Consider the following 72,089-nt stretch of genomic DNA (forward strand, 5'->3'; position numbering starts at 1 on the left):
ACTTCATAAAGTATGTTGGAGATGGTTGTGATGGAATGCTTGGCTATTGCATGAGGTTATATTCTGCATCTTTTACATTTACAAAACAAATGTATGAAATGAAGGAAGCATCAACATTGGCACAAAAAACTATTTCTGAGCTAACTGACAAGGTTGATAATATAGAAAACTTCAATCAGTCATTGCAAGAAAAATTATTGCACTTGAAAAAAAACTCCAACAGGATTTAGATACAGAAAAAGACCACTTAAAAATACAATGGACTTATGTAGTCAAGTGAAGAAAAGAAGACTAAATCATGCAAAGAGATTCGCCTCTAATATTTCAGGTATTAATATTCGAGAGAATGATGAGAAGATTAAGCTTATTAAAGCAGCCATGAAAAAGAAGAACATTATAAGGATTCCTAAATCACCTAAAAATGTAGACTTGAGAAGCCAAACTCTAAAAGATTTAGTGAAATATAAAAAAGGAATAGTTAAACCAGATGAAATAGTAGAGACATGTGACAGTATGGGTATCAGTCGTAGAGATTATCATGCTCTCTCTAAATTGTGGTTTAAAAATCTTAAATGTCATAGAATAAGTGCATCTGGTTTACCTCGGCCTCTTGCAGTTTCAATTGCTACGGTTGTTATGAATCGTACGATTCCAGATGCTTTTGGGGAGTATATTCATATAGAAGGATCCATACCCTATGAAAAACATAAAACAAAGGCCTTTTTTGAACACAACACATTTACAAATATTTGGATTGATCTTAGAAGATTCCAAATTGCAATGGTCCATATGTATAAAGTTACAGTCCAAGAATGTGGTGGTATTTTGAAGTTTGCAGTAAAATTGGATGAAGCACAGATTCAAAAGGGACAAAAGATGGAAAGAGTCAACAACTATATCATACACAAGGCATTGGATTATAGTACTGGGAGCAAGAACAACAATTTAAGATACAATCCGAGATGGAGCTTTGGTGGATTGGTGCAGCCCAAGTATCAACTGAAAGTCATGAAATCTTGAAATGGTTATTCTCTCATATAGGTATTCCTAATATTATAAAGTCTCAAAGTGAAGATGAAATGTTGATAGTCGATGGTGTTGGTAGTTTTAATGTTGAATGGCATATGAGTTCTGACTTAAAAACTATCATATGTATGCTTGGAGTAAGAAATGGGGCAAATGCAAAATATCATTGCATTTATTGCATGGACAGTTTGGGATCCAAAGAATGGAGTACTTTGTGGCCAGCAAGAAGAGCCCCGACTCGAAACTCTATAGATCTGAGTAAGTTCCAAAACGTGGATGGCTTATGGGATCCTATTCTCTCAATCTCTCTATGGAACATTCATATTTGTACATTACATGCAGAGATTAGAATAACTGATAAGTTGCTTAGATTGCATCTTGACTATGCATATTCAATAAAACCAGTAGCTTTGTCAAATGACTGCATTGATAAATGTGAGGATTTACTGTCAAAAATGGGTTTTCATGGAGGTCAAGTTCACCTGAGAAAGGATCCAAAGGCCTCATGGAAAACAAGAGAGGTCTTAGCAGATGTCTCTATGGGGGGTGCAAAAGCTAGATGATTTCTAAGAAATCATACTAGTAAACAAATGAACGCATTGTGGGAGTGTTGGAGAGAGTTGTGTGCAATCACAACAAATGTGGTTAGCACACCACGAATTGCATTCCTACGAATGGAGTTTTGGAGACACCTTGACATATTTTTAAAAATTCTTAGGAAACAAAATATAACATCTAACTATTCAGAAGAGTATAAATGTTCAATTGTGAATCTTGTTCAAGTAATGAAGGAAGCTTGAGGAGAAAAGGATATTACTTTCTACTTGGTAAGATGGTCATAAATTTGAACCTTTTTGCTTTGAAAACAAGGTTTAATGATTTAAACTGATTATTTCTTGTTGGGTTGTCATAGCATATTCTTCTTATTCATGGGCCTTATTTTGTGGAAGAGAAAGGGCCCCTAGCAACTTAAAGTAGCCAAGGCATGGAGAAATCTCACTACCAAGCACGTATGTGTTTCTTTTGAAGCACTAGACGTGTGGAGGAGCAACAAAAACCAATGCCCTTCAAGAGTTATTCAATTGGTTTTTTCGAAGACAACTTCAAAGAACACAATAAATGCGATGGAATTTAAAATACCGATACTATTTTCAAAATGTTATATACATGACTAGCTTTTAAGAGCCTTTACGTCCTCTTCCTCCTCGGGCATTTTTCCTCTATAACATAAAAACTTTCTTCTCTTGTATCCAGCTATGGATTTTATATCTATTTTGTTTGCTGCTAAAACATAAGATTAGTATGCACGGAAGTATCTATCCCTAGAGGCAGAGAACGCGAGACCATAACCAAATATTCAAATGGCTGCTGTCTTTTCCAAAAACATAACTTTGTGCACATTGTATTGCAAACTTGAGAATCCAAGAAGCCTTGTAAGTGCTTTAACACAGACAATTGGCCACAAGGCCTCCTCTAAGAAAGTGCTATGAAAAACCAACAGAATATTGGGATCAATCCTCGATATGTAATGCCCAAGTGCAACGTCCTTTAGGAAACTACCACCAACTATCGATCCTTTGGCTCTTCCCAAGAAATTATCCTCATCTGCAATCTCTAACTCTAAAAGCAACAATCAAAATGGAAAAAATGAAAATATGTATGTGATTCCACAAAAACAAAAGAATGCATTACCATTTGATTTTCATCACTCTCAAGTTTGCTTGAATTCCATAAGCTAATTGATGTCTCCTTGATATATTCAGACTCCTCCCTTTCGAAATTGGAGATTCCAAGCTTCTCTTGAAATTGTTCAAACTCTTTGTTAGCAGCTATAACTCTCTCTCAGCATCTTTAACCTTGCTTAAACATAGGGAAAAGCATTTGATGCATCTATAAAAAAATAACAATGCCTTTTGCATCTACAGATGCCTCTACAATAACTACCAAGCAATAATCTTCTCTCAAATTGAAAAGATTTTGGAGATGAGATAATAGTATATATTCCTTGTCTTTAATTGGGAAAGTAGGTAAAGATGGAACTATAAGGCTTGAAGGACTGTCAGATGGCTCATCAACCTCTATAGTGATTTCTTCAATTACAATCTCTGCTTTAAATTTAGCAACATCCAATTCCTTTGCAACTAATGCTTCCATCTGGGTGTCTAATTGCTCCTCAATATCAACTTCATCTACTATCTCTTTATGAAGGCAATAGCTAGATAATTTTGAGGTTTCTTTATCCTTTTCATCAGATTTTAGAGGGTATTCCACAAGGGAAAATACAATGATTTCAGTAGACTTAAGCATAAGCTTGCAGTTTTTTGGGTGTAAAGAGCATAACTCAACTCCATAAAATCTATCAAGAGAATGATAACCACATTTCTTGGTAAACAAGGACTTCTGAGTATGCGTGACCTTCCAACAGGGGTGTGAACATACTCCTTAGAATCCAACTGAACAACAGGATATGCCAACTCTTCAAACTCCACAAAATCTTCATTGCAAAAGTTCTTTGAGAAATTAAGAACTTGATCAAGGTCCCACTCTGGATTGAAAATCTCCCTAGCTATTGGATAGAAAGTAATGTCAATATTTTTTTGTATGAGAAAATCTAAGAGCTTCTCAGAGGCTGTAACATCTATCATTTGAGAAAGCCCTCGGACCCTCACAAGAGACTTTGAAGCCTTTCCCTTCTTTGAAGCCTTCCTTGAAACTTCACCTGTCACACTGACATATGAGATGCTATTGAAACATCTGAAGCAACTGACTCCTTTGTCATTGTGGGCTCAAGGACTCTTTTCCCCTTTAAAGATGTGGAGGTAGACATGTGTGACATTTCTGTTCCTAAAATCTTCTTGAATACATAGCTCTATAGACTAGTTGCCTATACAACGCGAATATAAATGCATAATGCTCTCGAAGTGCAACCCTCGCTCCATGTTGGAAGATCAAATTATACGATGCAAATAGAAGTGTTTATGAATCTCAAAACTCCACCATTGCGCCATTCTAGTTTGCAAGTCGATTGCGATTCTACACATACAACGCGAAAGAAAGAAAGATGTGTGAGAAAACCGTGTGCAAGGACTGGCTAATATGACACGATTAGAGAAAAGTCAGCACCTTCGTATTCACCTTCTCGCACCTTACGGAAGGACTTTGGAAATTGCGAAAGAACTTTGGACGAAAAGAAAATACGACTTTCACATGGGTGGATGTGGTAATTTCTACGACAAAGTGGACAAAATGACGTGCGGGTTGGGAAGAACGATATTATGAACAGGGGGTGATGTGGATTATGGACAGGGTACATGATGTGGGGCCAAAAGAGTGGGTGACGTTGGGGGAACAAGATTATGGATGGACGTGTATCTATGATTAAGAGGGGGGCTAGAGATGGAGACAGAGAATTAAAACTTGAAAGGAGCCGAGGGGAGAAGGAAATGGAGATGGAGTCGAGGGGAAGCAAAAGTAGAAAGTGACATTGTGTTGGGCAGGGCGGAAAGGAAGACGTTTGGCACAAGAGAAAATTGAGAGAAAAAAGATGCAAAAATTTTGAGTGGATTTAAATAGGCGTGAGGAAACGTTCCAAAAACCCTAATATCACGGCGAATGAGAACATGACACATGGACATCAACAACCCAAGTATATAAGAACTTCTCGTTTGGCAGGAGCGCGATTTCAAACCTTAAATCATGACTGTTGTTCGTCCGACAAAACCTTCCATCATGACTACCGTACGACCGACAATACTGACGTATCTAATTGACAAAGGTGTCATACGTCCACGCTGCTCATTCATTCGCGTTTTGTTGAAAGCCTCGAATATGAAGCGTTCAGGGGAAAGAAGGAAATCAAATTCGCCTAATTGCATTGTATTGTGCAAACTTGTGCGACGCCAGGAAAACAGGTCCAAGGCCTGCAACTATCTCAGCTTCAATAAGAAACGATAACGTTAAGTGAGGATGTTTAATATTTGTAATCACGTTGTTTGGAGATACAAAGCAAGGAGAAGGGGATCAAGGAATAGCATCCTTTCAGCTTCCATACGAAGCAATAAGGTCAAAGGATCAACCTCAGATCCGCGTTATTGCATTGTATTACGCCAAGCATTATTTTGCCTTCCATATCGCGCAAGAAGAGTAAGCCACCTTTGTATTCATCTTCTTGATTGCGCCATGTTGGTTTCAATGGCCAGGACAAAACAAACTACAAGGAAGGCATTGGTGAAGAAATCTTCTGAAGAAGGTGCTGAGCTAATTGTTTAGGAGATAGATGAAGAAATTGTTGTCCCTGTTACACCAATTGGTAAAGTATGTTCAGGTGAATCCTCAGAGAAAAAGTCATTTGGGGAGTTTGAGCCCTAAGCTTCTCCTCACTCTCAGCTTGCCAAGGAAGCCCTTGTGAGGAAAAACAGAAAGTCAAGATGGTTTTACATGCAGAGGTGTTTTGCAGAGATCAGGAAGCTCAAAAGTCAACCAGGCACCTCATTCCTAAGGCTGCATTTTTTAGAGTAGTCAAGGAGATATCTGATAAGTTGTCCCTTGTTTCTTCTGTGGATGGCCTCAATAAGAGATGGTAGCTATCTTCCCTCCTATGCTTGCAAGAGGCAATAGAGGATTTTTTGATAGATTTTATGAACGATACTTATATTGCAACTGCCCATGCACATCGAATTACATTAATGAATAAAGACTTTAGTATGGTTAGCAGACTTAGATATAGCTTTGACAAAGTTTTGAAGCCTCTTCCATCGACTAATCAAAAGGCATTTGAAATCCTCAATGTTCCACCCAGGAGAAAGGAGAAAGAGCCACTAGCACCCAAGATTGAAGAGGTTACCCATTTGTATCAGTGAGTAGGAATTTTCCATGGAGGAGAAAAGGAAAGAGGTAATAGAAAATGAGGATCTGATCTAGCAGAGAAAGATTTTGACTCTTCGCCTAGTGAACTAGAAGAGGATGGGGAAAGTGTATGGCCAAATGGTTGTGAATATTTCTGTTAGTCCTGAGAAAGAAGACTACCTCAGCATTTCTCTAAAGAATAAGATCCTATTTGAGAAAAATGATGCTCAACTAACAAATTCAATAGTTTATTGTTTTTTGAGGTAAGGTCTTTTGCTTCTCTTTATTTATAATGAATTTTTCCAAGGGTCCTTATATTGCACTCATTTTCTTATTCATTCTTTACTTTGTATATAGGGCATATGTTGCTTCTCTTAGCATTAATATTGCTAAGAGTATATTTGTTATTAATCCACTTCTCTCAATGGATTTTTTTTTCAAAATCTGATTCAAATATTGCAAGGTTTTTTAAGGACTTCAATAGTGTCACAAACCATCATATTTTTTTTCCATATATTGAAAGATACTTTCTTCAACATTCTATCTCTTGATGATTTGTCTTTATTAGGGTTATTATTGCTCACTTGTGTTTTGGTTTGCAGAGGACACTAGAGCCTAATCTATATTCACATTCCCGCAAGAGAGGACATTTTTATAAATTCTCTTTTAGGAATCCATGGCCAATAAAAGATGTATTATCAATAAATACTCTTTATTTTATCTTTATTGGATAGATTTTATAATATTCACTAATAAGTTATTATGTGTAGTGCTGCTAGACTTGTTACTAGCCACTTGGACACTAGATTTGAAAGTATTGTTGATCCTCAAAGACCTTTCAAGTTTCTGCTTCAAGAGGCACCATTGCAAAATGGCGTACATAGTTGTGGCTAGAGAGTAGTCTCAAATGCTTCGAGGATAATACATTCAAAGATACTGAATGTAGAGGGGGTGAATTGTCTCCTATGCTTTATCCTTTTTATAGTGAAAGTCTATTGCTACTTCAAATAACTTGTGTGCTTTGTTACAGTGTAGAGACTACCTTGAGGCATACATGTGGTGGATACAGGAGAGGTGTATTAGATAGGGCAATTACATCAGTGGACCTAGATTCCCCTCTCCCAGCTAAAAATTCTAAAGGACGGGCAACAACAAAGGGCAAAGGCAAGAAAATGGCAACCACAAGAAAAAGAAGTCTTCAAGGTCCAAACAAAAGGGGCACAAAATGAAGGGCATGCATAAGCTTTCCCCATTGAAATTCAGTCCATCTCCCCTAAAGCCTAAGGAAAAAAAAGTGCCTAAGGTAATTAAGTTCTTCGAGCAACGAAAGAAAACACCTTCTAAGAGGAAACTAGTGATGACGAATGAAAGTATGGAAGATTAAGCAACTTTTCCAAAGAAGGAGAGAAGTCTTAAGGATCAAGAAGCTATAGATCAAGGAGAAGCTAAAGAATAGCCTTATAATTATCAATTTGTCTATTTGTATTGAAGTAACATTCCCCTTGTATATACATCTATAGTGCAATATTCTACCCAAAATGTAATATTGATCTTACCCATGAAATACAATTTTTTGTTCATAGAATCACAGAGAATTATAAAGCTTGTACCAAGTCTTTCCTATTAAATTGTACTGCAATTTTGTAACTCATGATATAATGAAATCATTTTGGTCCACAAACGACGATTTGTTGTTCACAGAATCGTTGCAAAGCTTATACCAATATTTTTTTTACTAGTACTTCTCAATGTGCATAACTCCATGTTTCTAGCAGAAATATTTGTGAGAAAAAGAAAGATTCAATATTATCTGTACATGCATATTTATGGTCTGAAACTCACAACACTAGGAAACAAATAGGTCATACATGATACAGAGCTCTCAGCTCTTTTTCCAATTACAAAACCATTTACCTTGAACTTATATCTAGGAGTAACATTCTCTAGAAACTTCAAGGTGTCTCTTACATCCTTAAGACTCAACTTTGAAGTAATATTCACCTCTTTTACTTCTTGTGCGATAACTTGTAGTGTAAATTTCAATGTCTTACAATCAATATGTGAATCTAAAGGAACCCAATAACCCGATCTAAGTTTGTATATTCTATAATCAAAACCTATGATAAGAGATTGTCAATATATATTATAGGATAAACCCAATTTTTGAGGGCACACATTGCACCTTATAAAGTCACCTTTGTGATCAGATTCCTTGACTTTCCAACGCAGACCTAAAATTTTGTCCAAATTTTCCTCTGAAAATTTTCTGTTTAGCCATGAAACCTTCATCCCTTGTAAACATGTTGTTTTAAAGCAAGCTACAAAAACATGCAAGGGTAAAAACCACGATAAGCGTACTCTTCTCGAGATCCTTCCAGGAGTCATAGCCTTTTGACTATCTTGAACAATTTTGAGTTTAAAACTCTCCATTGTTTCTTCATCTGGCATCTCTCAATTCAAAGATGAGAGGCTTGGTAACTGTAGATCTTCAAGGTATCCATATACACTTGCTCTTGAAGGAACCACATATTGTGCATAATACACAAAAATTCCACTTTCATGAAAAAAAATCGTAGTCTCATTAGCATAAATAATGTCTACAAATTCTTTATGAATGGCATGGAATGTTCCGCTGAGGCTCTCCATAGGTTGCCACTCAAAACTTGTTGATGGAAAGATATCTACAACCAACAATCCATTATTTAGCATATCCTTCAAACAAAACCATATACTCACGTATATTTTACAACTCAAACTTACAGTGTGCTTGCTGGGAAAACATTCCCGTGGAGCCAAGTGCATATCTCTAGCTATGTAAACATGTTGCACCAAAGCAAACCAGCCTTGAGGCGTGCCTTTGAAGGAAAAGATACGTCCCTTCCAATGATATTTGATATCCCCTTGTTTTGTTTTTTTCACTTTGTGAGAACCCCTGCAAGATGGTAGCATTGTAACCCAATCATTTATAGTAAATGTTTTGGGCTCCCATTCTCCATTTACGCTCTTGCTATACATAGTGAAAGAGTTTATAGAATGAGAAGGACGTCTTGTGGACGCCATGTAAAAGACAACAAGTATGCAGACAATGTGCATAGAAAGAAACCTAAAGAGAGAGGTCAAGGAGATAGATTAAGAATACTATGAGCACCAAGAACTTTGAAAATTCTCGCGAAATTATCTTAATTGACTTAACTTTGTCATGTCCTTGTCAGAGGTTTTGTCAACTTTTATTAGTTAATAGGGGCCATTGGGACTACCAAAACTTGTCAGTGTTTTAAGATTTGGACTTAATAGGAGGGGAGAACCACAACATGAACTCTACTATCTCAAAAGCAGAGGAGACAAGAATACCATATTTTTGTCCACATGGTAAAATCTCTTTGGCCCTTTCCTTATTCCATGGATTAAAAAGTGCCATTTTGAACGTTTTTTGGCTCTAATGAGTAGCATTATCAAAAACAAACCTTTCCACATATGGAACAAACCACCACTTTACCATCTTTCGACTAGCACTATAATGATTTTCCAAGATGTTGTCATAAACCAGCACCCAATCCCCTTCTTGTATAGCTCGTGCTCAAAGTTCATTTTGCTTATCAAACCTCTTCTTGTTCTTGATCCTTGTAGTCTTTAGCTTTTTCATGGTTGTCTCAATGTCTTCAGGCCTTCTTTCTAACTTTCTAAATGCATAAGACCAACAACTCTTCTTTATTCAAACCCACTTCCCATGGTAGAACACTCCAAGTAGCAATAGTCTCCTCAATAGTATGATTGATTGTTGTCCATACATTAATTCAACAAGCATATACCATCTTCCGACTAGCACTATGATGATATTCCAAGATGCTGTCATAAACCAGCACCCAATCCCCTTCTTGTATAGCTCATGATCAAAGTTTATTTCACTTATCAAACCTCTTCTTGTTCTTGATCCTTGTAGTCTTTATCTTTTTCATGGTTGTCTCAATGTCTTCAGGCCTTCTTTCTAACTTTCTAAATGCATAAGACCAACAACTCTTCTTTATTCAAACCCACTTCCCATGGTAGAACACTCCAAGTAGCAATAGTCTCCTCAATAGTATGATTGGTTGTTGTCCATGCATTAATTCAAAAAGCATATACCCTATAAGTGCACTCTAACTAGTCCTATCATCGCATAAAGGAAAGGTTAACATTCTTGGCCACTCTCTCATCCTGCCTTTGCATGACTTTGCTAATCCCTTAATGATAAACTAATGACCTTTTTCACTTTTTCCATTTTCTTCAATATTTTAGGCTGAAGTTAAAGCCATCTTGATACCCAATTCTAAAAATAAGTCACGAGCCTAATCCACATCCAATTCTCCTCTATCTGCAACCACTTTACTAACACAACCATAACTACAAAAGACTTCTTCCAATACAAACCTACAAACTACTTGAGTAGTCTTTGTACTAAGAACTCGCCCTTCCACTTGATTTGTCAAGTATTGTCGTGCAAGCACAAGATATCTCATATTCCATAAACTTGTAGGCATGGTAACCAAATCAACTACCCATTTGTAATGCATAGACAATGGATAAGTCAGTTGCAACCCACCTCTATGCTTTAGTCATTGCATGATTTCGCATAATGCTCCACAACTTTATACATGTTCTGCCACCAATACTTCTCTTTGATCTTGGCAAGTGAGCCCCAAACTCCTCTATGTCCATCCCATAAGCTTTCATGAAACTCCTGCATCACCTGTTGTTGAGAAGCCCTATCTCCCAGTATATGTACTAGAGTTCCTCTCTTTTTCTTTGTATGCTTCTATAAATATCCATCTTTCAAGAAAAACCGATAAGATTTTCTTTTAATATTTTGAATTTAGCTTCAAACTACTCAACCTTCTTTGTCATGAAGCTGAGATATTGACCTATTTTTAGCCCATCACTCTCATACAACTCTTCCAAAATTTGTGTTCTTAGAGAAGCATAATGCTGATGATGCTTTCTCTCTCCTACCCATCTCTTCTCCATGGTTGTATTCTTACTGCTAAAACCCTTGTTACAACAATTGTACATGTAGTAACAACAGCTGCATACTCATTCCCTGCTGTGATAAAGTCGTTTTTGGCACCTATCACATTGTCCTCTTCATCTTCCATTAGCTCCTCTTCATCTTCAAACCTTCCTCATGAAAGCATATCAACCACATGGTTTTCTCGGCCTACAATATGCTAAAAATCAAGGTTAAGTGACTTTACATATGCAATCCACTGTATCATGGCAATATCAAGAGTTGAGAAATTTACTATCATGCCCAATAGAGGTAGACAACCAATATCTACCATTACATGAGCTCCCATAAAATACTCCCTGTCACACTTAACGACTGTCACTACACCCCAAAGCTCTCTTTTGACTTGAGAATACTACCATTGCCATTCATTGAGGACCTTTGCTCCAAACCGAATGGCATACCTATTCCCATTAGCATCATCCTGACCCACTGCCAACCATGCCAATTCGGCTTGTATCCATAGTGAGAATAATAGGCAGCCTATTCTCATAATTTTCTCTTTTTAGTGTTGGGGCTGAAATCAATAAATCTTTAACTTATAAAGTGCCTTCATATGCTATTTACCCCACCAAAACTTTTTTCATTTTCTCAAGAGCTCATATAACTTTCAGTCACATGAGCAAAATGCGAAATCCATATTAAGTAAAAGATACATGTATCCAAAAATCTTCTCACCTCGGATACATTTGAACATGTCTCCTACATATTACTTATGGCATCGATATTTACTAGTGAGGGCTTTCTCCCATATGGTCCACACATGTGCCTAACAACTAATACTTCCTCCACTCAAAAAACTAAATGTTCTCCTGACGAGAAAGTCAAATGCACTTCTTCAAGACGGCTCACAATCCTATCACAATCAGCAATATGATCAGCCACAAATGTTCTACATCCATGCTCATTCAACTCTTCACTCTTCTCATAGATATCACATCCTTTGATTGGAAAATCATCAAGAAAGGTAAGGTCAACTGAGGAATATACTCCCTCAAACCTGTATGCATAGGATTCATCATATGTGCCACTGAATTGGTTGCTCCATGTAGAAGTGTACATATCCTAACCAATCCAAGCGGTGTCTTCATGGTAGTGATATCCTGGCTTTCCAATGCAAGCTGTAACTGATCATATCTTGAATAAAATCACCCATAGATTAAATTTCCTTGCCTGCAAATGCTTCTGCAAATTCATCCACTATCAGGCCTAATCCAAAATTTCTTATGGTGACTTTATTAACAAGTTGCAAATCCTGTATAAACCTCAAAGCACCATTCTTCTTTAGAGCAGTAAACCATCGATTCGAATATGGAGCTGAAAAAGGCTCCAAAATTCACATCTTGATCTTCTCATTCAAAAGATCCAATAGCTTATGCAAATATGCCCAAGGTACTGGAATAGACTTTAAATTCCATGGCACATGAGGTACTGTAAAGATCACCATAGCTACAACTATGATCGAATGAACACATCCAATTTCATTTGGCTAAAACGCAAAGGCTTTCCCATCCCGTGCCAACATCTGCAAGAAACAAGCTCTTTCTGTAGGCAAAAGAAAGATTGTATCACTAATTTTCAACTTTTGTAAAGTTTCAGCTGTAAATTTATGTCCTACTCCATGTGGATCCCATAAACTAGGCTATTGAGTCACTTTTTTAGCCAACCCATCACTTTCAGGTAGTAAAGCCAAAGCCTCATGCTTAACCTTCTTTGCAACTATTTTGTACTTTGTATCCACCTTGCTTCAACCCTATTTTGCAACCCATAACATTCATTCTCAGCAAACTCTTGAATGACTTCATACATCTCTAAAGTGTCAACATAAATAACCTCTTTTTTTGCCTTGTTTTCAGCAATAATTGCTGTAGAAATTTCAGCCATTGTATCAATATCATCAAGCTCTAAAAACAACCTTGAAATATCTTTATTTGTAGCTATCAAACCATATGTCTTTAGCTCTTTTTCAGCCCATCCTACATATTTCTTTTCAGCCTTACACATGGCTAAAATATTCTCAAAACTACCAAGACTACATGTTGTCCGTTCTTGCAATCCAGACACAAACACATTTTTCCCCTTTCTTGGAGGCATAATTATCTTTCTACAGGCACTACAATAGCCTCCACTTACAAAAATGTTATCTAAAAACTCTTAAACTCTCGTGCATTAGGTGCCATGGGATTATCCCTCACAGCCTATCTCGTTTATGGGGATGATTCACACAAATAGTGAGAAATTATACTGTCATTGTATTGTCTTTACTCCGAACCTGAGCATATGTCTTTACTCCGAACCTGAGCATATTAAGAACCATCATCCAAGGCCTTTGTTTCTAGCCTTGATTTCGAAATATAGGGTTGCCCCAAGATCACCATATAACTACATGAATCCTACACAAAAAATGATATTCATCCCTAACATCTCCAATAGTCACGAGTACATTCGGACAAGCCGCATAAAGATCCCCTAATGAATTGTTTATTGTCCGCATGTGCCATCCTAGATCTACATTAATCGGACAACATTCATTTTCATACAAGTTGTGTGCCATAACATTGATTTCAAAATCACGATCCAAGAGAGCTATGCAAGGTGTCTATCTTTCTCCCACTTAAACAATTGTCTCTCTTGTAGCACGAGCCCAATGTATTCATGAATAATGACTGCTTGGAATAAAATGAGCATCTTCTGATGCCAAGAGGCATATTTCACGGTGGATTCAATAAACTTTGATGACCGGGGCTCATACACAAAGTGGATTCTTTGTGCAAGAAGTTGATGGGGACGCCTGTCCTTTTCGGGCGTTTCATTAATTTAGTGTGTACATGGGTGATTCCATATCGGGTGATTCCGCAAAATGCATATTAAATTAATAAACGTTTATGAGTTTAGAGTGCGCACTCGTAATAAATTAAGGTTAGGATTGATTTCTAACTAGTTGATTTATTTATATAGCTGAAGACTGCTAGGTATTCACTTTTTTCGATTTAATTGTATTATTTTACTAACGATTGTGAATGCTTCAGTTGATGTGTAGAGATAGCTTGAGTGGCGGAGGAAAGCATTGAAGGATAGTGAGTATTCGATTTATTACTGATATTTTGATGGGCGCATACCTTAGGCATGGTGCCTATATTTTGTCACACTTATTTATTGAGGCGTTGGATATTTATTATTATTTTTATGCATATGGGCGCACGATTATGTTATTTATACTTGGATATTGTATTGGGCATGCGAGACTCTTTGGGCACCGCCCGTTAGCTTTATTCCTATTTTGTGCTAAAGCAAACTCAAAAGCTAAAAGCTTGCTATTTTGTAATTTGGGCTATTATTTGAGCTTGAAGATGATTAATACATAAAATACATGCTTTGTGGAGCGCTCACACAAGGCATGGGGGGAGATTGCACCCAATTGGTCTCTTGTTCATGTCATGCATGCTTTTTACATTGAATTTTGTGCAAAAAGTAGAGTTCTATTGTTCTTGGGGACCTTCCGGCATTCACTACGTGAGTGCACAGCATCCGATCTGCGCACCATCTTCTTCTTCATGTGCTTGTTTATGGACATCCCCATAACATTGATTTCAAAATCACGATCCAAGAGAACTATGCAAGGCGTCTCTCTTTCTCCCACTTAAACAATTGTCTTTCTTGTAGCACGAGCCCAATGCATTCATGAATAATGACTGCTTGGAATAAAATGAGCATCTTCTTCTTCATGTGCTTGTTTATGGACATCCCCATTATTCATAGCCTTCTCTCTATACTTATTGCTGCCCAACCATAAGACCAATTTTAGCCACAACCTTGCTGTCTACACTCCCATGTAACCCATTTTCAACATCAACCTGCTCCAAATCAGCATTACATGAATCATCATATTCCCTCTGAAGTTGTTTCTTTATGTCTTTGTCAACCAACATCAATGCTTGCAAAACTTCACCATCAAACTGTATTTTTTGTTTCAACATATTAATGATTGCATCATGAAATTCATGCTTTGCAGTTCCAAGAACTTTGCCAATTGTGAATTCTACTCTACTACTAACTGTACGATCTTCCAAGACCTTTTTAAGGTTTGTGGCAATCTCAAGATCCAATTATAACTTGTAATCGGGCTGCTTGCCCCTTTTCTTCCCTTCTTGTTTCTTCTCCTAAGATGCATCCTCCATAATGTGCTCAGGTATGGCTTTTTCAACCTCTTTTTGCTGCTCCATTTTACTTCGTGTTACGCGTTTAGATGGGCCTGAAGAGGAAGGACCAACAAGGTCCTCATCTCTTCTTCTCTTTTCGTCCATAAGAGCTTCTTAATTATGAACTCTAGCCAAATAAGCATAGGCTGAAAATGAATTTATTGGTGCACTTCATCTTGTTCTCCCCTTATATACTCTGACTTGCATCAGCCAATTCAGACTTTATTGTTTCTCCCTTTTCCATGCAATCTAATGCTTGCATCCAAACGTGAGATTTTGCTTTAGCCATGCCTCCTTTATGAGCTTCATCAGTCCTTTCAATTCTCAACCCATATGTGGTTGCATCTATGGCAACAAATGTTGTCGTTGCAGCCATCTCTGCCAACCTCTTCTATATGCCACCATTTCCAAAATTTTGCTCTATTGGATGACCAATTTTTGTTGCATGTATTTTTCCATCTTTCCAAAGGACTAACATTTTTGTTTTCGCTTCATGGTAGACTATACAGTGTCGCTTTTCATGCTGTAAACTATCACACCAAATGCATCTCCTGTTGTATCCTTCTCTATACGGCCTTTTGGCTATTGCCCGACCATTCTCCTCTACCTTAACATCCAATTTTTTGACCTTTGTATTGATTTCTGTCAAATTCAATCTCAAATCACACATGCCCTTGATTAATTCATCCACAACGTTGTCGAAGGGTTTTCAAAAGCAAAGTCGCGACCACAGAAGACCTTGAAAACTTTCAGGATAGAAGATTCAACATGTGAATAATCCTATTGATCAATTTTCCACACAGCAACAAGTTCCAGACGGTTTTGTTTTATGGTTGTGAGTGTATGCTCAAGCATGTAATTATGGGGAGCATCTTCCATGGAAAAGTCGATTAATCCTTCAGATTTCATGACAGCATTACAATATGAATGGATTATGGCATCTACACATGGCTCTTGTAAGTTTCGTAAAGCTGATTAATGCTTGACATCACAAACTCCAACATACATGTGAATGTAGGAAATAGCCAGCCTGCTAACCTCTTTGAAGAGGTTTTGTATTAAATGTCAGTCTGAGAAGCATCAGTAGGTGCTAGTTGTGATCCAATACAGAAATTAAATTCGCATGACATTGCATGGTCAAACGAGCAATAAGTCTTTGCTAATTTTTTCTGATTTTGTTTTTAATGTCTTCATAGGCATCAGGTTGCAATGTCACTGAAAACTCTGGTAGATCTGGTTTCCTTTATGAAATCTTCTCAAGGCTGCTGCCACTTTGTTTATGTGCTTTGCCGGTTGCATCCTTTGATTTCTTCTCAGACAAGTACTTCATGATTTCCCATAGAGGAGGGCCCTTGTTGCTGGAGTGTTCGCACAGAAATCAGCACATAACTTTTTGCTCTCCATTAAAGAACTCTCAGACAATTGTAGGTATGCTTTTCCCTTTTAAAAACCAGGATGACATTTTAGTTCTCCTTCTCAGCATTTCCATTTTCTGGGAAAGGAAAACAGCAGCCTGCAGCATTTTTTTTTTTAGCAGAAAAGCTACTGTAGCAGCTGATGAGCTTGCAAAAAGTAGTAGGCATGCAAGCATCGGATCACAGAGGTACACACACAAGCCCAGTTTGATAGGTGAAGATAAGAAGCTAACATTGCTAGGATAGGCAATCAGAATCAACCGTATACTTGTGTATACAACTGAGATGATGCTCAAAGCAACTAGTTAACAGAGATGCTGGTGACGAAGGCAAGCATTACGACCTTAGTCTGCATCTTTTCCTTTCACTTCAAAAGCATCTTCCAAAAATTCCCCACCGTTCCATAAGCCCCTCTCTCTCTGCTGAATTTGCATCGTTCCACAATCGATTCCCCTTCGTTTCTTTCCTCCCCTATTCTCCTCGTATTCCCTATTGGCTCTTCCTCCCTGCAATTCGTCAGCGCTTTAAACTCGGTATTTCAAAATCAGCTGCGTCCCAATCTTACTCGACAGGTTCGGCGATAGGCATCTCAATCTTCTGCTCAAACGCTCAAACTAACTTTCATGACAGAGAGGATCTAACCCACAAAGCCCCTAAGTAACTGTGCTCACTATCTCCAGATGACCTTGCACCTGACCTGCAATTTGAGGTCTCCATGTGGTTGAGGAAGGCGACTGATTCGTGTTTGATAACACGAGCACATCGATCGTCCTCTGCAACTTGATCTCATCTGCAATAGTTGAAGCACCTTTCACGCTCAACAATTTACTTGACGAATTGAAATGTCTTTTTCACTGTCGTCGACTTCAGCTCTCCGTCTTCACATTTATCGCGGACTCCTCACTTCGACTTCCTCTTCGCATCGTCTTCAGCATCTTTTTCATCTTTGTCACTTGTCTTCAATTGTCTTCCGTCACTCTGGTATGATGCATACTTCCTTCTCCTACTTCATTGTAGGAATTACCAGGCAGAGACCAGTTGTTGTCCGTCCTTCCTTTCCTCATCATCCCCTATTTTCTTCATCCTGAACTCCTCTTCTTCCCTCTTCCAGCGCAGAGTACCATCTATCCCTACTCCTCCTTTCAATGTTGGATCCAAAGCTTACATTAGCCACCATTTTGAAATTTCCTGCGCCCCCCATGCCATCCTATTTTCCTCCCGACTCCTCTGCGTTCCTTTTCCTCTTTCCCCCAATTCAATCTCTCATCTTTTTTCGAATCTGCTTTTTCCCTCCCAAAATTAGCCTTTTGCTTTTCTTCCTTTTTTAGACCCTCTGAATCCTCATCCAAAAATGTCGTATGCCAGATCCACCAGTCCCAGAAAAAATCCCCCAAGCTCCAAGTTCAGCGTATCCTGAAATGTATGCATTCCATGAGATTACATCATGAACTGGCAGCATGTCAAAGACACGGTGTGCTTCAGCAAGTAAGCCACTTCTGCCATACATGTCTACCAGTTTGTTTCCAACATAAAGCTCACTCTCCAATCCTTTTTGAGCTACTTCTGAATGTATCTTCTAACCTGTGTCCAGTGGTCCTACACTACCACATGCTTTCAAGCAAAGAACATAAGTTACAGCATCTGCAGACACACCCCCTTGTTGCATAAGCTTGAAACATGTGAGCACTTCCTCACCAAAACCATGTTTAGAGTAGCCTGTAATGAGGGCAGTCCAAGAGACTGCATCACGAATGGGTAAGTTGTTGAAAACATGATGCGCTTCCGCAAGGGAGCCAAATTTCCCATACATATCCACAAGAGAGTTGCCTACCAGTGGCTACAAGCGCCACATTTTGCCATAGATACTAATAAGTGTGCTATTAACAAAAACGTCTGAAGTGAAGCCCTTCATGTGAGCATCTATACTCATACGCAGAGAATAAATGTAAGCACAACAACTAAGTGTGCATAAAGTATTAAATCACACACACAACTTTCAGGTGGTTTTCACATCTCGAATGCATAGCAATACGACATCCACCCCCTTCAATCTTGCGCATCCTCCGGATGGGCCAACTACTCATGATCATTATCATCAAGATCCACAAACAAATCAATCTCTTCGTTATGCATTTCCGGTAGATCAACAAGATTATCAACCATATCATCTATCTCTTCCATTAGAGTTTCTTGTCGTTGCTCTTCTCTTGAAAATTCTTCCAATGCATAATCCTCATCATCTCTTTTCTTGAAAATCTTGATTCTTTTTCCAGCAATAGGCACTCTAAGCACTGTCCCATCCAATTCTGTCAGCTCATATGTTGCATTATCAAAGACATGTCTGACTATGTATGGCCCAAACCATCTTTTCACCATCTTCCGAAGTGCAGTATGCTGATTTTCAAGGCTGCTATCAAAGACCAATACCCAATCTCCCTTTTCTATTGCTCTAGGCCGCAAGCGATGCTTGCTATCAAACCTGTCCTTGTTCCTTAGTCTAGCAACTTTCAACCTGTCAATAGCTAGCTGAATATCCTCAGGTCTCCTTTCCAACTGTCGAATCCGAAGAGCTAAGAGCTCCTCTCTCGTCAAATCCTCCTGCCAAAGTAAAACTGACCAAGTCAAAGCACAAGTCTCAATCGGCATAACAGGTTTCTGACCATACATCAACTCTGCAGGCATATATCCTGTGGTAACACTATGAGTCGTATGATCAGCCCATAAAGCAAATGGTAGAAGTCTCGGCCATTCTCCAATCCGTCCTCTGCATGCTTTGGCTAATGCTTTCACTATCGGCGGATGCCCTCTTTCGCTCTTTCCGTTTCCCTCTGGATTGTATGCTGTGGTTAGAGCCAATTTGATTCGTAGCTGAGAGAAAAACTCCCTAGCTTCATCTGCACCCAATTCACCACGATCCGCAGTGATCTTACCCACACAACCATACCTGCAGAAAATTTCCTCCAATAAGAACTTACACACTGCACTAGTGGTCTTCGTTCTCAAAGATCTGCCCTAAACATGATTAGTAAGATCCTCTCTAGCCAAAACAATGTATCTCATCTGCCATAGACCCATAGGCATGGTAACCAAATCAACTACCCACTTATAATGAATGCATAGCAGATAGGTCGGATGAAGCTCATCTCTATGACGCACTACTGAATACATCTGGCAGTCTCTGCAAGTCTCAACAAAGTGAGAAACATCTCTATGCATGCCTTTCCACCAATATTTCTCCTTGATTTTCTCATAAGTAGCCCATACTCCTCTATGACCAGCCCAAGGACTCTCATGAAACTCCCTCATCACCTGTAACTGTGTCTCTTTATCGCAGACAACCCGCAAAGGTAATCCGCCTCTTTTCTTCGGATGCTTCCAAAGAAATCCATCCTTAAGAAAATAACCATAGGCTTTCCTTCTGATCTTCTTGAACTCTTCATCTGTCCATTCATCTCTTTTGCTTAGTGCACTAAGGTACCTGCCAATCTGCAACCAATCTCCAATATAAAGTTCTTCTATAAAAGCCACAATATCATAGACATGACAAACATGATCAACCATAGTGGCTGAAATTTCTGCATCATCCTCTTCTGCAAGTAGAGTCTCCTCATCATCATATCTAGCTCTAGACAACATATCTGCCACTGGATTATCCTTCCCTGCTATGTGTTTAAATTCCGGATTTAATGACTTGATGTATGCAATCCATCTCAACATGGCTATATCCGGAGTAGAGCAACTCGTGATCATACCAATCAATGGCAAGCAATCTGTCTCTACCACAACTGAAGCTCCAATAAAGTACTCCTTGTCACATTTGAGAGCCGTGACAATCCCCAATAACTCCCTCTTGATTTGTGGATATCTCCTCTGTCTCTCGTTTAGGACTTTCGCCCCAAACTGAATAGCATACCTATTTCCATCTGCATCATCTTGACCCACAGCCCAACCTATGCCAATTGGACTAGTGTCAACTGTCAATACAATAGGCCTATCACAATTATAATCTGCTTTTCTAAGAGTAGGAGCATTCTGCAATAACTTCTTCAATTTCTGCATGGCTCTAGTGTGGCTCTCATCCCAATAAAATTTCTGCCCCTTTCGAAGCAGCTGATACAAACAATTTGCTATGTGTGCAAAATGAGGTATCCAAATCATATAAAACACACAAGAACCAATGAATCTCCGTACCTCTGAAGTAGTAGAACAATACTCTGCAATCTTGCCTATAGCATTCACCTTATCAGGTGAGGGTTTCCTGCCATAATATCCACACATATGCCCAACAATGACAACCTCATTCACTCCAAAAACAGATTTTTGCCCTGAAAGTGTCAAGTTCACTTCTTCTAACCTGGCCAAAATCTTCTCACATGCTGAAATATGATCAGCCACAAAGTATTTGCATCCCTGCTCATTTAGGCTCTCATTCTTCTCTTCTTCTGCACACCCCTTAATGGGCACATCATCCAAGAAAGGCATAGTAAGCTGAGGTATGTAATCACGAAGGACCTTATGCATGGCATTCATCATATGCGCAACAGAATTAGTGGTACCTTGAGGCAAGGTACACATCCTGACAAGCCCAATAGGAGTTCTCATGGTGGTTATGTCCCTGCTTTCCAAAGCCAGCTGAAACTGATCATATCCTGAATACAAATCACCCAAAGAATAGATGGCACGTCCAGCAAATGCCTCTGCAAACTCATCCACAACTGGACCTATACCAACATTCCTGATAGTAACTCTGTTCACTGGCTGCATGTCCTGAATAAATCGAAGAGTACCATTCTTCTTTGGAACTGTAAACCACCTGTTTGAGTATGGTGCAGATGAAGGCTCAAGGATTCCCATCCTGATTTTCTCATTCAATAAATCAATCAGCTTTGGCAAGTGTGCTTTAGGCACTGGAATAGGTCGGAGATTCCATGGGATATGAGGAATAGTAAAAATGACCATAGGAGCAACAATATCAGGATTCACACATCCAATCTCATGTGGCAAAAAAGCAAATCCCCTTCCATGACGCCCAAGCATCTCCTGAAAGCATTGCTTCTCCATGGGTAACAAGAAATCACCATTTCCAATTTTCAATTCAGCAAGTGTCTCTGCTGAAAACTTATGACCAATATGCTCCGGATTCCTCAAAATTTGCTGTTTAGCAGCCCTCTCTATTTACTGATCACTGTCAGATGGAAGCGGTACAGCAATCGGCTTCACCTTCTTATCCACAGTTTTGTATTTCATGTCAACCCTGGCTTCATTATGCTCTTCTGCATTACATAAACCTTGCTGTAAATCAGCAATTCTGCACTCCAATGGCTGAATATTCTCAGCCCTCTGCTCTATGGATTGCATAGAAACAGCCCCAAACTCTGAATGCTGAAATATTTCAGCAGTAAACTCTGTTGGCTGAAAATTTTCAGCCCTCTGTCTCTCTGAAAGCTGATCATAACCAGCTGGAAACTCTGTTTGCTGAATTTCTTCAGCACTCAACACTCTTTGCTGAGTTACCTCAGCCTCTGACTCAATCTGTGACATAAAATCTGCAATTTCATGAAACATGTCCAGGGACTGCACTAATACATTACCATGACAATTCAGCATATCAGTTTTCAGCATATCTCCCATCTCTGTCATCGTATCTGCACAAATCACACTGTCATACATACCATCTATGTGCTCATCATCCTCCAAAATTCCTGCATTTTTCAAATTTTTCTCCTTCCTGTATATATACTGCCTGGCAGCTCTAGGCAACCTAGAAGTCTTCTGATAACTCATTGAACTGTTTGCTGAAATCCCAACATAACCGAAGGAGAAAACACCGCTGCCAGGAGGCGAGAACTCCAATCTCCTCTCCTCTGTACCACCGTCGTCTCGCGAAACAGCGGTACCTAATGAAAACCCGAATCCCTCACAGTGGGTAAGGGTGCATCTCTGAGAGTATCCCTGTTTCTAACATGGTTCACACATACAGTCATAAATTGAACTGCTCTCATACCATCTTTACTGCGAATCCGTGCATAAGTAGATCCATCATCCATGACCTTTGTTTCCATGCGCATCTCTGTAATGAATGGCTGACCAAGAATTATGGGATAAGAGCATGAATCCTGCACAAAGAAATGAAAATCCTCCTCTACATCACCAATAGAAACCCTGACACTAGGGCAAGCAGCATATAAATCACCTGCAGTGTTATTGGCGGCTCTCATACGCCACCCATGCTCTACATCCATAGGCCACTTGTTACTCTCATAAACTCCACGAACAATGAGATTAATCTCTGAACCATGATCAACCAATGCAACATAAGGCACCTGTTTCTCTCCAATCTTTACCATCGTCTCTGTAGTTGCCCTAGCCCAATGGCTCCGCGAAAAGTGACTACGCGGTATCAAAACAGGCTCATCAATTTCAGCATAATGCATAGGCTGAACCCTCTTCTCTACCTGCGGCAAAACAGAAGCATTATCAACCATAACCTCATCATCATCCTCATCCAACTCTCCAATCAAAACTCCATGTGTATCAGTGGTAGCCAATGCATGTCTTTTCCTCTTCATGACCTCCTGAAACTGATCCTAAAACTCTCTTTTTGAGATGCCCAAAATCTCAGAAATAGTGAAAGTCACCTCACTGCCAAGTATCTTATCATTAAAGATTTTCTTCATATCTGTAGATGTCTTAATATCGGACATCAATCTGAATCCTGGCTGCTTTCTCTCTCTAGGCTCTTGCCTCTTTTCTCTCTTTTGAGCATCCTCCATCTGTCGATCTGGCCCTGGTCTTGAAGACGGTCCTGCAGTAGGTGGAGAAACAAACTCACCCCCTCTAGTCTTCTTAGCTGCACTTGGATTTTCTTCATCCCTCTTATGCTTCTCCTCAACAAATACATCTGCACCATGAGATTTAGCCAAATAAGCATAAATAGAATACCTGTCAATAGGCGAGTCCCAACCTGTCTCTGATCTGATGCTAGAGCCTGCACTAGTCAAAACAGTTTGCTGAATTTTCCCCTTGTTTGCAGTCTCCATAGCATAAGTCCATAGTGCGGACTGGGTCTCCGATCCCTTCTCAATCTGTACTCCATATGCAGAAGCATCACCTCTAGCTGTCACATAAGAAGTACGTGCAGCCATGTCCTCCACTAACTTCTTCATTCCACCTTTACCAAAGTTGGTAGCAAGTGGAGCTCCTGTCTCAGTCAACCAAATCTTACCATCTTGCCCCCAGTATACCAAATTTTGCCTCCTTGCATCCTGGAAAGAGTCACAATCCCTGCAATGCTGATGCTCCGTACTATCACACCAAATACATCTCCGATCTCTCCTAGGTGCACTAGGAGCACTCCTAGGTGCAGTAGGAGCACTAGAAGAAGTAGTAGGCACAGTTGAAGCAAACTGCTCCTTCAACTTACCCACCAACTCCGCTTTGACTGACTCAAGTGTCAAATCTGTGATGCCTTTGATTATGTCATCAATAGAGGTAGGCACCGATGGAGCGGATGGTTTTGGAGCAGAAGGTGTAGGCATCGGTCGTGGAACAGGAGGAATAGGTGGAGTGGAAATAGTAGGCACTGGCATAGGCCAAGAAACTAGCTGAGGAGGAGAAGAAATAACAGGGATAGAAGTAGGCATAGGAGCTGATGATGGTGTAGGTGTCATGGAACCATTCTGTAGGCGAGTCTTCCATATCCTCCTCTTGGTCAAAGTCGAGACTGCATCCTGAGCATCCTGCCAATCATTTTTAAGACCCATAGGCTTCGTGCGATCTTCAAGAAGCTCACCCAATTCTTCTTGAAGAGCAGGATCTGCAACTTGCAAGAAAAGCTCAACTTTTTCAACATCCAATGCTCTTTGTTCAATAGTATCAAGCTGACTATACCTCTCTTCGAATTCTCGAATCAACTCCGAAGCAGCAAGACCTTTGTTTGGCATGTAGACCCACTCTCGGAATGACCGCCGAGTAGCCATACCAAAGTCCTCAAGGAAGTATTCTTCTTTTAGAGCCTTCTTAAAATCTTGCCAATGTGTATTTTGAATAAAAAGATCAGTCACTTTTGACCTCAAAGCAGGTGTGACAAGACGAAGGAAGTACTTACTCATAAGTCCAGCAGGAACTCCAAAAAACCCCATCTTGATCTCATATGTCTTCAAATATGCTGAAACATTACGCCCGTCAAATAGCTTCTTCTCACTCTCAACTGCTTCAATAGCCTTAGTCGCGCTGTTTGCATTCTCCTGCTCCGAATAGAGTTGCCTTTGCTGAGACAACTGCTGTTGATGCAATTGTTGTTGCTGCTGCATATACAATTGTGTTTGCTGATTTTGGAGCTGCATATACATGGACATATTCTGCAAAATCTGTTTTAGATCCTCCGTTGAAGTACTTGACACAGCAGTCATAGATGGAGCTGAAGTAGAGGCAACTGGAATTGTAGAAGAAGCTGAAATAGTGGCTAAAGTGTCTCCCATCCTGAAATTTCTGCGACGCTTTCACGTCGGGTTCACCAAAGATGTCGAAGGGTTTTCAAAAGCAAAGTCGCGACCACAGAAGACCTTGAAAACTTTCAGGATAGAAGATTCAACATGTGAATAGTCCTATTGATCAATTTTCCACACAGCAACAAGTTCCAGACGGTTTTGTTTTATGGTTGTGAGTGTATGCTCAAGCATGTAATTATGGGGAGCATCTTCCATGGAAAAGTCGATTAATCCTTCAGATTTCATGACAGCATTACAATATGAATGGATTATGGCATCTACACATGGCTCTTGTAAGTTTCATAAAGCTGATTAATGCTTGACATCACAAACTCCAACATACATGTGAATGCAGGAAATAGCCAGCCTGCTAACCTCTTTGAAGAGGTTTTGTATTAAATGTCAGTCTGAGAAGCATCATAGGTGCTAGTTGTGATCCAATACAGAAATTAAATTCGCATGACATTGCATGGTCAAACGAGCAATAAGTCTTTGCTAATGTTTTCTGATTTTGTTTTTAATGTCTTCATAGGCATCAGGTTGCAATGTCACTGAAAACTCTGGTAGATCTGGTTTCCTTTATGAAATCTTCTCAAGGCTGCTGCCACTTTGTTTATGTGCTTTGCCGGTTGCATCCTTTGATTTCTTCTCAGACAAGTACTTCATGATTTCCCATAGAGGAGGGCCCTTGTTGCTGGAGTGTTCACACAGAAATCAGCACATAACTTTTTGCTCTCCATTAAAGAACTCTCAGACAATTGTAGGTATGCTTTTCCCTTTTAAAAACCAGGATGACATTTTAGTTCTCCTTCTCAGCATTTCCATTTTCTGGGAAAGGAAAACAGGAGCCTGCAGCATCATTTTTTTAAAGCAGAAAAGCTGTTGTAGCAGCTGATGAGCTTGCAAAAAGTAGTAGGCATGCAAGCATCGGATCACAGAGGTACACACACAAGCCTAGTTTGATAGGTGAAGATAAGAAGCTAACATTGCTAGGATAGGCAATCAGAATCAACCGTATACTTGTGTATACAACTGAGATGATGCTCAAAGCAACTAGTTAACAGAGATGCTGGTGACGAAGGCAAGCATTACGACCTTAGTCTGCATATTTTCCTTTCACTTCAAAAGCATCTTCCAAAAATTCCCCACCGTTCCATAAGCCCCTCTCTCTCTGCTGAATTCGCATCGTTCCACAATCGATTCCCCTTCGTTTCTTTCCTCCCCTATTCTCCTCGTATTCCCTATTGGCTCTTCCTCCCTACAATTCGTCAGCGCTTTAAACTCGGTATTTCAAAATCAGCTGCGTCCCAATCTTACTCGACAGGTTCGGCGATAGGCATCTCAATCTTCTGCTCAAACGCTCAAACTAACTTTCATGACAGAGAGGATCTAACCCACAAAGCCCCTAAGTAACTGTGCTCACTATCTCCAGATGACCTTGCACCTGACCTGCAATTTGAGGTCTCCATGTGGTTGAGGAAGGCGACTGATTCGTGTTTGATAACACGAGCACATCGATCGTCCTCTGCAACTTGATCTCATCTGCAATAGTTGAAGCACCTTTCACGCTCAACAATTTACTTGACGAATTGAAATGTCTTTTTCACTGTCGTCGACTTCAGCTCTCCGTCTTCACATTTATCGCGGACTCCTCACTTCGACTTCCTCTTCGCATCGTCTTCAGCATCTTCTTCATCTTTGTCACTTGTCTTCAATCGTCTTCCGTCATTGTGGTATGATGCATACTTCCTTCTCCTACTTCATTGCAGGAATTACCAAGCAGAGACCAGTTGCTGTCCGTCCTTCCTTTCCTCATCATCCCCTATTTTCTTCGTCCTGAACTCCTCTTCTTCCCTCTTCCAGCGCAGAGTACCATCTATCCCTACTCCTTTCGATGTTGGATCCAAAGCTTACATTAGCCACCATTTTGAAATTTCCTGCGCCCCCCATGCCATCCTATTTTCCTCCCGACTCCTCTGCGTTCCTTTTCCTCTTTCCCCCAATTCAATCTCTCATCTTTTTTCGAATCTGTTTTTTCCCTCCCAAAATTAGCCCTTTGCTTTTCTTCCTTTTTTAGACCCTCTGAATCTTCATCCAAAAATGTCGTATGCCAGATCCACCAGTCCCAGAAAAAATCCCCCAAGCTCCAAGTTCAGCGTATCCTAAAATGTATGCATTCCATGAGATTACATCATGAACTGGCAGCATGTCAAAGACACGGTGTGCTTCAGCAAGTAAGCCACTTCTGCCATACATGTCTACCAGTTTGTTTCCAACATAAAGCTCACTCTCCAATCCTTTTTTAGCTACTTCTGAATGTATCTTCTGACCTGTGTCCAGTGGTCCTACACTACCACATGCTTTCAAGCAAAGAACATAAGTTAGAGCATCTGCAGACACACCCCCTTGTTGCATAAGCTTGAAACATGTGAGCACTTCCTCACCAAAACCATGTTCAGAGTAGCCTGTAATGAGGGCAGTCCAAGAGACTGCATCACGAATGGGTAAGTTGTTGAAAACATGATGCGCTTCCGCAAGGGAGCCAAATTTCCCATACATATCCACAAGAGAGTTGCCTACCAGGGGCTACAAGCGCCACATTTTGCCATAGATACTAATAAGTGTGCTATTAACAAAAACGTCTGAAGTGAAGCCTTTCATGTGAGCATCTATACTCATACGCAGAGAATAAATGTAAGCACAACAACTAAGTGTGCATAAAGTATTAAATCGCACACACAACTTTCAGGTGGTTTTCACATCTCGAATGCGCAGCAATACGACAACGTCACCCCTAAGAGACAGACCAACAAGTATAGCCGGTTGTTCCACCATAGCTACATGTGCCTTGGCAAAAATTTCAGCCTCCTTTTGAGCATTGGCAAGTGTGGTTCCTTATACCCCATCTTAATTTCATCTGCTCTCTCTTTACTAACATATGCACTGCCTCAATTACATTAGCCCAATATTATTTTAGTCTTGTTTCAGAATAGGCATCTTCTAAACGATCAGTCAACTTCTCCTATAAGACAACATTTGTAGCCTTAAAAAACAAATCATTTTTCAGACTCTCCAATGATTGCTGCTCATCGGCATCCAACTGTGCATACCAACTTTCAAATTCATGGAGCAAAGCTGTAGCAGCCATATTGGGATTTTTAATCCAATTTGTAAATGTCTTTTTAGTTACCAATCCTGCATCTTCCAAAAGAAACTCTTCTTTTAAAGCTTTCTTAAAAGCTGCCCAATGAGCATCTCTTCTATGTAACTCATCAATCGGATCATGCAATGCATGCATGGCCAAAGGGGAGAAATACCACTACAACAAAAAGGCTCCATAGACGCGCTTGTAGATGCAATATTTGAACTGTGAAAAAAAATGTCAGGCGCATTTATTACCGCGTCTATTTTTGTGACTACCGTATCGCGTCTAAAAGCGCGCTTATAGTCAGAGTTACACGCTGTAATATTTCCGTTTGAAATATTACTAGACCAACCTCCCACACATCGTAAATTCGTGAAAAGATTATCTCCATTGCCGGTAGTTGATTTATGATCGTACGCGAGAAAAGGAGTACTCCGCATTGGTAAATCGGGACCGAGGAATCATGACCTCTCCACTGGCAAAACGGGACCGAGGTTTAAATAACCCGCATAACCATAGGTAAACTCCCTCTTGGGAGGAGGTCAAGAGGACAATGTTGGGATAAAATTGTTGCAATTTAATTTTTTTTAATATTTACCTTCCCCCAGCCGATGCGTGGCTGAGGGAAGGGGATGGGCTTTTATGGCAATTTAAGAGATGGAGGGGAAGAGGCCATGCGAGGGGCCACATAGGGGGGAGGTCCTCTCTCCTCCCAAACTATAAAAACACCTTCTAAGATGTTGAAGGGTAGGGGAAAACAATGCTGCAAAAGGCTGCCGTGAAGGAGGGGCCCATGAAGAGGAGGAAGGAGGCCATGCTACGTCCTGTGAAGGAGGGACGTGAGGAGGCTGCCGTGAGGAGGCTGCCGTGAAGAGGCTGCCGTGAGGAGGCTGCGATAGGCTAAGAGGATGGCGCTAGATGTGGGAGTTGAAGCTCCTTCTTGACAGTGAGGAGGAGAGGGAGCCGCTAGCCGCCATGCCAAGGTGTGGAAGAGGGGAGTGCTGCGGAATCCGGCGTGGAGGGAGAAGGAGTTGCACCAGCTGTCACCAAATTGAAATGCCGTGTTGCGCCGTAGAGGAGAGGGAGACGCCAGTGTAGATTGCCGCTACCTGGGCTCGTTTAGCCGCCGGCCAGTAAGCCTCCAAGTCGCCACGCCGTCATGTGCTGTCCCTGAAGCTTCTTAGAAGCTTCTCTAGGAAGCTTCTAAGGGGGCTTCCCTAAGCCCCCTTCCCATTGGATCCTACACAAGCAATCTTTACCCTGGGATTCAATCCCCCTTTCCCATTGCATTCCCACACAACCCATATTAGCCCCGGTTTAAGTCCCCCCCTTCCCGTGGATTTCCCACCCAAGTCCCCATGAAGTTTCCCCCCCTTCTCGTGGATTCCCAACACAAGTCCATATTACCCCCCGGGATCCTTTTAAGCCCCTTTTCCATGGCAACTCCCACAAGCCTTTCTACCCTCGGTTTTCTTTTAAAGGCCCTACTCGTGGATACCCTATAAAGTCTGTTATAACCCAAGATTTTAAAGGCCCTTTCCTTTTGGAACCCTCCGAGAGCCCAAATCTTTTTCCCTCTTAAGCTTCGAAGTGGAAGCCTATAAGGTCTTCCCAATAGTTCTCTAATACACTCTTCTGAGGCTCTGAAGGAGAGGGAGCTACAAGTCCCTTCCCACCAATCACCCATAAGCCTCCTAGGCTCGGGATTTAAAGCCCCCTTCCCACTACATTTCCCCCATAACCCCATCCCTATCACCCCCCCCCCCCCCCCCCCCCCCGAGGTCTTTGTAGAGAACAAGAGGGTTCCTTAACGCCCTTTCACACAGATCCTCCATAAGTCCATTTTTCCCCTAGCTTTGAAGAGGAAGCCTATAAGGCCTTTCTACCAAATCTCCCATAAGGCCTCTAGGGCCAGATTTAAAGTCTCCACTCCTGCAAGGTCCATCACAAGATCCCTTTCACGAACCCTCTCTTTTTCCGAAAGAAAGAAGGCCCAAGCTCCGAATCCTAAGGCCTTCCATAAGCTCCAAATCCCATATACCCAAATTCCATAGACCCAAGTCTCACAGGCCAGCCTTTTAAAGATCCGAAGTTCCACGAAGGTATCTCCTGCGTACGAGGGAGAAGGGCAAGATCTTGAGGCTGCATACCAAGGCGAGTAAATTTATAGACCGCAAAGGCAAACCGGAAGCCAAAAATCACGCCTACAATGGACCCTAAAAAGTCACAAGACGCGCCTGCGAGAGGATCTTCTCCTAGTATTTACGTGGATATTTCTCGAAGTCCACAAGTCCAGGTTTTATCTATTTGGATTCCACACAAAAGTATTGAATTAGTCACGATAACTTCATCGATTAGGAAGCACTCATGCATGTTCAAATTCAACTAGTCAAGTTAAATGCAATTGGCTATTTGAACATTTACTAGAATTAGCTCAAGATATGAAAAATGATCATTGGTACGTTCAATGGAATGAATGAAAAGAACATAAGGTGTCTATGCATTTTTAGGACCTTACCAGTGAGTTTCCTTTTGTGCATTCAAAAATGACGAGCCTAGGACAACTGTTGCCTCATTACAAGGTTGAAATTATTGAGGTACACCTTTTACTAGACATGGAAAGATTAATGGCATGTCACATTTTTAGATAAATCTTCTTTTAATGAATCATTAAGGAAGTCGTTATCACCCGTAGGAAATAGCAAAGCATGGAAATAATTCTAAGGGCTGCATTAAATAGGTTAACTTTAACTTCAATTGGCATGAATCTCATTTAACTACGTATAGTTAGGAAAGGATTGCATGTTGCACATTCATCATACGTAAGAACTTCATTCATCAGGAGATGTAGTTAGGGAAAGGTTTCATGGTTCATTAAGCATGAAATCTTAAAAAGCTTAGAAAAAGAATTGTGAGCATGATTCGTGAATGCAAGTCCTAGTTGGATCAATGGAAGTTATGCCGAAATTTAACATGCCTTTTGACCTTAACAAGAAAAGTTAGGGATTGTGAATCTAGTCGTACGTAGAAGCAATGAATCGTGTGCTTACGTAAATTGTGACAAAAATGCAACTAGTTTTCCCCTTTTAGATCAAGTAAACATCTCTAGGAATGGTTCGTCCTTATCGCAAGACAAGTAAACTCGAATACCTAAATCACTTAAACCGCAAAGTATTCGCATAGGATGGCAAACCGATACATAACCCAAGTGCTAACTAGGGTTTAGCACGTTAAGAACTTGACCTAGTTCCAAGCACTTGTTACCAAGACGAACCCTTGAACCAAAGGTCCTACCCACATTCATGGAATGTAGGGACAATTGGATGCTCATGCATAAAACGATCTAAGGTTTCTACCCTAAGGATCACTCGTTCAAATGATGAAACTCCGATTGAATTGGAAATTCCTAGGACCGTGGCCTAATATAATTAGGAATGGGTTGGGTAAGAAGACACCCTGAACCCTGCTTCTCGGCTAGAGATAATTCCGTGACCAGAAAACGCCATTCAATGGGTGAAATGATCCCGTGGAATAGATACAACACATGTGCAGAAAGTTGCAACATCGCATAGACTTGTGATTTGTTCACAAGAGAGTTTTGCCATTTCTTGAAAATGAGGTTGACAAGTTATTGCGCAAATTTAACTTACAAGAGGATGAGTAATCATCCTGTTACATCACCTTTCTTGGGGAATAATTGCCAAGAAAAAGGGGAGTTAGGTATTTGCCTGGAAGCAAATGACCAATCAATAAATTGAAGCAACATGGTCGCCAGGATTTACTATTAAAAAACCTAAGGTATTGGTTAAGTTGGGTTAACAGGGTATGGCCCTAACCCAAGGAAAAAAAGGGTAAACAAACAAACCCTTGGGGATCTTGCCAAGTCGCAATTGATCCCAGATCGAATGCTGGATGCATTCGGAGAGAAAGATTCACTCCTTAACAGTTGGCCAAATAAACGACCACTGAAATTGATTGTGCTTGTAATAGTTTAGAAAGCACTGTTTGCATTGTTTGCTCAAGGAACTAAAGGATGAAAAGATATCTAAATGCTTCAGGTTGAAGGCCTAAAGGGAGAGGCAGCTTCAGTTACCCCCGACTGCCTGCCTGACCCTAACCAAGGGGGTTGTTGACCGCGCCGGGAACGTGGACCGAACCGGCCGCGAGAGGTCTTTCCGTTGAGCTCTACTTGGAGCAGGAGGATGCTTGGGTGCCAAGGGGGCTCTGGCCGTAAATCCCTCGCCTTCCGGGTCCTGCACAAGAGGCTAATGTGACTTGGGATTGGATCTCGAGGCCCGCATACTAGTCTACGGGCAGAAGCTTGGAATAGTGATCCCTGGTGGATTACTGGATAGCCTTCGGGCGAATTATGGACAAGCCTACGGGCGGAACTCCTTGTATTTCAAATATAAAATGATGAAATGATAATAAAGAAGTTGTTTGATATTGTTTTTCTATGTCACGTGATAAGATTACGTGAAGGAACCAGTGCTTAACAGGAGTAATTAAAGAAGCTGGTTGTTATATGTCAAATTAATGTGTTAGATAATTACATAACTAAAACAAACTGAGGAAAGTGCGGAGGATGGGCCATGGGTCCGTCCTACGGTTGGGTGGTCCCGGTTAGCCGTGAACTTTTCTCAAAAAAATCTCGAAGAACAGCGGGATGATCATCATCATCAAAACGAATAACGAGAACGATGACCTAGAGTTACATCCTACCCAATTTACGTTGTTTTAGGGGAACAGAATGGGACTATGCCTTATGGCTGAGCGGTTGAGTTTTGCATCCCTCTCGTTTTCCATTCTCCTTGAACCAAGCGCAGCGTGAATCCGCTTCGGACCTGGCGTTTCTGCGTAAAGTAGTTCGCTCGGGTCTGACGCTAGTTGCTGCTAGCTAATGACCAAACAGGGAAACCCGAATTCAGGTCGATCCTAAGTGGGAACGGCCAGGATACTTCCGCTACGTGGCAGACACGGGAAGACCTAGATTGCAAAACCCGTAACATTCCATGGGAGTGCCGGGCGGAGTTTTCTAGACATCCTTTCCGATGGACTGCTAAGATGTGTCCTGGATGATCCTAGTGGACACGTTACAGTTGGTATCAGAGCAAACTAACAAAAGACTGGTTTTTAAGAAATTTTAATAAGAAGAAGTAAAGCAAATGTTGTGTCCCAAATATTTCCTTACTTTGAATGCTGTCTTCCAGAATTATGAAGCACGGAACAGGTTCTTAGTGTTCCGAGTCATGTTTATGACCGCGATGCATTCCACGGATTATCGACAAAGGGTTGAGATGATGAACATCCTAGACCGCATTTACAATCCATCACCTGTGTACATGGAAGAGAGATGGATGGGTGTTTCAGGGATCTATTACTTAACTGCCTATCGACCTGTGTACCTTCAAATTAACTTGAAGAGAATCAAGTGGATGGAGGATTTGAAGATCGTGAAGCTGTTCGTCTTTGTTGAGGCTCACGTAAACACGACCCTACAAGTCGGAGGTCGAAGGGTTAACCAGAATAAGTATGTGTACAGGGAAGTGATTCAAAGAATCCCTACTGACCGAATCAAGGTTTTGGGACGTCATGAGAAAAATGGATATCGAAGGAAAAGATATCCTAATCTTCCAATGAACTATCGATTCCTGAAAATCGATGACCCCAATCCGTATTACTACTCAGTTCCTGTAGCTGAATGCAACAACATCTTATTCTCCTCGAATTAAGTATTAACTTGTTCCATCGCCCCAAGAAATAATTGTACCTCGAAAGGGCTATGCTGATATGAATGGAATAATTTTTTTTTAAAAATCAACAATTGTCTTGACTATGAATATTGATAAAGAAGTAAAGTGATTTGGTCAGTTGGCTAAAGGAATATGCGGACGTAGTTCCTGAAGAGTTAACAGAACTCCTGCTTCAAAGAGAAGTAGATCATGAGATCAAGCTAGTAATAGGAGCTGCGCCAATTGCGAAGAGACCCTATAGAATGTCTATACCAGAAGCAATTGAGCTAAAAGGAACAACTCAAGCAACTGCTAGATCAGGGCTACATTCGCCGTCCTAGCAATTCACCTTGGGAAGCACCAGTACTGTTCCAGAAAAAGAAAGATGGAACACTTTGACTGTGTATTGATTACAATGGGTTGAATCAATCAACAGTCAAGAACAAATATCATATTCCTAGAATAGATGAGCTTATTGATAGTCTTCAGGGTGCCAAGAACTTCTCCAAGATTATCTTAGGTCTGGTTACTATCAAATAAGAATCAAGGAAGAAGATACCCCAAAGACGACCTTCAACACTAGAAATGGACACTTTGAGTTCTAGTTAGTCATTAGGGCTTACGAATGCGCCTGCCACCCTCAATAGGTTAATGCATGATATTTTTAGACCATATCTTGATAATTTTGTGCTCGTTTTTCTTTGATGACACTCTAGTCTGTTCGAAACAGGAAGGAGGTCATAAATCCCAACTTTGGATTTTCCTTGAGACAATGAGGTCTCATAAGCTGTCTGCAAAAATGAAGAAGTGGGCATTCTTCAAGCGTCAGACTGAATATCTGGGATTCATAGTATCATCAAAAGGAATATCATTAGACCCAGCCAAGGTCAAAGATGTGCTTGAATGGCCAATACCAACAACTATCAAAGAAATACGCAGCTTTCTTGGATTGACAAGATGGTATAGGGTCTTCATCAAAAACTATGCTTTGATTACAACACCTTTGGCAGACTTACTGAAGAAGCAAACATTGCTTGGCCAACTACCGAACAAACTAGCTTTGATAGGTTGAAGCAAAGTTTGGTATTAGCACCGATCCTAAAACTTCTAGACCACAGTAAGGAGTAGAGGTAGTAACTGATACTAGCATGCTTATGTAGAAAAGTCATCCTATAGCCTAATCTTCAAGAAAGTGAAGAGCCATGAAAAGAATTATGCTACCCATGATCTTGAACTTTTAGTTGTCAAGCTTTGGAGACACTACCTGCTGGGTAACAAGTTTACACTAGTGACTGATCATAAAAGTCTCAAGTGGAACTTTACCTAGAACAAGCTCAACATGAGGCAATGTCAGTGGTTTGAAGTGCTGAAGGAGTATGACCTTGAGATCAAGTACCGACCTAGAAAGGAGAATGTAGTTGTTGATGCACTCAATCGCAAGGCATTCCTTAATTCACTAATCTTGCAAAATCCATCGATAGCTAGATCTCTAGCTACAGAGGTGTCCATGCCAAACGACCTAATACTTGAGCTAGCTAGAGAAGAAGCATGCCATGATCCAGCCTATCAAAAGATGCTAAGGGGAAATCTCTATCGAGGACTAGGAAAAAGCTAGAGGCTAAGTATCATGAATTCTCTGTCAATAGTGGACTTGTCTAATTTAGGACGAGAGTATGTATACCAGCAAGCCAGTCACTTAAGTAGAAGATATTGTGGGAAGCTCATGATTCCCCTTTCTCAGGACATCCTGGCTATGCCAAGACTCTCATTGCAGTTAGAAAAAGCTACCATTGGGAGATCCAGAACCTTGAGAGAATGCCTCGTCCAGTGGAAAGATTATCCCGAGGAGGATACCACTTGGGTGGATGAAAGCACTCTCAACCATAAATATCCCCAGTTCATCTCGAGATGAGGACATCTCGATTCCTCCAAGGGGGAGAGAATGTAATATTTCCGTTTGAAATATTACTAGACCAACCTCCCGCACATCGTAAATTCGTGAAAAGATTATCTCCATTTCCGGTAGTTGATTTATGATCGTACGCGAGAAAAGGAGTACTCCACATTGGTAAATCGGGACCGAGGAATCATGACCTCTCCACTGGCAAAACGGGACCGAGGTTTAAATAACCCGCATAACCATAGGTAAACTCCCTCTTGGGAGGAGGTCAAGAGGACAATGTTGGGATAAAATTGTTGCAATTTAATTTTTTTTAATATTTACCTTCCCCCAGCCGATGCGTGGCTGAGGGAAGGGGATGGGCTATTATGGCAATTTAAGAGGTGGAGGGGAAGAGGCCATGCGAGGGGCCACGTAGGGGGGAGGTCCTCTCTCCTCCCAAACTATGAAAACACCTTCTAAGATGTTGAAGGATAGGGGAAAACAATGCTGCGAAAGGCTGCCGTGAAGGAGGGGCCCGTGAAGAGGAGGAAGGAGGCCGTGCTACGTCCTGTGAAGGAGGGACGTGAGGAGGCTGCCGTGAGGAGGCTGCCATGAAGAGGTTGCCGTGAGGAGGCTGCGATAGGCTAAGAGGACGGCGCTAGACGTGGGAGTTGAAGCTCCTTCTTGACAGTGAGGAGGAGAGGGAGCCGCTAGCCGCCGTGCCAAGGTGTGGAAGAGGGGAGAGCTGCGGAATCCGGCGTGGAGGGAGAAGGAGTTGCACCAGCTGCCACCGAATTGAAATGCCGTGTTGCGCCGTGGAGGAGAGGGAGACGCCAGTGTAGATTGCCGCTGCCTGGGCTCGTTTAGCCGCCGGCCAGTAAGCCTCCAAGTCGCCACGCCGTCATGTGCTGTCCCTGAAGCTTCTTAGAAGCTTCTCTAGGAAGCTTCTAAGGGGGCTTCCCTAAGCCCCCTTCCCATTGGATCCTACACAAGCAATCTTTACCCCGGGATTCAATCCCCCTTTCCCATTGCATTCCCACACAACCCATATTAGCCCCGGTTTAAGTCCCCCCCTTCCTGCAGATTTCCCACCCAAGTCCCCATAAAGTTTCCCCCCCTTCTCGTGGATTCCCAACACAAGTCCATATTACCCCCCGGGATCCTTTTAAGCCCCTTTTCCATGGCAACTCCCACAAGCCTTTCTACCCTTGGTTTTCTTTTAAAGGCCCTACTCGTGGATACCCTATAAAGTCTGTTATAACCCAAGATTTTGAAGGCCCTTTCCTTTTGGAACCCTCCGAGAGCCCAAATCTTTTTCCCTCTTAAGCTTCGAAGTGGAAGCCTATAAGGTCTTCCCAATAGTTCTCTAATACACTCTTCTGAGGCTCTGAAGGAGAGGGAGCTACAAGTCCCTTCCCACCAATCACCCATAAGCCTCCTAGGCTCGGGATTTAAAGCCCCCTTCCTACTACATTTCCCCCATAACCCCATCCCTATCACCCCCCCCCCCTCCCCCCCCCCCCCCCCCCCCCCCCCGAGGTCTTTGTAGAGAACAAGAGGGTTCCTTAACGCCCTTTCACACAGATCCTCCATAAGTCCATTTTTCCCCTGGCTTTGAAGAGGAAGCCTATAAGGCCTTTCTACCAAATCTCCCATAAGGCCTCTAGGGCCAGATTTAAAGTCTCCACTCCTGCAAGGTCCATCACAAGATCCCTTTCACGAACCCTCTCTTTTTCCAAAAGAAAGAAGGCCCAAGCTCCGAATCCTAAGGCCTTCCATAAGCTCCAAATCCCATATACCCAAATCCCATAGACCCAAGTCTCACAGGCCGGCCTTTTAAAGATCCGAAGTTCCACGAAGGTATCTCCTGCGTACGAGGGAGAAGGGCAAGATCTTGAGGCTGCATACCAAGGCGAGTAAATTTATAGACCGCGAAGGCAAACCGGAAGCCAAAAATCACGCCTACAATGGACCCTAAAAAGTCACAAGACGCGCCTGCGAGAGGATCTTCTCCTAGTATTTACATGGATATTTCTCGAAGTCCACAAGTCCAGGTTTTATCTATTTGGATTCCACACAAAAGTATTGAATTAGTCACGATAACTTCATCGATTAGGAAGCACTCATGCATGTTCAAATTCAACTAGTCAAGTTAAATGCAATTGGCTATTTGAACATTTACTAGAATTAGCTCAAGATATGAAAAATGATCATTGGTACGTTCAATGGAATGAATGAAAAGAACATAAGGTGTCTATGCATTTTTAGGACCTTACCAGTGAGTTTCCTTTTGTGCATTCAAAAATGACGAGCCTAGGACAACTGTTGCCTCATTACAAGGTTGAAATTATTGAGGTACACCTTTTACTAGACATGGAAAGATTAATGGCATGTCACATTTTTAGATAAATCTTCTTGGTAATGATTCATTAAGGAAGTCGTTATCACCCGTAGGAAATAGCAAAGCATGGAAATAATTCTAAGGGCTGCATTAAATAGGTTAACTTTAACTTCAATTGGCATGAATCTCATTTAACTACGTATAGTTAGGAAAGGATTGCATGTTGCACATTCATCATACGTAAGAACATTCATCAGGAGATGTAGTTAGGGAAAGGTTTCATGGTTCATTAAGCATGAAATCTTAAAAATCTTAGAAAAAGAATTGTGAGCATGATTCGTGAATGCAAGTCCTAGTTGGATCAATGGAAGTTATGCCGAAATTTAACATGCCTTTTGGCCTTAACAAGAAAAGTTAGGGATTGTGAATCTAGTCGTACGTAGAAGCAATGAATCGTGTGCTTACGTAAATTGTGACAAAAATGCAACTAGTTTTCCCCTTTTAGATCAAGTAAACATCTCTAGGAATGGTTCGTCCTTATCGCAAGACAAGTAAACTCGAATACCTAAATCACTTAAACCGCAAAGTATTCGCATAGGATGGCAAACCGATACATAACCCAAGTGCTAACTAGGGTTTAGCACGTTAAGGACTTGACCTAGTTCCAAGCACTTGTTACCAAGACGAACCCTTGAACCAAAGGTCCTACCCACATTCATGGAATGTAGGGAAAATTGGATGCTCATGCATAAAACGATCTAAGGTTTCTACCCTAAGGATCACTCGTTCAAATGATGAAACTCCGATTGAGTTGGAAATTCCTAGGACCGTGGCCTAATATAATTAGGAATGGGTTGGGTAAGAAGACACCCTAAACCCTGCTTCTCGGCTGGAGATAATTCCGTGACCAGAAAACGCCATTCAATGGGTGAAATGATCCCGTGGAATAGATGCAACACATGTGCAAAAAGTTGCAACATCGCATAGACTTGTGATTTGTTCACAAGAGAGTTTTGCCATTTCTTGAAAATGAGGTTGGCAAGTTATTGCGCAAATTTAACTTACAAGAGGATGAGTAATCATCCTGTTACATCACCTTTCTTGGGGAATAATTGCCAAGAAAAAGGGGAGTTAGGTATTTGCCTAGAAGCAAATGACCAATCAATAAATTGAAGCGACATGGTCGCCAGGATTTACTATTAAAAAACCTAAGGTATTGGTTAAGTTGGGTTAATAGGGTATGGCCCTAACCCAAGGAAAAAAAGGGTGAACAAACAAACCCTTGGGGATCTTGCCAAGTCGCAATTGATCCCAGATCGAATGCTGGATGCATTCGGAGAGAAAGATTCACTCCTTAACAGTTGGCCAAATAAACGACCACTGAAATTGATTGTGCTTGTAATAGTTTAGAAAGCACTGTTTGCATTGTTTGCTCAAGGAACTAAAGGATGAAAAGATATCTAAATGCTTCAGGTTGAAGGCCTGAAGGGAGAGGCAGCTTCAGTTACCCCAGACTGCCTGCCTGACCCTAACCAAGGGGGTTGTTGACCGCGCCGGGAACGTGGACCGAACCCGCCACGAGAGGTCTTTCCGTTGAGCTCTACTTGGAGCAGGAGGACGCTTGGGTGCCAGGGGGGGCTCTGGCCGTAAATCCCTCACCTTCCGGGTCCTGCACAAGAGGCTAACGTGACTCGGGATTGGATCTCGAGGCCCACATACTAGCCTACGGGCAGAAGCTTGGAATAGTGATCCCTGGTGGATTACTGGATAGCCTTCGGGTGAACTATGGACAAGCCTACGGGCGGAACTCCTTGTATTTCAAAGATAAAATGATGAAATGATAATAAAGAAGTTGTTTGATATTGTTTTTCTATGTCACGTGATAAGATTACGTGAAGGAACCAGTGCTTAACAGGAGTAATTAAAGAAGCTGGTTGTTATATGTCAAATTAATGTGTTAGATAATTACATAACTAAAACAAATTGAGGAAAGTGTGGAGGATGGGCCATGGGTCCGTCCTACGGTTGGGTGGTCCCGGTTAGCCGGGAACTTTTCTCAAAAAAATCTCGAAGAACAGCGGGATGATCATCATCATCAAAACGAATAACGAGAACGATGACCTAGAGTTACATCCTACCCAATTTACGTTGTTTTAGGGGAACGGAATGGGACTATGCCTTATGGCTGAGAGGTTGAGTTTTGCATCCCTCTCGTTTCCCATTCTCCTTGAACCAAGCGCAGCGTGAATCCGCTTCGGACCTGGCGTTTCTGCGTAAAGTAGTTCGCTCGGGTCTGACGCTAGTTGCTGCTAGCTAATAACCAAACAGGGAAACCCAAATTCAGGTCGATCCTAAGTGGGAACGGCCAGGATACTTCCGCTACGTGGCAGACACGGGAAGACCTAGATTGCAAAACCCGTAACATTCCATGGGAGTGCCGGGCGGAGTTTTCTAGACATCCTTTTCGATGGACTGCTAAGACGTGTCCTGGATGATTCTAGTGGACACGTTATACACGGCCATGTAGATGCGCATATAGACGCGTGTATTGACGCACTACGTAAATATATAATTATATTTATAAAAAAGTGCATATATTTATATTGTGTGTCTATACACACGTGTATCTACGCGTCTAAAAACGTGTTTACTCTGCAAGGTTTTAACGAGAATAGACGTGTATTTATCCTGCAATTTAGACGCGTTGATAGACGCGCAAAACAGAGGTATGAAAAAAAACGCTCTCTAGTTTTTTTTCCCCCCATCAATATCAAATTGTATGCTTAGGAAAAACAGAGAAAGATTATTTCGAAGATTGGATACTGAAAACAAAATAATGTATGTAGAACATGAAATTTCATATATATAGATGAAACATTTTTACATTATGAGTTCTAGTTCTTGTGATGTCATGGTCGCAAGCACTAGTAGCTGAAAGTAATACATATCAAAAATGAAAATTACAAGCCAAGGGGAGGCATGCATGCATGGGGCTCCTCTATATCTCCTCAGAAGAGGCATCATTATCGCTACCACCACCGCTGCCTGTGTCGCTGCTGTTGCTGCCACCGCTACTGCTAGTCCCCCCTTCGCTATCCTCAATTGCATCAGGGTTCACCTACACAAAGGATTAAGGTATATAAATACCATTACAAACAATAAATTAGAGTTATCTATACTTTTCATGTAAAAAATACAACATATCTCTTCTGGTGGTGGAATCCTCATGGCGCGATTATATTGCTCCTCCGTGATGAGTCCCTCCTCGTAGAAATGCTGCCAAGTGGACACCCGGTTATGACCTCGATGGTAACCTACCTCTCTAGGAGTAGGCATCCTACCAACAATATGATACTACAAAACAATTTGAACATATAACGTATTAAAACACACTACATAATGAAGTGAAACAAATTACAAAATTTAAATTTTTAAAAAAATCAAATAATACTTACAAACTCGGCCTCCCATGACTCCCTACCACCCGATCCAAATGCGACGATCCCATGGTTGCCATCTGGATACGTCGCGCCTCTACATGTTGGCGACTTGTCATTTTCTCCGCTGCTCTCTTCTTGGCCTCTTTCCACTCCTTGCGGTGGCAATTGGGTGGTTGGCCATATCCAGGGCGCCCCTGCTCTTGTCTCCGCAATGACTCCTTGGCGCGCATCATAAGGTGAGACCTCTTGTTATGAAGCGCGTCTCTCACCTTTGATCGTCCCCAATCATCTGAGAATCGTGAATTCTCGAGATTAGGGTACCTTCTATGTACTGCCCGCAGCACCTCTTTCCACAAACCATTTTTTTGGTGCTTGAAGGGAATCATGCAATCTTTGTATGTGGCATGCACGACACTCCTCAACTAGGCTATCACTTCCCTCCCCTCAAAGTCATGCAAGGTACCACCAACATCAGTGACAAAGTAGTACATTTGTGGAGACTCACCTCTCTCATTTTCCGGTGAGGGTGATCGAGAGCCACCACCTAGGCAACCCCCACAAAGCCCTCGACCTCCTCTTCCTCCCGCACGACTCTCCCTCCTCCCTCGACGTGCACTACCCTCTACCTCACTCGATACACGTGCTTCGGTCGATCCATGTACCTCAGCTGATCCCTGTGTAGGCAAAGATGTGATAGGTGTCCCAGACATCACACTGAAAGCCTCCTCTACAGTGGAAGGGCAACCAAGATAATTGGTCATCTCCCCCAGGAATTGCTCCTTGTTGAATGGGGTGCTGGAGGATCCACGATTCCACATCTACACAAGAAAAATCATATTACCCTGTGCAGATAAAACATATTACATGCTGCGTCTATATCTGCATCTCTATGCGCGTCTATATCTGCGTATCTGTGGGCGTCTGTCAGCGCGTCTATTTCCGCGTCTACACTGTCATCTGGACGCGTTGACAGACGCGCACAGTCAAACCATTTCTTTCAAACTTGCTTAAAAAAGTGCAAAAAAACCTCCATAGATGATAAGATCCAGCATGTGAAGAGAGAGAAGAGAGAGACAAACAAACAGAGAAAGCAAACAAGATTGAGAGAGAGAAGAAGAACTCACCTTCTTTGCTTGTTCCTTAACCTCCTTCTCCCTTCCCTTGGTAAGTTTCTTGAATCTTCTTCTCTTCCTTCCCGTTTGGCTCTTGTTCTTTACTCTTTGGCTCTTCTTTCCTCCTGTCCTCTTTTTACTCTTATTTCCTTGCCTCATTGTCTTCATGAAGTGATAGATAGACACGAGTAGTGATGTCGAGCTGGAACTGCAGAAAATGCGCAAAAAACGTAGGAAAGCATAGGTTTGAAAAGAAAGCCACAACTTTTTTTAAATTTTTCTATACCTACGTGGCGCGTCTGTAAGCGCATGTATATGCGCAGATAATGCCTATTACACGCGCTTACAGACGCGCAGGAACAATCTAGGGAATAAATTGACCTATGTGGTGATATATATAACAAAGCTTGAGGATAAGAGATAACACATTGGCAAGTCAATTGGCACATACGTAGTGACTTACTAGACCATCCCACTTACAATTGCATGCAAGTATCAATAGGTGGATAAAGCACGAATGGTTTTTAGCTAGAGAGAGATAATACAATGAAGGTGTATACAAAAGAGATAGAGAAAGGCATATTATCCATCAATCAATCAAAGATATGTACATGAAGTGACTTGATATAGTAATTAGAGTATCCTCATTTTTAGGATGCTCCATTGACTTCTGTAAGTTCCTATAACCTTGAAGTAGAATATAGCCAACCACACTGTCCATGGAAGGAAAAATTGGCCTCATCAAATTAACCAAGTTAATTTACTTATACATTTCATAGATAAGAGATTTGTAGTTGGCTTGTTGGTATTGCAAAGTATCCTTACAATGATCTATTTTAGTCACGAACAAGTGGACACACTGGCTAAAGATGATGAAAAGAGGACATGTGCACATTGGCTACATGTGGTCCACCTTATCTAAAATTATATGTGAGCTATAAGTGCACCTTGACATGATTGGAATAGCTTGCACATACACAAGCCAACTGATTTACATCAATCTACTCATGTTATAAATTGGCATGCATGGCTAGGTTAAGTGCACAACAAATGAGACATGTGAGTGTATTGATCAGTTCTCTCTCTCTCTATATATATATATATATATATATATATATATATATATATATATTGCAAATGCACAAGTCAACCTTTGATCTATATATACATCCAATCATCATGCCCTATTCAAACAAATACTAGCTGTTAAGAGGTTTGGTCATATTCAGGGACTTTATGAGAAATGAAAAATATGTGCATTTATTTTCGCATCTATAAGCGCATTTATCAATGCGGATATATAGACGTGTTTTTTATACTAGCGTGAATAGACGCGCTAATACACACGCCCATTTTTTCGCATGTACAATGCGCGTCTATAGGGCCTTTCTCTTATAGTGTACCGACTCCATGCATACTGCGATACCCCATGAAATGACATATTTTCTTCATACAATTGGATGAAGGCTGAAATATTTTGACATAAGCTACTTCAATTCCTGTCCCACTGCATGCAATGCATTCAGAGCTAAGGAATCAATTATTTATACTTCCTGTCGAGTTTGCATCTTTTGTTGTAATAACAACTACTGCTAGTGTTGTTACAAAAAAGCAATCGTCTCTTGTAAAGCATCACCACCACTTGAACATGTAGAATCCCCCGTCTTTACACACCTGTTGCCGACTTTCATGTCAAGTTCACCATTGTCAGTGCATTTGGGGTCAAAAGTCTACCACGGGGGTAAGAGATAGTAAGGTAAAGGGAATTCAAGGAGAGGAGTAGATGAAAGAGAAGGGGTTTAAATAAATAGAAGATGTAGAAGCATACTCATAGAGGTAAAGCCTGTCAATTTATTTCTATATCTTAAGAAGATAAATCTCTTGTAGATAAATACGTGTATAAAACAATAACTTTCTCTTTGCTGGCTAGGCCACCAGTCTGATGCTTCTGTTGGCTCCGAAAGGGGGGGTAAAATAGCATGACACCTACCCAGAATTCTCCTAAATCACTCCTTCTTCTTCTCCCAGTTCTGTAGTTTTGTTCACTGTCTGAAAACTGCGATCGCATGTCATGTAATTTTGTTAATCTTTCTTTCTACATAAAATCCCCCAAAATGGGTGAAAGCCACTTGCTTTCTTTTTTACATGTCATCCTATTCTAGAAGTTGTCTACAGTTTTTGGATATTTACAAGAGATAATATCTAAAATATCAAAAATTGGTGAAACTTGTCCAAAAATTTAGTATTTTTGAATCATCCACACTACGGACACTAGCATTAATGATTAATATGGCATTAGCTCTCTAGATCAATAAGAAAGCCAAATGACGATGCACTCTAGAGTTTTTCACACTGTGACCACGCATGACACCATTTGATGCTCCATTGCATCAAGATGAGTTTTCAACAATGAGGAGATGTAGTAATCGCTTGGACTTGTGGAGCGCACATTCTTTCCTTTCTTAGATCTATGATCCATGTAGACACTTTCTATGTAGCTTTCCTTAGATATATTTCTCATCCTTTGTATGGACTCACATTTTGTATTTTCATGTTTTTTTTGGACTTTTCTCTCTATCATTCCATGCAGTTCTATGAGTTATCATCATTGATATTGTACTTATTTGAATATTGAATGACCAACTCTTTCTTTCTAGTATCTCATGATGTATGTGTTTCGATGACAATTATATACCCAATTTATAATTTCTTTATGAAATATTGTTCAATATATGGGGCTAGAAGGGTGGCAGGGTAGCATGCTTGTCATTTAAATTTTTTCTTCTTTGTAATTGCTACTATTAGAATCACAAATTTACTATGGATGTCGCTATTTGCATTGATACATGAGTTGGAAGGTGTCGCTATTTGCAACGTCGCAAATAGTAACACAAATAGTGATGCAAATGTGAAGACATATATACTGATGATTTTAACGATAATAGGAGTACTTTTTCTAATGAATATTTTATCACTTTAGACATCAGTATATGGCCTGTATCTTGTCGTATATATTGTTGAATATAGCAAGAGACACAAGTTTTAGAATTTTATGTTATGCTACCTACAAAGCCATATACATCTTTGCATAGGTTAGAATTAGGAGTATCCATGTGAGGAAGTGGATAAACAATCGGTTGATTCACCCAAAAGGCATTTAAAAACTCTTCTAAAATTACTAGGAGTCAACAATACATTGTACATCCTTAATAATTTCTATTTTGCTCTTAACGCTACACTATCAAAGTCTATTTTAGTTGGCCTTATTTAGAAGCCAAATATCTGCAAAACTTGAAAGGCCATTGATAGTAGATACCTTGAAACAACTCAACGCATGTACAAGGCCATTGATACCTTGAAAACATAATATGTACTGATTTTGTCTGCCAAGTTGTGGAAGCTGTGCCACCCTTGACTCAGAAAGCACAATTGAATCGGGCTATTTGCTCATCCTTTCGAGATATTGGAAGAAGCCTATAGTTGAAAGAGCCCTTGAATAAATAGTGCAATTAAGCCGAGTTACTCCGTTTCATTCTTAGATGCTCGAAGAAGTCTATCGTGAGCACTCCTATGGATAGTGGTAAGTTGTACTCCAAAGGTCTTCTCGCTATATAATACGCAGCTCTTTTGCAAACCCCCAAAGGCAAGTGCACTGGAGGCGGAATATTAAGCTTATGCTACCGCTAATCAAAGATATGTCGGACTGATTCTTACCTATTACCGACTAATCGTGCCAAGGCGAGAGATAAAAGGACGTGCTACGACTGGCAAGATCTGTCAGTCACCATACGCTTTAGTCCAGTAGCCTTCAGTACAAGATTTGCAGGCCGAATCAACTTGTTGATAATAATCGATTTCTATGGCCCATCAACAAGGACAGCTTCAGCAGCAGCAGGAAGGGGACAACAGTACTATCGATGCTGTTAGTAGTAACGAAGCCATAAACTCATGTACACCGTGCGTAAACAAGTGTGGCTTCTACGGTACGCCGGACAAGATGAATCTCTGCTCTCTCTGCTATCGCCAGGTAATGAGGGCAAAACTTCTGGCGAAGCTCGAGAGATCGACGTCGATGGCCTCAGCTAGTCGCCGTGCGACCGAGTTACCAGCAGCTGATCCACCTGCGCCTGACCTCGATAATGTAGCTGTCGCCGACAAACTACGAGCTGATCAGGCTGTTGCAAGTCGATGCTTCGCCTGTAATAAGAGACTCGGTCTCACAGGCTCTTACAGATGCCGCTGCGGCGATCTGTTCTGTGGCACACATCGTTACGCAGAGACGCACGGCTGCTCCTTCGATTACAAGGCTGCGGGTCGCGAGGCCATCCAGAAAGCCAACCCTGTCGTGAAAGCCAGCAAGATGAGTGACCGAGTGCGATGATGGCATCAATTCATGAGGGCTCTTGTACTTACGGTTACGCCCACGTCAACAGAGTCCTCAAATTAAAAACTCGGGGACACGAGCAGATGAGCTGAGAGCTCGCATCAGCGTGGCGTGCGCTAAGTTTCAGGAAAAGGGCCTCTTCTGGAAGTATCTTTTCTCGTGAATCGCATTGCAGAGAAACCAAGGTGCTTTGGGAAACAGTCAAGGAGTAGTTCCTATCACGTAAATGCAGCAATCAACGTGGTACTAAACCCGATGAAGAGAGCTCGAAAGTCTGGAAGGTTGTGACTCGTGAGAGCTGTTGTCTGCAAACACCGTTGGTGCTGGCTCGGAAACAAAGTCCTCCCCTTGGGGCATCCTTCACTTGTCGCATGAGCGAGATTTGACCCATTTCGAAGATACTTAGACGGAAAGAGTGCATTCAGAGTAGCCTTGAAGCACTTGTCTAGGTGCTAGGAATGTATATGGCACTGCGTATTACCATACTCGATGTACATGTGATACAATTGCACATCACTAGGAAAATGAAGTTTCAAAGAAGCCTTCTCAATGTCATGTGAGGATAAAAAGGTCTTCTCAAAAATACCACAATTTCATCTATGCTTTCTCAACGATACAAAGAAAACATTGATTTAAACTCTTGAATATCTCCTTAGTACTATGAAGCAAGAAGGATTTATGTATTCTTCGAGGAATAACCCATGGAAATCATCATCAATATCCATGCAAACTTGTTTTTGCTTTTATTTGAGAGAACCCTTATATGTTCTCTTATTCCGCACCAATTTACATAGACACTATCTGAGGACACTACAAGAAAGAGAGAGACTTAGCCACACCGGGTAAAATAGCGGGGATCACATAAGTGACTTTTGCATGTTGCTTATACGATGCACTACGACAAGATGGTTTTGGTGTTGTATAAGTGACCCATAAACATCACTACTACGATGATTTTTGGCCATCGTAATAGATGTTGCATAGCCAATGTTTTAATATCCTAACATCCTCCTAGAAGTATTTTTCTTTCAAGGCTTTCTTAAAAGGTAGGCCAAATAGGACTTACACCATAAAGCTTGTTGATGTGTGGCTTCAAAGAAGAGATAACCAATCGCACAAAAAAATGGCTCATCATGTATGTAGGCATGCCAAATAGCTTCATCTTTGACTCATAGAGCTTCAAGTAACTTGTAATATTGTGACCATCAAAAGCTTCCTCTGGCTTTCAAGTGCCTACATAGCCTTCATGGTTGCAACTTCATATTGCAGGTTGGCTTATAACTAAATCTATTATAGCATCTATTGCTAATGATGATGTTGTTGTTGTTGCATGAGTGCATTGAAGGTACGAAGAGGGTGATTCTTCAATCTTGCTAACAATCACGTTTTGGCTTTCATGTTAGGTTCACCAGCAATGTCTAAGCATGATTGTGTCAAGCCACAAATCCACGAAGGGTCACGAATGAAACATTGTCCAGAAGATGTTGCTAATTGTTGAAGGTGATGACTTGCATGATATTGTTCTTAGCAATTATGAATGTCCGCCTCAACCAATTGATCATGCTCGTGATAATACCATTGTTACTAACGGATCTATCTTTGAATAATGGCAAACTCTTTATAATTAGTGGGTCACACGCAACAAAGTAGCTCATCGGTATATTATTTATGCTCTTCAAGAATTTCTAATGCTTGATGTACATAATCGTTTAATCTCACAAGCTAATATGGGAGAAAACTATTATAGAAATACTTTATCTTCATAGTCAGCTCACTGAGTTACAATACAATATCGGAACTTCTATGACAACACATATCGAATCATTCAAGAACATTATCAATCAGCTTGATGCTACTGTTGGTGATGCTATTCCATGAAAGCAATTGGTAACATAGCTTATTGATACTATAAAGGATCATGCTTATGATAATATTGTTACTATATTATCTAACAAAATTAAAGATGGGATCAATTTTGATCAAGCTTGTATATCTTTGATTGAATATTCACAACAACATGAACAATGACACACAAATCAAGAAATAGTTATGATCTCACAAGAGGACACACAATCAAAACAAATCGACCAATCTTTACTTGCTCAAAGGCATCCCTTTCTATGCTCTACACGTAGGAGCCATCGTGGTGGTAACTTCTCTCGTCTCAACTTTCCTAATAGACATCGTTCTTATTGCAATAGAAATTGTCACACTACAAATGATTGCTAGGCAAAACAATATAATGAAGAACATGGTATTACAAATAAACAACCACGTTTATCCAAAGATTATTCTCATTGTGACTACTACAAAAAAGAGTGATCATCCAACCCATCTATGTTTCAACAAGCATTTTGATTTAGATCATAATAGAGCATATGCTGCTACACATGACAACACTACTGAAGAAACAAATTATGTGAGTTATCTTATCTCCGGAAAGGACACTTCACATTCGTGATGGATCTCTTTTTATTATTGATTCTAGTGCTACACGAAACATGACATATCAATCCCAATGGTTACATAATTATCATTCTATTCATGTCAAGAAATTGGTTTATCTTGTTGATGACACAACCTACCAAGTCAAAGGGTATAGGTGATTTATATCTCGATACTCTTTCTTCAACATGAATTTTGCATGGAGTTTTACATGTCCGGATCTACAAAGAAATCTTCTTTCAGTTGCAAGACTTGTGGATCTTGGTCTCTCTATCGATTTTGACCATACCAAGTGTCTCATTGAGAAAGATGGCCAAACCATAGCTGTTGCTCCTCGAAATGGTAATCTTTTTGAGTTATCTTTAATTGAAGATGTTGCAAATGTTGTTACAGCTCCTGGTGATCTTAATAGAAAAATATGGCATCATCGCTTTGTTCACTTAAGCTTGTTGATTTTTATTGGCATGACCTTGTTCAAGGTATGGAATTCAAAGCTCATCCTCATATGGGCATTTGTGAATATTGTGCACGTGGAAAGCATTTTCACAAACCCTTTTCCATTTCCACCACAACTCACTCTAGAGATTTGCTTGATCTTATTCACACTAATATTTGTGGACCTTTTCCTCCATCAAAATATCAATATCGGTATTTCATGACTTTTATTGATGACTTCTCAAGATATACCACTATTTTTCTCTTGCGACACAAATAAGAAGCTTTATTATCTTTTAAGCAATATCAAAAATCTACAGAACTTCATACTGGTTGTCGCATCAAGAAACTTCGCTGTGATAATGGTGGAAAATATATTTCAAATTATTTTGATTATTATTATAATAATTAGGATATTCACCATGAATATATGATTTCATACTCTCCTTAATAGAATGGTATTGCTAAGAACATAAAAACATGATTATTCTCAATGCCATGCGATGTATGCTCATTCATTCTAGCTTATCTTGATATTTATGGGCTGAAGCAGTCTTAACAGCAATATTTGTGCAAAATCATCTTCCTATATCTACTCCCTCTGGTAAAATATGGATTACTACTTGGACATGTGAAATTCCTTCTCTTTCACATTTTCAAACCTTTAGATGTATTGCTTATCTTAATGTACCCAAAGAGACTCACAGAAAACTTGATCCTCCCGGTTTGAAAGTTATTTTCATTGGATATTCAACTTTTTCTAAGGGATACAAGCTTTATGGTCCATCTTTCAAGAATGTAATCATAAGTCGTGATTCTATTTTCAATGAGCAACTTATGGGCAACACATGGTCTTAAGAGGATGTTGGGCACACATGACCACTAGAGGATGTTGATGACACAAAGTCATTACTCACTTGTTTTCATTTTCTATATGATGATGAACCTCTTCATGGGATAATATTGACTCTTCAAATTTGGATTCACAACCTACACCTATTATTGCTAATGATAACCTTGGCATTGATATTTATGTTGATCTTCCAATTGATAATGAGCATGGTACTTGTCATGTTTATGATGGTGATATTCTTGAGAATGCTCTCAATATTTGTGAAGACCCCATCTCTTATAATGATGCCATGCCATCCCCACAAAAGGAACAATGGCAGGAGGCCATGGAAGTTGAGTATGAATCTCTTCTCTAAAGGTACATGGGTTCTAATTGAGTTACCACACCTAGACGTACTACTATTAAATGCAAGTGGGTTTATAAGACTAAAACAAAAGCGGATGGAACATTTGACGAATTCAAAGCATGAAGGCTAGTTGCCAAAGGTTTCTCACAAATTGCAAGATTTGATTATCAAGAAACTTCCTCACTTGTTTTTCGTATTACCAATATTCAAGTGTTGTTAGCTTTTGCTATTAAGTTTGATTTGGAGCTTCACCAAATGGATGTTATCTCCGAATGTTTACTCGAAATGGATTGGCTAATACCCAATGATGCCCACATCCATTGTGGGAAGGGCCAAGTCTCCTTCTGCAATTCTGAAGGTGAACCAGTCACGACTTAAGGTGAGGCTGGTAAGCCAAAAATATAGTTGGCAAAATCAACATGGATAATAAAAGGTGTTTAAAAGGGTCTACCTGTCTATCTGATTAAATTGAATAAGCTAGATTAGAATCTGGAATCTGGAGAAAAACCTTCATGGCTCAAGGAATACCCAGACATATTCCCTGAAGATCTGATGGAACTTTCTTCCCAAAGGGAAGTCGAGCACGAAATCAAACTTGTGCCAGAAGCTACACCGATCGCAAAGAGGCCATATAAGATGTCCATCCCGGAAGCTATCAAACTAAAAGAGCAACTCAAGTAACTGTTAGACCAAGGCTACATCCATCCTACCAGTTCACCACGGGGAGCTCTAGTACTATTCCAAAAGAAGAAAGATGGAACGCTTCACCTATGCATTGACTACAGAGGGTTGAACTAAGCAACCATCACAAATAAATACCCCATTCCAAGAATAGATGAATTACTTGACCATCTTCAAGGGGCAAAGATCCTCTTTAAGATAGATCTCAGATCTGGATATTATCAAATAAGGATCAAAGAAAAAGATATTCTGAAGACTGCATTCAGTACAAGATATGGACACTTTGAATTCCTAGTGATGTCATTCGGGCTGACGAATACTCCTGCTATCTTCAATAGGTTAATGCAAGATATCTTTAGGCCCTATCTTGATGACTTCGTACTTGTCTTCTTTGACAATACCCTAGTCTTCTCAAAACATAGAAAGGATCATGAACCCCAGCTTCTCATTGTTCTTGAAACAATGAGAGCACACAAGCTTTATGCCAAGAAAAAGAAGTGCGCATTTTTCAAGTGACAGACTGAATATCTGGGATTCATTGTATCAGCAAAAGGAATTTTAGTAGATCCAGCTAAGGTCAAAGACATTCTGGAATGGCCAACACCAACTTCTGTCAAAGAAATATGTAGTTTTCTTGGGTTGACAGAGTGGTACAGAATTTTCATCAAAGATTATGCCTTGGTTGCAGCACCTCTAACTGATCTACTAAAGAAGCAAGTAACAATTGTATGGTCACTTGCTGAACAGACCAGCTTTGACAAACTAAAGCAAAGCTCAGTATCAACACCCATCCTAAAACTTCCCGATCTTAGTAAGGATTTTGAAGTGGTAACTGATACTAGCGCACTTGCTTTAGGAGGTGTACTTATGCAAGAAGGACATCCCGTAGCATATTCTTCAAGAAAATTGAAGAGCCACGAAATCAATTATGCTACCCATGACCTAGAGCTGTTGGTTGTCATCCATGCTCTCAAACTTTGGAGACATTACTTGTTAGGTAACAAATTTTATTTAGTAATGGACCACAAGAGTTTTAAATGGATTTTCACCTAGAATGAGCTCAATATGAGGCAACGTCGATGGATCGAAGTGCTGGAAGAATATGATTTTGAAATCAAATATAGGCCTGGAAAAGAGGATGTAGTTGCGGATGCACTCGGTCGCAAGGCATTTCTAAATTCTCTCATTTTGCAAGATCCATCAACAGCAAGGTCTCTAGCCACAAAGCTATCAATGCCAAACAACCCGATTCTAGAGCTAGCAAAAGAAGAGATATATCATGACCCAGTCTATCGGAAAATGCAAAGGGAAATCCCCATTAAGGATCAAGACCCAAAGCTAAAGACGAAGTACCAAGAATTCTCCATCAGTAGTGGACTTGTCTACTTTAGGACAAGATTATGTATCCCTGCAAGCCAAACTCTCAAGCAGAAGATACTTTGGGAAGCCCATGACTCCCCTTTCTCAGGACATCCTGGTTATGCCAAGACCCTTAACACGGTCAAGAAGAGCTATTTTTGGGAAAGGCTCAAGGGAGACGTACTCAAATATGTCACGGAATGTTTGTCTTGTCAACGTATTAAGGCAGAATGTGTTAAAATTCCTAGGAAATTGCAACCACTTGACATTCCACAAATGAAATGGGAGTTCATTAGTATGGACTTCATTGTTGGCTTACCCCAAGTTCAGGGAGGATATAACTCTATTTTGGTTGTAGTAGATATGCTCACCAAGGTCGCACATCTCATCCCTGTCAGGATTAATTATAAAGCTTCAAACATTGCAAGATTATTCATCAGGGAAATATTCAAACTATATGGGCTACCCAGAAGAATCATTAGTGATCGTGACTCTGTTTTCACATCATACTTTTGGATGGCTATCTTTGAGGCTATTAGAACTCAACTCTGTTTCAGCACAACTTACCATCCCCAAACTGATGGCCAAATAGAACGAGTCAATCAAGTCATTGAAGATATACTTAGAGCATACTACTATCGCAAACCCAAAAAGTGGATTCAATACTTACCACTGGTTGAGTTTTCTTACAATGCTTCTTACCAAGAGAGTATTCAGATGACCCCTTTTCAAGCATCGTATGGGCATGATTGTTGTACCGCCTTCAACTTCTCGGATCCAACTTTGAGGGTAGAAGCTTCAAGACAAATGCTGGGAGACATGGATGATCAAATCAAATCAATAAGACAAGACATTCAAGCTGCCAAGGATAGACAGAAGGCTTACGCTGACTTGAAACTACAAGAAAGATCCTTCGTCGAAGGTGATATGTTCTTCATCCGTGTATGCCCTAAAAAGAGTTCACTATCCTTGGGAGAGTACAAGAAGCTAAGTCCGAGGTATTGTGGACCTTGTAAGATCATCAAGTGCCTAAGGCCTAATGCTTACAGACTATAGCTACCCGCAACTCTAAAGATTCATAATGTATTCCACATTAGCCTATTGAAAAAGTATCTACCTAATCTGAATCATGGACTTGATGATCAGCAAATTGTAATGCCTAGCCAGGAGTCCTCGAGCTATAGCCTGATAGAATCCTGGATGTTAGGGAGAGGCATTTGAGATCAAGGACCTTGAGAGAATACCTCATGCAATGGAAATATTATCCTAAAGAGGATGCCACCTAGATGGATGAAAATACTCTCAATCAACAATACCCCCAGGTCTTCTCCAGATGAGGACATGTCGATTCCTCTAAGGGGGAGAGGATGTAATATCTCTCACGTGTCTCCCTCATGAGAACCCCCCCTTTTTCAAATTTTAAAATTGGTTTAAATTTTATTTCTCTCTCTCTCCCCCCTGCCGACAACATGGTGAAGAGAGAGAGAGGGGGCATGCACCCCCCAGGTGTAGGGGTGGCGGTCGTTAAATGGCCGTCTCCCTCTCATAAACCACCCCTCCCCACTATTTAAGGGGAGAGCCCCCCCCCCCCCCCCTGTGGTCTTCACCAACACCGCCCTGTGCTCCGCCTACACGTCACCCCCCCCCCCCCCAGCATGACACACAACGCCCCCCCCAGGCTGCTAGGACCACCGCCACCCCCATCATCATCATTTTCACCTCCATCAAGATGCTATCAGGGCCCCCTGTAAGAGAACAGGAAATTCAAAAAAGCTTCCAAGAAGCTTCCACAAAAAAGCTTCCTAGGGGGTGTTTCACCCGCAGACCGCGGAAAGACACAACTCCTTTGCGAAGGGAGTTCTCTTGAGGGAAGGAAGGATTGCCAGTTTACAGAGAATTTGAGCACACCCTCTATCTGCCCGACTTATTCCCAAGTCCCAATTGTGATGGCCGCAAAGCGCCACACAAGACGAGCACATGAGGGAGTAAGAGGAGCATATGTAGGAGTCCCCACCCAAAGCACAATAATCAATAATACCCCTCCTGCAGATGTTCAGGTTCCAACAAATTCACCCTTTTTGTTTTCGCATGATATGGGTGCATTAAGCATAAATTCACATACAAAAAACTTAATTAGAATGCTTTGTTTTTTTAAAACGATCATTGGAATGTTTAGAATTGTTTTAAATCGCATGACAATGTACTTATATTTCTCGCACCATCATGATGAAAGGTTGTTGCATTTTTGAATATATAGTTCATGTGTTAAAAGATGCCTTTATGCAATAATGTCCTAGTTGCATATCGCATGTAGGTTAAATATAAATTGCGATGTTCTTGTGCACTGGAAGGTTTGCATTGGGTAATTTTCGTTGGAAAGAATGAATTATAATGTATACAATGCATTTGTGCAATTAAAAAACCCCTTGTGACGACCATAAATAGGTTAATTCATAGAAGGATGTTTAATTAATGAGTAGATAGTTGCTATGGAGAGGAATAAAAGAGTTATATTTTATTTAGAATTCGCATAAGCAACTGCATTCTTATTCGCGTGACTTGCATGGGAAAAGAAAAGATTATGTTTTTATAACATTACCAATTTATGTAGCATAACTTGCATGCATAAGCAACTTGCATGCATAAGTAGATGTATGAAAATAAAAAGGGGTTATATTTCATTTGATGAAAAGTATATAATACACATGAAATGACAGTTACATTCAATATGAAAGATAGGTTAAGTTAAGTTAAAATGTTGCTTAGTATTGCACTTGTAGAGTTAATCCAACATTATCATACTTAGATCATTCTATGTTGCGAGTAAGAGAGGTTACCAGTCCTTAGGACACGAATACTAGTAATAACGACAAAGGGATGTAATTCCTCAAGATAGGCATTGCTACCTATCTCATGCAACTAGTTTGCAAGGTCAGATGCTATTGCAACTAAATCATAAGATGCTACTACTACATCATAGGCCAAGGGACGTGAGATCTAAGTACAAGCTAGATTCGTTAAGAAGCCGAGTAGTCGCCCTAATACAACTCTCTCTCTTGGGGACCGATTTGTCAAACTTAGGGAAATTGTGAATTGCCAAGAAGCAAATTGACCAACTGAGGACAAGGGGGTTGCCCAAGATCTATTTTACAAGGAGACCTAAAGTAAGGATAATTGGTGTTGGTAGGGTACAAACCCTAACCCGAAGAAAAAGGGGAAACAAGCAACCTAGCTTGCTAAGTCCTTGGAATCTTGCCAAGTTGCAAATGATCTAGGATCAAATGCTAAGAGTATTCGGGAAAAAGGAATCACACACGAACGGCCATAGAAATGATCGTGATTGTACACTTAGGTACATTGTTGAACTTCTTTTCTCAAGGAACTAATTCAAGGCCAAACACTTAATGCTTCAGGTTAATAGCCTATAGGAAGACGCATGTTTAGTTACCTCTGACTACCTACCGCCTGGCCCTATCCAAGGGGGTTGTTAGCCGCGCCAGGTACATGGACCAAACCTGCTGCGACAGGTCTCTCCGTGGGTGCTACTTGGAGCGGGAGGATTCTTGGGTGCCAGGGGAGGCTCTAGATATAAATTCCTTGCCTTCGGATCCAGCACAAGAGGTCGACGTGACTCGAGATGGGATCTCGAGGCCCATGTACTAGTCTATGGGCGAAACTTGGAGCAGCAATCCTGTAAATTGCTGGGATAGCCTTTGGGCATGATACGTGATGTATTCCAAGACTATGATAAATAAAGGTCAAATATTTGGAAAAGAAACTTGCTTGTCATTGTTTTTTTTAAATGTCACTGCCTAAGTTACGTGAAGGAACCTATGTTTAAATTGATTAATTAAGGAAGCTGCCTTTGCATGTCAAACATAATGTGGTAGGTAATTAGATAACTAAGCAACCCGAGGAAAGTGCGGTGGACATGACTTGGGTCCATCCTACGGAAGGGTGGTCCCGGTTAGTTAGGAACTTTTCTTAAAAGATGTGATAACGAGACTCTGAAAACCTAGAGTCAGTAGAGTTAGAATCCCGATTCATGCTTTTTTAGGGTAGCGGAATGGGACTATGCCTTATGGGCAGAAAGGTTGAGCTTCGCGTCCCTCTCGTTTCCCATTCTCCATGAACCAAGGGCAGCATAAATCCGCTTCGACTCTATTGTTCCTATGCAAAGTGGTTCATCTGGAGCTCGATGCTAGCTACTACCTAGAGACTTTCCTGATAGGAAAGAAACCCTAACTTCAAGTCGGTCCTAAGTGGGAACGGCCGAATACTTCTGCTTCGGGGCAGACTTGGGGGAAGACCTAGATCGCAAACCCTATGACATTCCTTGCGAGTGCCAGGTAGCACTTTCTAGACTCCCCTCCGGATGAACTACTAAGATGTGTCCCACAAGTGGACAAGCGGACACATTATAGTTGGTGTAAGAGCAAACCAACGAGATCTAAAGATTATAAGGGAACTTAATGGAGGGAGATAAAGGGAATAAGGGGATAAACAGGGGAGGGTGAGTATAACAGAGTACTATTTTCTATTGAAAACATTTATTTACTCACTTATGGATGCTGGGTTGTAGAGTCACGAAGCATGGAGCAAGTTCTTAGTGTTCGAGGTCATGTTCATGACTACAATGTATGCTTTGAATTATCATTAAAGGCTTGGCATGATGAATATTCTGGACCGCATCTATAATCCTTCGCCCCTGTATGAGGAGTGGAGATGGACGGGAGACTCAGGAATATACTACATAGCAACCCACCGACTCGTGTACCTTCAAACCAACTTGAAGAGAATTAAGTGGTTGGAGAATTCAAAGATCGTGAAGCTATTCATTATTTTCAAAGCTCACGTAAACGCAACTTTGCATGTTAACGGTTGGCAAGTCAAGCAGAACAAGTATGTCTATGAAGAAGTGACCCAGGTGATCTCTACGGACAAAATCAAAGTGCTAGGGCGCTACAAGAAGAACGGGTATCAAAGGAAGGGATACCCCAAGCTTCCTATGACTTACCGTTTCTTGAAAATCCATGACCCCGCTCCATATTATTATTCCGTCCATGTAGCCGATTGTAACACAATCCTATTTTCCCCAAATTGATGTATCAATCAGCCTGTCCTACTTATCCAAATAAATGTACTCAAAGGGATATGCCATCATGAATAAATAATACTTTTTACAATTGTCTATCTTGACCATAAATGTTAACTAAGGTGTTAAGTGATTAAATCACTTAGCTAAAAAGTTGTGCTAGTCATATTAACATAATATGAGAACGTATGATAAGATGTTAACGTAAAGAATTTTATTGTTCAGACGCAACCCCAAGCACATGTTCCAAATCCGACTCCTGCACTAAGTCTAGCTGTGGCTCAAGAAAATAAATTCCTTCTCAAACAAAGTAAAGCCACCCGAGTTTGATGGCAAGGGATGGACTATTCAAGCCGACACCGAGATCTGGATTGAGTCCATGGAGGACTATTTTGAGGCAATAGGAACTGCACCTGCTAACCAAGCCATGCTTGCCAAACTTAAGCTAACAAGCACAACGAGACTTTGGTGGAAGCTGCAGTGGTGCAGAGACCAAGCAATCTTGGAGGGGATAGTCACTTGGGATAAGCTTAAGGAAGCCGTGCGAGGGAGGTATATGCCATCTGCCTATCGCACACAAAAGATGAATGAATTCTATGGCTTGAAGCAGCTAGGATTATCCCTTGAAGCATATTATTCGAAGTTTGTTTCAATCCTAAAGTATGCACCTCCAATGAATATGACACAACAAGTGTCAAAATTCTGTATTGGGTTGAATCCACCCATAAACACTCGATTGGAATCAATGTGCTCAACTGACCTACAAGATGCACTCATTCGAGTTGCTCCAATAATACAGGAGGTCCAGACCAAACCAAGGAACAACATGATTTGGCCTTACAAAGATTAGAATAAGGGCATGTCTAAGGCTCAGACTAAGAGAGCACAGGGTCAGAATTAGGGCCAAAGAAAGAAAGCTAGGGTCCATGCTATCAAAAACTTTATTCCAACACAAAGTAATGATCGCAACCCACGTTGCTTCCATTGCAACGAGCCCAGGCACTTCAAGAGGGAGTGTCCCAAGCTTGGTAGAGGGCATCGCCAGGGAAAATTCCAAGGTCAAAATAGAGCCGATCATGGCCAAGGAACCACCGTTATGGCCAGAGGGACAACCTCTAGTGTTTCCAACAAGGAGCTGGACAATGAAGAAGATCCATCCATGGATGCTGACATTGAGAGGGCAATCGTTCATGCCACTCTTCACAAGAAGGGTCCACATCGCCAATTCTCGGTGATTCAAACTCCATCAAAATATCAAGGTAAAAGCTTCAAAACCTTGATTGACTGTGGCAGTACACATTCCTTCATCTCACTAGTCTGTGCAAAGAGATTAGGGATAGCCACAATAGATGCACCTACCTTGTGGAATCAGCAAATGGTCGTGAGGTCACTTGTACTAGACAAATTGCTAAGGTGAAATTCCTACTAGATGGGAAGCCAACTTCTGTGAGATTTAGGGTAATGAACCTAGGTGTCCATGAATGTTTACTCGAAATGGATTGGCTAATACCCAATGATGCCCACATCCACTATGGGAAGAGCCAAGTCTCCTTCCACAATTATGAAGGGGAACTAGTCACGACTCAAGGTGAGGCTGGTAAGCCAAAAATATAGTTGGCAAAAGCAACACGGATAATAAAAGGTGTTCAAAAGGGTCTACCTATCTATCTAATTAAACTGAACAAGCTAGATCAGAATCACGAATCTGGAGAAAAACCTTCATGGTTAAAGGAATACACAAACGTATTCCCTAAAGATCTGATGGAACTTCCTTCCCAAAGGGAAGTCGAGCACGAAATCAAACTTATGCCAGAAGTTGCACCGGTCGCAAAGAGGCCATATAAGATGTCCATCCCAGAAGCCATCAAACTAAAAGAGCAACTCAAGCAACTGTTAGACCAAGGCTACATCCATCCTACCAGTTCACCATGGGGAGCTCCAGTGTTGTTCCAAAAGAAGAAAGATGGAACGCTCCACCTATGCATTGACTACAGAGGGTTGAACCAAGCAACCATAAAAAATAAATAACCCATTCCAAGAATAGATGAATTACTTGACTGTCTTCAATGGGCGAAGATCCTCTCAAAGATAGATCTTAGATCTAGATACTATCAAATAAGAATCAAAGAAGAAAATATTTCGAAGACTACATTCAGTACAAGGTATGGACACTTCGAATTCCTAGTGATGTCATTTGGGATGACGAATACTCCTGCTACCTTCAACAAGTTAATGCAGGATATCTTTAGGCCCTATCTTGATGACTTCGTACTCGTCTATTTTGACAATACACTAGTCTACTCAAAACAAGGAAAGGATTGTGAACCCCAGCTTCTCATTGTTCTTGACACAATGAGAGCAACAAGCTTTATGCCAAGAAGAAGAAGTGCACATTTTTCAAGCGATAGATTGAATATCTGCGATTCATTGTATCAGCAGAAGGAATTTCAGTAGATCTAGCTAAGGTCAAAGATGTTTTGGAATGGCCAACACCAACTTCTGTCAAAGAAATACGTAGTTTTCTTGGGTTGACAGGATGGTACAGAATTTCCATCAAAGATTATGCCTTGGTTGCAGCACCTCTAACTGATATACTAAAGAAGCAAGTAACAATTGTATGGTCACCTGCTGAACAGACCAGCTTTGACAAAATAAAGCAAAGCTTAGTATCAGCACCCATCCTAAAACTTTTCGATCTTAGTAAGGAGTTTGAAGTAGTAATTGATGCTAGCGCACTTGCTTTAGGAGGTGTACTTATGCAAGAAGGACATCCCGTAGCATATTCTTCAAGAAAATTGAAGAGCCATGAAAGGAATTATGCTACCTACGACCTGGAGTTGTTGGCTGTCATCCATGCTCTCAAACTTTGGAGACATTACTTGCTAGGTAACAAATTTTCCTTAGTAATGGACCACAAGAGTCTTAGATGGAATTTCACCCAGAATGAGCTCAATATGAGGCAACGTTGATGGATCGAAGTGCTAGAAGAATATGATTTTGAAATCAAATATAGGCATGGAAAAGAGGATGTAGTTGCGGATACACTCGGTCGCAAGGCATTTCTAAATTCTCTCATTTTGCAAGATCCATCAACAGTAAGGTCTCTAGCCACAAAGGTATCAATGCCAAACAACCCGTTTCTTGAGCTAGCAAAAGAAGAGGCATATCATGACCCAGTCTATCAGAAAATGCAAAGGAAGATCCCCATTAAGGATCAAGACCCGAAGCTAAAGATGAAGTATCAAGAATTCTCCATCAGTAGTGGACTTGTCTACTTTAGGACAAGATTATGTATCCGTGCAAGCCAAACTCTCAAGCATAAGATACTTTGGGAAGCCCATGACTCCCCTTTTTCAGGACATCCTGGTTATGCCAAGACCCTTAACACGGTCAGGAAGAGCTATTTTTGGGAAAGGCTCAAGGGAGACGTACTCAAATATGTCAAGGAATGTTTTTCTTGTCAATGCATTAAGGCAGAACGTGTTAAAATGCCTGGGAAATTGCAACCACTTGACATTCCACAAATGAAATGGGAGTTCATTAGTATGGACTTCATTGTTGGCTTACCCCAAGTTCAGGGAGGATATAACTCTTTTTTGGCTATAGTAGATATGCTCATCAAGGTCGCACATCTCATCCCTATCAAGACGAACTATAAAGCTTCAGACATCGCAAGATTATTCATCAAGAAAATATTCAAACTTCATGGGTTACCCAGAAGAATCATCAGTGATCATGACTCTCTTTTCACATCACACTTTTGGAGGGCTATCTTTGAGGCTATTGGAACTCAACTCAGTTTCATCACCACAGCTTACCATCCCCAAACTCATAGTCAAATAGAACGAGTCAATCAAGTCATTGAAGATATGGTTAGGGCATACTGCTGTCACGAACCCAAAAAGTGGATTCAATACTTACCACTGGTTGAGTTTGCTTACAATGCTTCTTACCAACAGAGTATTCAGATGACCCCTTTTCAAGCATTATATGGGCATGATTGTTGTACCCCCTTCAACTTCTCGGATCCAACTTTGAGGGTAGAAGCTTCAAGATAGATTCTAGAAGACATGGATGATCAAATCAAATCAATAAGACAAGACATTCAAGCTGCCAAGGATAGACAGAAGGCTTACGCTGACTTGAAACAGCAAGACAGATCCTTCGTCGAAGGTGATATGGTCTTCATCCGTGTAGGCCCTAAAAAGAGTTCATTGTCCTTGGGAGAGTACAATAAGCTAAGTCCGAGGTATTGTGGACCTTATAAGATCATCAAGTGCCTAGGGCCTAATGCTTACAGACTACAGTTGCACGCAACTCTAAAGATTCATAATGTATTCCACATTAGCCTATTGAAAAAGTATCTACCTAATCTAAATCATGTACTTGATGATTAGCAAATTGTAATGCCTAGCCAAGGAGTCCTCTGGCTACGGCCTGATAGAATCCTAGATGTTAGGGAGAGGCATTTGAGATCAAGGACCTTGAGAGAATACCTCATCCAATGCAAAGATTATCGCGAAGAGGATACCACTTAGATGGATGAAAATACTCTCAATCAACAATACCCCCATGTCTTCTCCAGATGAGGACATCTCGATTCCTCTAAGGGGGCAAGGATGTAATATCTCTCCCATGCATCCCCCATGAGAATCCCCCCCCTTTTTCAAATTTTAAAATTGGGTTAAATTTTATTTCTCTCTGTCTCTTCCTCTGCCGATAGCATGGCGGGGAGAGAGATGGAGAGAGGAAGTATGAGTTGGAGAGGGGGCATGCACCCCCCAAGTGTAGGGGTGTCGTCTGTTAAAACGGCCACCTCCCCCTCATGAACCACCCCTCCCCACTATTTAAGGGGAGAGCGCCCCCTCCCCCCCCCCCCCCATAGACTTCAGGAGCGCCGCCCCCTACTCCGCCTACACGTCATGCCTCCCCTCCACCTGACACGCAGCGACATTCCCCAGGCTGCCAGGACCGCCGCCACCCCCATCATCATCGTTTTCTTCTCCATCACGATGCTGTCAGGGCCCCCTATCAAAGAACAAGAAATTAAAAAAATCTTCCAAGAAGCTTCCATAAAAAAGCTTCCTAGGGGGTGTTTCACTTGCAGACTGTGGAAGGACACAACTTGTTTGCAAAGGGAGTTCCCTTGCAGGAAGGAAGGACTGCCAATTTGCAGAGAATTTCAACACACCCTCCACCTGCCCTACTTATTCCCAAGTCCTAATTGTGATGGCCCTAAAGCGCCACACAAGGGAGTAAGAGGAGCACATGTAGGAGTCCCCACCCGAAGTGCAAGAATCGATAATACCCCTCTTGCAGATGTTCAGGTTCCATCAAATTCACCCTTTTCATTTCCGCATGTAATGGGTGCATTAAGCATAACTTGACATAGGGAAAACTCAATTAGAATGCTTTTTTTTAAATAAAAAGATCATAGGAATGTTCCGAAATTTTTTAAATCACATGACAAGGTATTTATATTTCTCCCACCATCATGATGAAAGGTTGTCATATTTTTGAATATATGGTTCATGTTTTAAAAGATGCACTTGTGCAATAATGTCCTAGTTGCATCTCGCATATAGGTTAAATATAAATTGCGATTTTCTTGTGCACTAGAAGGTTTGCATTGGGTAATTTACGTTGGAAAGAATGAATTATGTTGTATACAATGCATTTGTGCAATAAAAAAACCCCTTGTGACGACCGTAAATAGGTTAATTCATAGAAGGATGTTTAATTAATGAATAGATAGTTGCTATGGAGAGGAATAAAAGAGTTATATTTTATTTAGAATTTTCATAAGCAACTGCATTCTTATTCACGTGACTTGCATGGGAAAAGAAAAGATTATGTTTTTATAACATTATCAATTTACGTAGTATAACTTGCATGCATAAGCAACTTGCATGCATAAGTAGATGTATGAAAAGAAAAAGGGGTTATATTTCATTTGATGAAAAGCATATAATACGCATGAAATGACAGTTACATTCAATATGAAAGATAGGTTAAATTAAGTTAAAATGTTACTTAGTATTGCACTTGTAGAGTTAATCTAGCATTCTGGTACTTAGATCGTTCTATGTTGCGAGTAAGAGAGGATACCAGGACTTAGGACATGAATACTAATAATAATGACAAAGGAATGCAATTCCTTAAGATAGGCACTGCTACCTATCTTGTGCAACTAGTCTGCAAGGTCAGATGCTATTGCAACTAAATCATAAGATGCTACTACTACATCTTAGGCCAAGGGAGGCAAGATCTAATTACAAGCTAGATTCATTAAGAAGTTGAGTAGTCGCCCTACTACAACTCTCTTTCTTGGGGACCGATTTGTCAAACTTAGGAAAATTGTGAATTGCCAAGAAAAAAATTGACCAACTGAGGACGACGGGGTTGTCCAAGATCTATTTTACAAGGAGACCTAAGGTAAGGATAAATGGGGTTGGTAGGGTACAAACCCTAACCCAAAGAAAAAGTGGAAACAAGCAACCTAGCTTACCAAGCCCTTGGAATCTCGCCAAGTCGCGAATGATCCATGATCGAATGCTGGGAGTATTCAGGAAAAAGGAATCACACCTTAGCAATTGGTCATACGAACGACCACCAAAATGATCATGATTGTACGCTTAGGTACATTGTTGAACTTCTTTGCTCAAGGAACTAATTCAAGGCCAAACACTTACTACTTCAGGTTAATAGCGTGGAGGGAGAGGCAGGTTCAGTTACCTCCGACTGCTTGCCTGGCCCTATCCAAGGGGGTTGTTAGCCGCGTCGGGTACATGGACCGAACCCGTCGCGAGAGGTCTCTCCGTGGGTGCTGCTTGGAGCAAGAGGACGCTTGGGTGCCAGGGGAGGCTCTGGCTGTGAATTCCTTGCCTCCGGATCCTGCACAAGTGGCCGACGTGACTCGAGATGGGATCTTGAGGCCCGTGTTCTAGTCTACGGGCGAAACCTGGAGCAGCAATCCTCTTGATTGTTGGGATAGCCTTCGAGCATGATACTTGATGTATTCCAAGACTATGATAAATAAAGGTTAAATATTTGGAAAATGAACTTGCTTCATTGTTTTTTTTAATGTCACTACCTAAGTTACGTGAAGGGACCCTGTGTTTAAATTGATTAATTAAGGAAGTTGCCTTTGAATGTCAAACATAATGTGGTAGGTAATTAGATAACTAAGCAACCCGAGGAAAGTACGTTGGACGTGACTTCGATCCATCCTACAGAAGGCTGGTCCTGGTTAGCTGGAAACTTTTCTCAAAAGACGTGATAACTAGACTATGAAGATCTAGAGTCAGTAGAGTTAGAATCATGATTTATGCTATTTTAGGGGAGCGGAATGGGACTATGCCGCCTTATGGGCAGAGAGGTTGAGCTTCACGTCCCTCTTGTTTCCCATTCTCCATGAACCAAGTGCAGCATGAATTCTCTTCGACTCTGTTGTTCCTACGCAAAGTGGTTCATCTGGAGCTTGACGCTAGCTACTTCCTAGAGACTTGGCTGATAGGAAAGAAACCATGACTTCAGGTCGGTCCTAAGTGGGAACGGCCGGATACTTCCGCTTTGGGGTAAACTCAGGAAGACCTAGATCACAAACCTTGTGGCATTCCTTGCGAGCGCCAGGTGGCACTTTCTAGACTCCCCTCCTAATGGGTTGCTAAGACATGTCCCACAAGTGGACAAGCGGACACGTTACAACCATACTTTACTCCCCTTTGTATCTAGAGATATTGAAGCCTCGTATCGCATTGCAGTAATACCATGCATGTTTTTCTACTGGTTTGAAACAAAAAATCTAACTGATTATCAAGTTTTATGACCTATAAGATCAATTCGCAATTTCAAAATATTTATTATATTCTTAACTAGTTTTTTATTTCAATTAATGAATCCAATTTTGTTACCAAATCCCACCTTATTTGGCGAGATTTCTTTACCTCTTTCTATTTCGATATAGCAATAATCCATTGTTTCTAACAAGCAATTTTCTAGGTTTGTTAATTGGTCATGTCTTATTCGGCTATAACGCTAATCTATTGGTGCTTCAAGTAGAGAGAAATTCAACGATACCGTATCCACTGACTAAACGTATCATTCATAAAACTTTTAGTACTATCTTCTTTATCAAACTGTTGCTTTGCCTCGATAGGGCCCCCGTATCTTTCTTGATGAGAAAGTTTCAAAATGAACTAATTAGTTACGACATGAGTTGCCTCGATTTACCATCCCCTGTGCATTGGCTTTGTAACCCAAGTGGCCGACATCTTTTTTTGATCCAAATAGAACAAATCAAGCTCTACGATACAGAAAGAAAAGTTGAAGGAGTGATCAAAGCATTGTTAAAAAAAGACAACCAACTTATTTTTTTGATAACTGTTTGGTCGATGGTAAACCATGATTGTATTTCACATCACTATCTAGTGTGTCAATTTTTAGAAGACAATTAGAAGAATCATTAAAGAATTTTGATGTTCTACCGTTAGAGCTTTATTCATATCATAATTGGATTTTAGATCAAGCGAAGAAAAGGGAAAATTTACAGAATGAGCTGAAGGATCGGATCAAACTTATGGAGCTGAACTCCATACTTTCGAAAGCAATTGAACAAAAAATTAGATTGAGGGACGAAGAGGATGGAGAAAGAACGAGCATATCTAAGATATATGATCCTTTATTAAGTAAATTTTTAATGGGCAAGATTTCGACTCCACAGTCATTTCTAACAATAAATGACTTGATCAAACTGATAAAAGATACATATAGAAATTATGCATGAGAATTTCATTATAAAAATCGAATAGCTAATTGTACCCGATCTTGAAAAATTGCATCTCATTTAAGAAATGCACATCTATTGGATTAAAGTAGTTCATTTGTTACTATTTTGTTACTTTTACTCATATATTCATAAACTATCTATAACTCAGGAACTCGAATTCTCAAATAAAAAACACTATAAAGAAGTGTCTCGCCTACGGCATTTGAAGTGAATAGCCGCCTTGCCAACGATTTGAGTAAATTATCCATAATGTATGGATATTATATGCATAACATGGATGACAACGACATATATGAAGGAAACAATAGGGGTCTACAATTTAAAGACTTTACCAGTGATTTATGTAGCTTATGTAGACCATACATTTTATGTTGTTCTAAAGAAGACAATGTCTTTTTATACTATTTCTATAGGGCAATTCAATATCATTATAATAAGGTTCAATAAATATCATGGCATAAAGTCCTTCATGCCCAATCTCTAAATAATGTGGATAGTAATAATCTAAATAGTGATAAGTAAAAATAAAGGTTGTTTTGTTTTCATGGCGGATAAGGGAATGCTTTTCAGATATCCAATAACCTTTATGACGGAAAAGACAATAGCAAGAATCTCTACGCATAAAAGGATAAAGAAGAGGTCTAAGAAAAGATTGTTTTCTCCATTTGAGTTATTCCATGTATTTTCTAATCCCTTCCTTTTTATTTCTATATCAAGCTATGTTTTATTAGATAAGATCTTAAGAAGCTTCTCTAACGAATATAAGATCACCGCAAAATACTATAGAACTAAGGATACTAACTATTTAAAAATTGACATAAATATGTTTATGATTTATTAACTATTTGGCATGGGAGATGTGCCACAGAAGAGAATGCAGACCAAAATAACATCCGATCTTCTTTCTAGAAAGGGCAAGAGTTCAATATGTTTTCCTTTCATCATTTTTAGCTTTTATATCTTTTCCTTCATGGGTAATCCATAGGAAAGGGATAACTTTCACGAGGTATTTGATTTTTCAGAGAAATCTTTGGATTGTCCTTTCTTGAATGGTTTTCTTTATAGCGGAGAGGAAAATCCTAAAGTCAAAGGCAAATCTTCAGACCTGCTTGCTTTCCTCCATTTCCTTAACAACCTTTCTTTTCAAATTGAAGGGAAATTCCCATTTCCAAATAAGGGTTCTCTTTCTCAAATTGAGTCTTTTATGCCAAACATTTTCCCCTATTTAACGACGGATTTTAGATCCTAGATCCAACATTTTTGTCTTCTTCTATACATTTCTCTTGCGTTTTTAGTATTCATAGCCATGGACAGTTTATCACAACCTTTGCGGTTGGTTATTCTTTTATGCTTTAATTACTTAGGATTACCATTTCCTAATGCTAAGTATTGCAATGTAAGTTTAGGGTCATGTATTTTCAATATTAGATTTAGTGTTTTTGCCTGTTATCATTATTTTACGCAATTTTCTAGTCTTTCTATTTGTAGCTGTTACTTTAAGCAATTTCCTAATTTTTGTATTTTCCATACAACTTGTAGCCTTTATTTCAAGCAATTCTTGTATAGCTTGCATTCATTATTTCCCATTTCTTGTAAGGCTTGCAATGGCAAGAATTGGATTAATAATGCTACAAATAGAATTAAGAGTTTTGGGTTAAACATTTCCAGTATTCATAAGTTATGTTGTCTAATTGTTGTCTTAAGCTTTCTTTCGTTAAGTAATTTCTGTGAAAATCGTAATTTCATTGCCTAACATCCCAAAGAAAGGAAAAATCAAATCAAAGTTTTTTTTTTGTTTAATTACCACATAGAAATCTCTCTTCTAATTAATAATAATAATAATAGAATAATATTTGGGTATATAGCTCAGCTGGTAGAGCATTGGACTTTTAATCTAATGGTCACAAGTTCAAGTCTTACTATACTCAAAAGCATTAAAACATTAAATGCTTTAGGTAGATGGTACCATCTAATGGAGATTATTATGCCATGATGATCTCCAATCCAGACCGCCCTTTTGTGAAAAAGGGCAAACATGAGCTCATCCCTTCGTTTAACCGCGATAAAGAAAACAAAAGATTCAAAAAAAACATAATGCCAAATCATTTTTTCCTTTGTTTCTTTTAGGGAGTGAAAACACAAAAAATTGGTCACGGATTTTCGAAAGGAAAAAAATACTATTATTATCAAAATTTATGATGTAATTTTAATGTCATATAATGGAGGTTGACCTTCAATTTCATATCTAAATATCATTGTAGAATTATTTGCTTTTATCCATTAACGTCAGAAAGTTTAAATCGCCCAGCAGGTCATAAAAAACTTAGCTCAGGTAAAGCAAGGAAATAAACATTGCCAAACAAAGCAATAAAGCGCAAGGAAATAAAATGGTTTAAGTTGACTCAAATTAAAAGAATTGCAATTAATACCTTACTCGTGTATTCCTTTCTTATCCATTTTTTCCTATTAAATAAAATAACAAAATCCCATAAAATGAAGAAAAAAGTAGTTGCATTGGACTCATTTTGAAATTTGATTCTATGATTTAAAACTATATAAATATTAACTCGTTTGTGTAGTTTTTCATCTTTCAATTATACCTATCTATTTTTCTCTATCTTCTGCATAGCTATGGATACATATTTGGCTTTAGCGCTCCATTTACTTAGTTTATTCCATTAAAACTTACTTTCTTTCAAATAAATAAAAACTAACATGGCGAGAAAAATTACATCCCTTTCCTCTATATCAATCACATAGTGAACTTTATGAGGTTACTTTCCAAAGGAATGGCTTCAAATTCTGAGAATGAGAAGATAGGTATAATTATGTTCAATAATCATACTATCATTAAAAAAGAAGATATGGTTAAATACACTAGATTTTTTATGAATGTTTCTATGGAAAAAGCCATGTCAAGTTACATTTTTTTAGCATGATTGATGGCTCAATTGGATAGAGTGCCTGGCTTTGAGCCACATGGTTAGAGGTTCAAGTGCTCTTTGATGCACGTGCAAGACACATTGCTGTCTATTCTTAGTTTTGGCACTCAAAAGCCTTAACTACTTTGGTTTACTTACTTATTAATCTATATGTCTATTCGATGAGAAACCAATGATTTCAGCTCCAAGGGCTTTTTTGTTTGTTTTTTACCTGTGCCATTAAGCATTAAGGATATTTGGTAGTTGATTTGATGCGGAAACAAGAAAGTAAACCTTTGTGAAATGAGAAAATTCAAAGCTAGCCCAATGCACATCGACAGGAAAGTTTGGTATTTTGACATCGACTATTTGTCTTTTAAAGGTATGTGAACTGGGTTTCAAACGTCATAGGACAAGCCCATATTCACTGCAGGCATTAAAGCAACTATTTGTTTTTTATGTCATTCTAATAAATAAAAGAAAATTAGTTTTTTAAAAACCAATCCTCTCATACCCCTTAAGCAATGTGGCAAAGAACTTTTTTTTATATAGTGTCTGGGCCGGGTGCTTGGATTTGGACACGCTTCTCTAGCTTTCATAGCCTAGTCTGAAATTATACTATTTGATACGAAATGATCATTTTCAACTTGTAGACGTCGTATCTTCTTTTATTTTGTATCCGCTCTCTATATCCCCACTGGTTTATCTAGGCATATCGTCGGTTATTTTATTTCTATGCTTTCCTACCCACGTAACATTACAAAAGGTGTAGCAACGGCAACGATGTGACAGGATGGAGTTAGAGGGAAAGAGCTATGGAAGTAACAAGAATTCCATTCCAAGGGAAAGAAAATATCAATAGCCTATCCTATAAGCACTCGTGAGAAACCCATCTCTTGTAAAGAACACGTGTGAGAAATATTTCTTTTTAGCAGTTTCATCGTCTATAAGGCTTTGACCATTCTATGCAACCACTAAAAATCTCTAGAAACACTAGAGTATAAAAAGACAACACTGAGACGAAAACATTCTCTAAGAACCACATCCCGTTCTTCTTAGATAGAGGATTCGCCTTATCCTACGCCATCATGTGAAAGTCGTTTTCATAGTTTAAGGATCCAACCGATTCTAGACAATCCCTTTCTGTATGGCATAACATAAAAGGTGCTATAAAAGACACGTAGCCAACCAAATTGCGTGAAATGGGTAAATTGATCCGATTAGGGAATTTTCTGGAACTTCGAGAAAAATTATCCAAGGTTATGGTTTTTGCCCTCTTCGTATCTATAGAAGCTAAAAGTTTTTGTTTACTTACTTGTAACTATTTTATGTCATTAGATTATTGTCTTGTTGCTTTACTTTATTGGGCTCATTAAAATAAACTTTGAGATTTTGGCTTGTTTTGAATACCCAACCTTCAAGATTCTTATAGTGTTCTATCTTCTTACCAAAGATACAAAAATAATTTCACTTACCCATTGGTAAAAGGAAAGAAAGGTTATAAGGGAATGAAAGCTGTTTTCCATAAGAAAATCTAAAAGCACTCAAACTTTGCCTTTAGTGGCTCATCGGCCAGCATTCTTAGTAACGCAACTGCTTTAGCATATTGTAGTCCAGTGACTAGACTATATGTCATTATCTCGATTGCCTTAGAACATCCTAGAAACTTGAAAAGTAAAACTAAGAAAAATGAACTTTTTTGCAAAACGGAAATAGTTCTCTGTTCTAACAACATCTCATTTAATAGTTTTGGTCCTATCTTCAGTTACCATTAGCTAATCATAAGCCCTCTTTGGTAAGGAAACAAACGGAATGAAAAAAGCTTAAACCCTTAAACATAAACCGAGAGGCAAATTTAATATTATCTCAAGTTAACAAATATGGACTTATCTATTGAAATCGGAATCCTATAAAATTGAACCATATATTAGTAGGCTATAATGTAATTTTTTTTTAGTAATGACTATGTCGTCATAAATGTAGTTATGAAACCACTTTCTATAATAGGCTATTGACTATACAGCAAGAATGGTGTCATAATGAAAACTTTGGTTAAGGAGAATAGGCATTGAGGGTTTGGCTGCCCAGACTTAGAGACTATAATATGATATAATG

General features: G+C 40.2%; 1 protein-coding gene and 1 pseudogene across 1 annotated transcript; one reads left to right on the top strand and one right to left on the bottom strand.

The window, feature by feature from the left end:
• Positions 1–17,850: 17,850 nt before the first annotated feature.
• Positions 17,851–27,574, bottom strand: LOC148016188 (pentatricopeptide repeat-containing protein At2g13600-like; annotated as a pseudogene).
• An 18,952-nt stretch (positions 27,575–46,526) lies between these two features.
• LOC148016189 (zinc finger A20 and AN1 domain-containing stress-associated protein 5-like) lies at positions 46,527–47,048 on the top strand. The gene has a single exon (XM_087663879.1). The coding sequence runs from the start codon at positions 46,527–46,529 to the stop codon at positions 47,046–47,048; it is 522 nt and encodes a 173-aa protein (XP_087520005.1).
• Positions 47,049–72,089: the final 25,041 nt, after the last annotated feature.

Source organism: Lygodium microphyllum, chromosome 23 (genome assembly GCF_053477565.2).
Source record: "Lygodium microphyllum isolate KBCC chromosome 23, Lygodium_microphyllum_v1.1.10, whole genome shotgun sequence".
Taxonomy (NCBI): Eukaryota; Viridiplantae; Streptophyta; class Polypodiopsida; order Schizaeales; family Lygodiaceae; genus Lygodium; species Lygodium microphyllum.

What these genes read in the sequence shown, in the direction of transcription:
- LOC148016189 (XM_087663879.1), top strand. Translation starts at nt 46,527, where the DNA reads ATGGCCCATCAACAAGGACAGCTTCAGCAGCAGCAGGAAGGGGACAAC.